This window comes from Cavia porcellus, unplaced genomic scaffold (genome assembly GCF_034190915.1).
Source record: "Cavia porcellus strain 051 isolate PalLab524CR breed Dunkin Hartley unplaced genomic scaffold, mCavPor4.1 scaffold_1, whole genome shotgun sequence".
NCBI lineage: Eukaryota > Metazoa > Chordata > Mammalia > Rodentia > Caviidae > Cavia > Cavia porcellus.
The window spans coordinates 161,219,572-161,291,049 of NW_026947484.1; the positions used below are offsets into that span (position 1 = coordinate 161,219,572).

A 71,478-nucleotide genomic window follows, 5' to 3' on the forward strand; every position below is an offset into this window, starting at 1 on the left:
CCAGCCACACAGAGGTGGCTCCCTGACACCCAGTGGTATTTGTTTCACTTGTCTTCTCAAAATAATTATTCCAACTATGAGATGGTCTTGGTCTAGAAAAAAACAATTATACCTGAATAGTTTTAGGGAGCATTACTGTGTTGTGTAACATAAACACCGATGTCCATAAAGATGATTCAAGACCATCAAAAAACAGAATAAATTTTGTATAATGTACTTTGCATAAGAAGGACTGGCAGTGCAGCATGTATTTCAAAAGATTTCCAATGAACTCATTAAAGTAGAATCATTTTGGTACAATAATTGGTAACCTTTAGCTACCTGGAAAACTAATTTATTTTGCACACTGAGGTGAGCAGCGTCAGCTAGATGAAGTGGGTCTGTATAAAATACGGGGACAGAAAATACAGTCACTTTGTGTGCTTAGCTACAAAATGGATCTCAAGAGCCTTAATTCAATTTCCTGCATTGAATGAGAAATAGAGAATGTTCCAGAACCCATAAAGGATTACGAGCCAGCACCCACAAAAGAAGGCATCTACATAAACTACTGTTTTCTAAAAGGTGTATTGTTACTCATCTTTCGGACAGTATAACAAAGACACGGTGTAATCAACTGATAAAGAAAAAAGGTTGATTTGGGTTCATGGATTTGGTGGTTTGAGTCCTGATGGACTGGCTGCACTGTTTTGGTCCTGCGGTGACACACTCAGGCAGGAGCAGAACCGTGCCTCTCACGGCTGGAAAGAGACAAGCAGAGGAGGACTGCAAGGTCTCACAGTGCCCTCTGGGTCCCCGCAGAGACCTGAGCGTGGGCAACACAGCCTCGTCTCTGTTCCCACCACCGCCTCATGTTGCCAAGCTAGGAGCCAAGCCTGCCACGTGCGAGCCTTTGGTCAACAGTTAAGAAAAAACCGTGGCTGTGTGTGTGTCCGTCCACTGTGGTTACACTCCTAGTGAGTTCATCAGCGCCTGCTTCTCTCTGGGCAGCTGTTAGCTAAAAGGAGAACACAGTCGGCTGGCAAGGAGTTATTTGTGGATAAAGCCTTTTCACCTGTGAAAATATATGACGAGTCCCTAGCAGAGGTCGATGCTATTACACAATGATATTCTCCAGCCTGCAGTGCACGATCTAGCACTGGCTGGGAAAACACCTTCTCTATTTCCGTGAGCGCGTTACTATCTTCATCTTACAAAACGTCTACGTTGATCTGCCCTCATTTCCCATCTATCTTTTGGGCTTCTCTACTCCAAGTGCTTCTCCATCTCTAAATAATAACACTTACCTTTTTTTTCTTAGGTATGGGAAATCAAACTCAGGACCTTGCACTTGCAGGTGCCTACGCCACTGAGCTACATCCCCAGCCCAACACTTACTTTTACACAATTGAATATATTCGGGAAGAAATTGAAATAATTAAATTAGCACATTGTAGTCGGCACTACTTTGGTAGATAACTGATCTAGGATTGATGGTAATGTGTGCTTTAACTGTAATGAATTTCTTAAATATTCACTGTATATGTGATCACCCCTGTAGACATGAAAACAATAGTCTAACAGATTTCTTGCTTCATGGTATTGTCATTTCCTGATTCCTTTATCTTTCTTTCTTTCTTTTTTTTTTTTTTGTTCTTTTTTGTGTAATAGACTGAGAACTTCCTGAAATCTGAAACTGTTCCCTCAAGCCTCATTATCTAGTAATTAAAATAACTGGAGCAAGGTTAAAGTCAAAGTAGACGCTCAGGAAAAGAAAATTGTTAATAGAAGGGAATTTTAAAAAAGAAGTAGAAGAGGAGGAGATAGAGGAAGAGACTATGATTGAAAGGACATTTCCTTTTCGGGGGGTGGGGGGACCAGGAATCAAATTCATAACCTTGCACTTGTCAGGCAGGCACTTGTGCAGCTGAGCTATGTCCCCGGCCCCAAAAAGGGTACTGCTGAGTTGAAATCCAATAAACAGAACAGTCTCGAATGATGACTAAAGTTGCAGATAAGCTGTGACATGTGACAGTGCTCTGCTTGGTGTGTCTGCCATTTTTAATTAGATCAGAAGCAGCAGCTTATGAAAGGAACCCCTTTTGGAGGACTCAGCCAGGGGCAGAGTTCCTTCCATGCTTTTGACAAAGAAATCTAGAGCTAACTGCTGGGAACCAATCACCCCAAACACTTCCCGTCTCAGGGATCAGAGCCCAGAACCCGAGCATCCCACCCAGTTCCACTTCCAGACACTGCATGGCAAAAGGGTCAGAGCTAACACCGTGACACACACCACTTCTGGCTAGGAAGTCTTCAACTCCAGACTCCCCAGCAGTCTCCTTGACGCTAGAATTCTTTTATCCTTCCAGGTTTTATGTCCTGTGTATTTATTTATACCTATAATCATTTTAGTAGAAAACACCCTCAGCACCAAAATGAATTTTCACCTTTCCATTAACACCAAACTGAATGACACTAAATATGTCCCTATAACTTACAATCTCGCCAATAATCTGATTATGATACACCTAGACCATTCCATCACGCCAACTCTCAGAGCCAGTAACACTTGGCCAACTTCTGCCAAGTGGTATTTTCAAGACACACAATAGCATTACTTCTTAGATACCTACTGCCATTACTTCCAGGAAACTGGGGTTTATTTATGGGGAACCAAAGTCTTCTAATGTCAGGGAAATCCCTGCTAGAGACAAGGTATCATGCAAAGAAGAAATGTCTCCAGCCTAATCCTAATCTCTACCCAGGGTCTCTATCCAGCTTTCTCCAGCCCCTGATTAAGGCTGCACCACGGTGGAACTCTTCCACTCACGTGCCTAGAGCTCCTCCCTGGAATCCAAGTTCCCATCAGGATGGACGCTAACAGCCACCCCCAGGCAAGGGCAGTGAACTCCACAAGGTCAGAGAACCCCACAGTGGCTCTTAACTCTGTGTTGCCGGGGGAGAGCTCCTCTAGCCAGCGATTTCTCCAAAATATTTCTTCTTCACTTCTAGGAAAGTTCTCTAAATCATGCCCAGCTGAACTGATTCTAAATATGCCATAGCACAGGTGAGCTCTAGTTCACTGCGATATCTCTATCTTTTCCCCCTTAGGGTTTTTACTCCCACTGCTTCACTGTTCCTGAGTCCTTTGGGCCTTAGGGTCTGGAGTGGTGGGAGGTGAGGTAAGGACGGCCTACCAAACCCATGGGGGCGCCCGTGGGAGGGTCCCGCTGCAACAGAGACCTGAATCAATCACCAGCTCATCTTGGGGTGAGCTGGCCCTGCAGTCCCTACATTAAAAGTTCTGTCCCCTGTCTCCAGGGACTTCTGTGGAATGGAGGCCTCTGCTAATGTTCTCTAAATCGGGCAGTGCCTGTGCAGACAGTCACCTCCCAGGGCTTTCTCCTCACCCCTCACTACGCTCACAGCTTCCTTCCAGCAGGTGCATCCGAACTGCTAACCAGTTCTTTGTTCCTTAAAGGTTATACTAAAAAATATTTTCCAAGAAATTTATTACATACATACATATTAAGTATGCTAACATTTTACATGTGGCCCAAGAGGATTCCTCTTCAGTCAACAAATGGATGAGGAAAAGCCAGGCCGCAGGTTGGACAGGCCTGGGACAGCGTGTGAGCCCGGAGACTGCACATTTTCCACAGGGCAAGAAACCGCTCCTAGAGCAGGCGGAGTCCGGGGACAGGCACCCTTAGCAAAGCAGCCACCGGGGCATTGAACCAAAATCAGCCAGGTCTCCAGTTCAGCGGCCAGGTTTCCGCTGTCGCCAGGTTTTATCATTTTACCATTTTACCCAGGGGCGTAGGTATCATTTGACTTGAATTAAACTAAGTGAGAAAAATGATCCAGCAAAGCCACAAATCTCTTGAGTTATTCTTGCTATATTTTATGTGGCTGAAATTTAACAACAACAAAACTTCCTGAAACACTTGTGTTTTTTTTTTTTTTTTTTTGAGATTTTTTTTTAAATTTTTATCAGTACCAGGGATCGAACTCACAAACACCTGTTTGCAAGGCAGGTGCTTATGCCACTGAGCTAAATCCCCAGCCCCAACACTTGTAAGTTTTAAGCAATTTTTAAACATGAATGTTCTAGGACATTGCATTAATAAATGCAAAACTCAGATCTTTTACTCACTGTTCATTCATAATTAGTACACTGGAGCGCATGATGGTTACATCCATTTTGGGGAGCCAGTACCTGTACTTAAACACATTTTGATTCCTTTTATTCCCCCTTCCCTCACCTTCCACCTCTAGATCCCCTCTGCACTTTTTTAGTTCCTGTCTTCAGCATATGATCACATCCATTGTGGGGAGTCGGTATGATCCCTAATGCAGTTTAAATCTCATGACCCCTAGCTCACCCCATTCTCTGTTTCCTGGGCCCCTTCCCATTTGCAAAAGTTCTGTCTCCCTTTCTCTTTTCATCAGTACTTTTGCTCTCTATTTGTACTAGGGGTAACTCAAAGGAAGGAAGCTACACAAAACCGAAGCTTATGTACCTGATTATTTCACCCAATACCGTCTGCAGGGCATATTCACTTTCTTACCGTAAATCTGTTATTCTTTAGTGCTGATGTCACTAAATTTTACAGAAACATGCACAGCATCAGCATCGCTGTACGCTCCGAGTCCAGCCTTTGACTCCCACCCATGTTGTCTTACTCAGCAGCAATAAGATGCTCTGAATAAAACTGAAAATGCAATAAAGTAAATATGCCTGCACAAAATAGGATTAGAGAAGATTATGCCTGCTTGAGTAAGCGATGGTTAGGAAGCAGAAATGCAGCATATTGCTATGTTAATAATGGTGTAAAGAGATAACAAAGTCCTGAAACCAAGCGACTGGGTAATTGTGCAATAGAAATTGCGGTGAGTGAGAGAACTACTCACCTCATTTTTGTCATAGACAATTCATTGTGGAGTATTATTATCCAATGCTTTACAGTTAGGATAGAAATTCTCAGGGTAATAAAAGCAACATAAGTCCAGCTCTTCACAGTGATCCTTGATGGCACTTTGATTTCATAGTAGACAAATATCCACCGATTATGTTCTGTAAAACTGGTCATGTCCAAAAGAATCAAATGCCATGGAAGCATGCTTATCTCTGGGCTTAAACCACTTTCTTGGCCACGAAAATGTAAGAACCCTCAGAGGTACAACCCGTATGTCCCTTCGTAGAACAGGACAGCGCAGCCTTCCTGGCAGAGGTACACAAGGGTGTGATTGTGGGGAGAGCGCAGTTCTGGACATTACACCTTGTCTCTTCACTCCCTTCACAGCAGGTGATGGCCACGCACCGGTGTGAGCTGACCCTTCCACAGGAACTGCAGTCCAGTTGATGCAGTCTAACAGTGGACTCCTCTGCAGCCTGGAGACAGTGGCTACCGCACAGTCTCAGCCGCTTCAAGTCTATGTCTTCAAGGGTTCTATCTTGTGAACTGCAGGATGAAAGATACACATGCAGATTGTGCAGCAGAGCACCAGAGCCCTCACAGGCCACCCCTTGCAAAAGGCTTAAATTCACCAATAAACACGGAAGTAAATGACCAGGATCAGAAGCACTCTTATCTGTGAACACAGAAACGCAAGTCAGCGTGCGCTTCACTTTCTGGTCATGCGGGCTTCTTTCCTGAAGGCTTTGGACACCGGAGCCTCTTGTCCACTCCTTCTATCGATTGAGGCCTGGGGCCCAGCCAAACAAGACTGCTTTTCTATTACGCTGCTGAGGGGAAGATAGCGAACACAGAGGGCTGAACTTATAAATGAAACTTCTAGTGACAAGAGGGAACAAAGCAAAAGGTATCTGCAAATAAGCTCGTAGAGATATTAAATTCATAACAAAATAGCTGATCCAATCTATGCACACATAGATCAAAACATCAATAGTACAATTTACTGTGTCAAAGCAAAAATAAGTCTTAAAAAAGGCATGATTCGAGTGGGGAAAGATGAGGACAGTGTGACAGGTTCATGTTTCAGAATGCAGCCATCAAGAGTGCTGTAATAATGGGTTAGAGATGGTATAGGTATACTGATGGTGCATAGCATTGTATTTCTTTATTATCCACCACTGTTTACTCATTCATATGGGACCAAAATTATACATTATTTAAGTCCTTGGCATCGTGTAGAGAAAAAGTGCATAAACATTGCCTGGATCTCATTCCTTAGACAATGCAATATAATCTTGAAATGAGATAACAAAACACTGTTTGCAGGCTGTAAGTCTTAGGAGACCTTGGAGCAGCTAAAAGGCAAAGAAATCTTCCACCATCTCTTCACTTGCCTGACGGACTTGGCCTTGAGAATTATCCTGGACCTCCTTTGAGTTACGGGTCCCTCTTAGGTACCCCCCAAGTCCTACACTCCTCCTATCACAGCAACCAATAAGCTTTACTTTTGTTGAGTTGTAGCTTTAAGTGAAATTGTCTTCCTGCCTAATATTACGGTCAATAAATATTTATTGAAGCAATGAATGAATGCTTAGAGGAGTTTCTGTGCTCCTGAAAGATCATATAAAGGATCAGTTCATAGCCCCTAGGAGATGTGTGCCTACTATGAACGCAGGCTTCATACCCAGGTCTCCTCCCCTATGGTACCAAGATGGCAGCTAAGGTAACCTCGTTCCTGCCCAGGCCTCATTCTCAAGAGTCCAGTGATCCATTTTACAGAGTCTATGACACTGTTTCCTGTAGTTAGAATTCCTTCTAATGACTAAAGCCCAGTGAGAATAAAGTCTCTGGTGCACAGTTACTGTAGAATATTTTCTCTTTTTTTGGAACCAGTTCTCAAACTCAGGACCTCACACTTTACCATACCCTTGGCCCTGTGGAATAATAAAGTCTTATGAGTTTTAAAGTATCAACTACAGCACAATCCCACTGTAACTCCTTGTACCTACGCCGTATTCATGCTCCATAAAGGGACAATGCGGGAATGAATTAGAGGTGTGTTCTTAATTGATCAACTTAGTTGATACATCTGGAAAGTTTATTTTCCTATTTCTTAAGAATCAACATATGACTTGTATGGTAGCTTTCCAGCTATAAATAATTTTAATTAATACAAAATTTTAAATGGTCACTACTTCTATGTTTAGCTAATACAAGAATTTTGTTTTGTATCATTTCATCTTAAACTTATTTTTCAAGTTAGAAGAATGAACATTCCAACTTCGAGGGAAACAGAATCAAGTACAGTACCAAACAAAAGGTTATTTATTATATATTAGATTTTAAAATAAAAAAGGATACTTAAATGGTTGGAACTATTTCATAAGATACACACAGAAATGCAACTTCCAGTAACTGATAGGATTTTTGTATAGCGGTATTTGCTTTTCAGTAGTTCAACAATTTGCTTGCTTCTTCAGATGGACCAAAGCTTTGATTTCATTTTGAATTTTAGAACATAAAGATACACAAACAAGAACATGTACTTTAAAGTAGACATCATATTGAAAAGACACACAAAACAAACTTATTTGAAAAATCAGCCACATACCAAGCCACAACAAACACTTTAAGGAGTGGAGAACAGTATAAAGAACATTATTTCTGTATTCTCTCCGGTGTGTGTAAGAGGTCCAGGACCACAGCTGAGGGGGCAGTGAGAGGTTCAGGCCCCCACCTCCCAGAGGGGAACCTTCATCTTCAGACAGTTCCTTCCCACCCTCTTCTGTCCTTAGTGATTTGCACAGATCCCAATGGAATCACCCGAAGTGTGTGGCAAAATATCAACTTTCTGTCCAGGAGACTGAAAAGGGAGCCCCAGAATCAGGAAATAGTGCATGGAAAGGAGAGTGGAGAAGCAACCACAGACTGCGTTAGAAACCCTGGGGAAGCCGCCAGCTGCATATCTGTGAATTTGACTACACAGCATTCCAGGGCCCCTGTCCACTGCTCAGATCCCACACTGACCGCTGGGTAACACACACTAAAAGGATTATGTGCGTGACAACAGCTCTGGAACTGGAGCTGACACTGAAGCCACAGTCTGCAGAGGACAGGCTGGTACCTCTGGCCTGAGCCCAACTTGGCCACCTGCCTGCTGAAATGAAAGTGTCAACATTTTCATAGAATTTAAGTAAGATCCAGTTCTCATGCTATAGATGATGTCCACCTTAGAATTGTTCAAAAGCAATCGATGCAGATTCAGTAGAAACCATACTTTGACTTTAAAGTTTTGAACTTTTTCAGGGCTAGAAATATGCAGCTTCATACCTTCTATGATGCTGGGATAGAGCAGGTAGGCATAGCTCCCAGTCAGCTACACTATCATAAGGAGAAGCAGATACCTCTCTCTCTCTCTCTCTCTCTCTCTCTCTCTCTCTCTCTCTCTCTCTCTCTCTCTTCTCTCTCTCTCTGTCTATTTCATGGCTCAACATGTGAATACTCAATCTGAAATATGCTTCTATAATGATTTACCCACCTTACTAGGGTCCAGGTCAATGGAGCCATCCAGTCTTGGACTTGAACTTTCAGAAACATAAACCAAAATAAAGCCCTCTTCTAAAATAAGTAGCCTGTGTCATGACTTTTGTTGCAGTGATGCAGTGCTGACTGATACAGTGCATTCCTGATTTATGGTATGTTCAGCTTACAGAGAATTTGCTGGGACTGGGATGTAAACCCATTACAGCTTGAGGAGCATCTGAAATGCTCAGCATATAATCAAAAATTACTTGGCACACGATGGAACCAGGAAGTCTCAACCTACGTGAAGATAATCAGCAAATTCCAATGCTGAGAGTTTGTGATTATCTGCCAGTGACATTAAACCCACCATAATGAAAATGCTCCAGAGACTAAGCTCAGGTAATCTTGAAATAAATGAAAAGTTAGAAAATATGAACATAAAATTTATAAAGTAAAACCAAATGGAAACTTTCAAACTAGAAACTACAATAATAACTTTACAAATTTTATTAAATGGGCTCAATGATAAAACAAAAATGACGAAAGTAACATAAGTGAACCTAGTGAAGCAATAGAGATCATTTGGTCTGAAAAACAGCAGATTTAAAAGGCCTCAGGGACCTGTGTGACAATAATAACAGGACTAATATTTGCGCTATCCTAATTGTGGACAGAGACAAAAAAAGAGTATGTGGATTAAAATGTTCAAAAAATAATGGCCAGATTGAAGAAATGGCAAAGTCTTCCATTCAAGATATTCAACAACCCAAACAGGAAGAAGAAAGAAAGAAATTCATACTCAAAGCCAATGTAACCCAACTGCTGAAAACTGCAGACAAGGAGACTATCCCGCAGGCAGGCAGAGATAAAAGATGCTTTACTTTCAGAGAAACATTTATTCAAATGACTGCAGCTGCCCATCGGGGCCAGAAGGAAGGGAAATGATATTTCTAAAGCGGTAAAAGAGAAATAATTTTAACCCAGAATTCCATATCCAGAGAAGATATCTTTTAAGAATGAAGATAAAACATTCTCAGGAGGAGGTAAATAAACGAAGAATTTGTGGTCAGCAGATCTGCTACAGAATTGTTAAAGAAACATCTTTGGGCAGAAAAAATAATACTCCAATGTGGCCTATGCCATTAAAGAATGCAGACAGAATAACAGAAATAGCAAGTATTTCTGTGGACAGAATATTTTTCTAGCTCCCTACAGTTCTTTAAAATATGTTTGGTCTTGAAAAGCAACAACTTATAGCACTACTCACGGGGTCTGCAAGGGATACAGATACACTGGAGAAGGTTTTGACACTGGGACAGGAAACAAGGCCAGGACTAATATCTGTGTTAGATCACAGTGATGCAAAATTAAACAGGGGTTATGGATGATAACACCACAGAGAGAGAGCAGACGTGAAGCCTTGGACTGTCATCTGGAAATTCACAGGGAAATGATTTTAGAAGTCAGAAGTGAGAATACACAAGAACAGATTAGGAGCAGTGGAAAATGAAGCTCTTAACATGGCACCTAAACAAACTCACAGTGGGATCCCTGCTGAGCTCTAGGGTTTCACTATCCTCTTTCTCTCTGTATATGGAAGTTAACTCAGGATGCCCCTGCTGCTCCAAACTTACAGACCTCTGGACTCTAAATTCTTCTCATGAGACTTCCCCTTCCTCCTCCCCTGGCCTTCCCAGTGCACAGGGAAAGATTAGCTTGGGTGGCTCCACCCCATAGAGATCCCGCACGCAGGCTTCTTGACTTTCCTGTGAATTCTGCATAGTTTATCTTGGTTGCCACAGAGCCTGAGAAAATGTATTTCTGTTTATTTACTTCTTTAAAGTAATGTACAAATGAGTGCCCAATAGAAAAACTTCAAACATGAGGCCGAAATTAAAAAAAAAAAACCTCTTATAGAGACAATTAAAATTTTATACAGAGTAAACATTTAAGGATTGCTTTCACCAGGTAGTGTTTTCTTACAGATTTTTTACCATGAATTCTTTCTGGCATTGAGTTTACACTCCAGTGGATGAAAATAGATTATATACAAATCAGCAAGTATTTTGATGCTTATAAGTTTTAAGAAGACAAATAAAGGAGCCAGGGCGAGGACACAATGTATAATCACTCTTAAAAAGTGTCCTTTTTGCCACAGTCTACCTTACAACTGATTTTACTTATTATCTACATGAAAAAAACTGGAATTTATTATTTATGTCAGTGAGCTTTCTGATACTGTAAAAAAATGCCTGTGGTAATCAACTTATAAAGTAAAAAGGTTTGTTTTGGTCATGGTTCTAGAGGTTTCTGCTGATGATCCAGTGACCCCATTTTCTTTGGGGCCTGTGTAGAAATAGCATGTTACAGCAGAATGTGTGGTAGATATTTAGAAGAAATTCTATATCCATGTATAGCACTGATTAGCATTTGCTGTGATTTTTCCAGTTATTACTGAAGGCACATCCCTTTCATTTCTGTAATCCCAGCACTCAGAAAGCTGAGGCAGGAGGATCGCTGAGAGGTTAAGGTCAGCCTGGGTTACATAGTGAACTCCAGACCAGCCTGAACCGCAAAGCAAAACCCTATCTCAAAAACCATAAATTAATTAATTAATTTAAAACTTCTCCTAACAATGTCAAATCATACCTCAGTTTACCAGATTTCCCATGTACACAATATAGATACAGAGAAGTTAAAGAATTATTTGAGGTAGGTATTAATATACACATGTATGCATATGTCTCAGACCTGAGTGCTACAAAGCATGAATTATGGGGCTGTTTGGAGGCCAAAATGATCCTGAAGGTAAAGTAAATCACATAAATGAATTTCTAGGCACCTTTTCAATCCCAAATGCTTCTTTCTTTCCTATAACTGACCCCATAATGTACAAACAGCCCAGAAAATTGTGGAATATGGCATCCTGATGCAGGTCCCCATGGTTCTCCTCCCAATAAACTCTGGCAATGCACTTGAGATTAGAGGCTTCACCAGAATCTTTAGAGAAATAAGTGATGAACCTGTACTACCAGAGGTAGAATATGCAAGTCTAAGGAGGAAAAACTCATAGACACACATTCCCAGAAGATTAGTTATTGGCTGTCTCCAAACAAGGCTCGGGAGCACACTGCTTGTCACTTGTGAGCAATCCTGGAAACTCTTCCGATGTCCTTACAGATGAGTTCCTCTGTTAGCTCCACTGGGCTCTGCAGTACATGGGAGTAATACAAAGCTTACCAAGGAGGGACAGGGCGTCCTTCCTGAGAGATACACTGTCACTGCGATTCTTAAAAACTAGCTCTTTTACTGGTGCTCTTTGGATGGCAAATGACAAAATTCTGGCTTTTTAAAAAAAAACGCTTTTTAAAAAATGTCTTGACTCAAGTGAGCAAGTTCTTTTTTTCCTCTCATATTCATGTAGTATTTATTATAGGCTGACCTCATCTTGGCAGAAATACCAACAAACTTTAAAAAATCAGAAATTTACATTTCACAATAACACCAAATCATAACTAAAGTAATAATTAATGACAAACTTTTTTTTATAAAATTGGAAAGTTAAGCAATATTTTTAAATGGCTACTTCTCAATTACAAATTCGAAGTTTTAATTATGTATTTATATGAGTAACAGAGAAAAAGCTATAGAACAAATCTCATAAATGAAGTTTCTCACAGAAAAAATTTTGAAATGTTTGTATGTTCACTGTCTACCAAGAAAATTTTAATAAGTTGAACATTAAGTAAATTTCAAGTTATATTTCTAACTACTTAATAGTTATAGTTTTATTTAATTTTAAATTTTAATAGTTACAAATATAGCTATTAACATTTAAAATTAAGTTAGATATATAGCTATTAAGATTTTCACAGAAAATATGGAACCAAATATCTGAGACCAGTATTAAAATAAATTAGAAAAAGCAAAGAGGTAAAATACATTGTGTGCCTATGTACATTTCGCAGCTGTGTAAAATGGTGATGCATTGCTCAGTGGAAGGGCTACCTCCTGAGGAACGCATAGCTGGAAGATTCCGTCATCCTGCAAACATTACAAAGTGCTCTCTCACAAACCCAGGTGGTGCGGGTCAGTGGCTCAGCAAGGCCTGCTGATGCAGTCAAACACAAGATGTATACATGTGCATGACACAGTAACATAACTCAATAGTGAGTTTTAATAAGCACAGGTACTAATCCAATGAAAGAAAAGCTATGTAAACTAGGAATAGTCATTGATTATGAAAATCGAGCACATGCATTGCATATTATTGTAGTTGCTATGCTTTTTTGTGGTACTGGAACTTCACCCAGGGCCTCCACCCTGAGCTGTCTCCTCGACCCTTTTTATTTATTTATTTTCTTCAGACAGGCCTTGCTAAGTGGCCAAGTTCCCAGCTGGGCTTGAACTTGTGAATCTCCCACTTCAGCCTCCTAGATTGCTGGGAATATGTTGCAATCACAGGTTGTAAAGAGAATAATTACAATCAGAACACAGAATTTATAATATTATTTTATGATAGTCACCCAAAGTTAAACACAAACAGTGTTGGAATTCTGTCCATAACAGTAAAGACCCAAATATTCAGCCAAGGACCTGGATCCCTCAACAATGTTCTGCATGAGTCCAGCTGAAGATCTAGAGTTCGTGACAATGCCTCCCATGAGTCCAACTGGAGGTCTAGAGCCCACAAGAAGGCCTCATGCCAATCTGTTTTATGGATCCGAGCCGGGAAGACCCAAAGGTCAGTGGTGGAAGCCAGAAAGTCTATGCTAGCAGGGTGAAGGAGCTGTGCTGGTAGGTTGAGGGTTCTATGCTGGAGCTGAGAAGTCTCATTCAAAATAAGGACCAGGAGTGTCCTGAAAAGCACCATCGCCATCCTCAGCGACGTGGAGGTTCCAAGTTCCTCTGACGATATGAACAGTTGAGTACATGCCAGGAAGCCAACATGACAAGTTCATCCTGGAGATTAAAGAGCACACATCTTCCACTCCAGAGCCAGGAAGTGATGCTCAATGTAAGGACCAGAGCTTCCCCAAACTGAACCACAGCCACTCTCACCAACAAAGTCTTGAGCTCCTCTAATGATAATAGCCAAACTCATATTGGACAAGCTAATCATGGCGAGCTCCTCCAGGAGCAACAACAGCTCAAAACAGCAACACTTATGAGAACCCAAAATGCCTAGCACTTCTCCCCATCTCTATTTATGCTGGCACCTTTCCTCAGGTGGACCTTCTGTACTCAGCACCATGCTGCTTTAATTCAGCTGGTGTTAAATTGACCCAGTTTTTAATCCATCACAGAGTATAAGTGTGTGTCACTATCTGGCATGTAGGTCCTACACTTGTATAGTACTGGCAGTGTAGTAAGTTTATTTGTAACCGCATCACCATATACATTCCAGGGTTGGGTTGCTCTAGGATATCATAATTGCTACACCATCACTAAGTGATAAGATTCTTTCTGTCCCAGTATAATTGCATACAACCACTATATGGAGTTAATCATAAATCAAAACATCTTGGTGTAGCATATGATAGTAAATGGAGAATCAATGGTAAATTATATAAGAAAAATTTTATCCAGTAACCCAGGTAGTCTTCTCTACGCACATTATCAAGCTGTGATGATAAAATCAGTCTGGTGTGGCTCCCTCAGACACACTAAATGTACCAGTAGAGAAAATTCAGAAGCACGCACCCTACAAATGTTAATGTCTTCATCTTCATTTGGCTCAAAATATTTTAAAATTTCTATTGCTACTCATTTGACTTATGTGCTAACTAAATATATACTATTTAATCTCCAGATATTTGGGTGGTAAGGGTTCAACTTATTTTTATTAAATGATTTCCAGCTTTACTCTCCTTATGGCCTGAGATCAGACATCACTAACTTTAAATGTGTTAAGGTACATTTGGTGACTCAGAATGGGACACATCCTGGTGAATGATCATTAGGAACATAAGAATTTGCACTCAGCTGTTGTTGGATGAAGCATTCTGTAAATATCCATTGGAGCCAACTGAGAGAGGGTTCTCTGCAGTTTCACCCTATTCTTGGTGGTTTGACTGATCTGTCATTACTATTGGTGGAGAGTGTTGAGGTTCTAAAACAATAGTGGATTTACCTATCAGTTCTAGATTCATATACTTTGACCTGTTGCTAGGAAAATGTTCACTAAGTATTGCTGTTTTCTTGTAGACTTTTCCATCATTTTGCAATGCCCTTCCTTATTCTTGACAATATGCCTTGCTCTGAAGTCCATTTTGTTTGAAATTACATGATGTTAACAAGCTTAAATACAATGTGTAAGGTACCTCTCTTTTGAATGAGGCAAAGGGCAAATTAAGAGAATAATCAAGGATGGGAAGAAGGATGGGTCTCCTGCAATAGGGAAGAAGAACGTGGGAACAGGGACAAATGGTAGGAGGAGAGAAAAGGGAAACAAGAATAAAGTTATGCCATGGACAGGAACCTAGTAACCTCAGTTAAAATGCAAGGAAGCCTCAGACAGAGTAAAACTAGCCCTCTACCCTCTTCGTTTCTGTTTCTCTTCGGGCTTCCATGCCTTCTGAGTAAGTAGGATTCTCCGCTCAGTTGTAACTGTAGCTACACTGGCTAGTGGCTCACATTGCTCACTTCAGACAACAAAAAGACACAGCTCTTCCCTTTTGACTCAGTGTGAAAAACCTGAGAGGGCTCTGATTGACTCACCTTGGTTCACATGACCACCTTATTCATCCAGGGGAGAACAACTGAATTCACACAGTTGGACTACAGTAATCATTCTTCTGGGATCCCTGAGAGCAGTGGAGATGACAGACCATTCATATATGTTAGAGTGGGAGAGCTATTTCCCCAGACACAGGGGTGTGCTTGTCCCAAAGGAACGCTGATGGTAAAGGCAAACACTGCACATCAACCAAACCTGCAGCCCCAAATACTACAAGTGTAACAGCTGTTTCAACACATGGAGATGCAGGATCTAGGGAATAAACGGTTCAAAAATAAAAGTAGTCTTTTGGAAAATACTTAAATGAATTTACCTTATCCTCACTGGGACTTCACTAATGCTAAACTTAAAATCTGTAAGAATACCCATACTTTGAAAAGAAAAAGAAAATCCACACATTGAATGAATCAGGATTTTGAAGAAGAGGATCATTTTTTGAGCATTCTACAGTACAAAATTACTGTAAAACATAAGGGAAAAGTAATTATTCTGTAATTCATAATTCATACTCTCAAGGTTAAATCAAGAGTCAGCTATACAGAAATAAACAACGATCAGAGAATTGGAAAGTCTTCCTGGAGATGAATGAGACTGGAAGCAGAAGGAAATTGAATCAGTGAATTAGAAGCTCAGCTACAAGAACTTTTCTGAAAACCTGTCGGGAATGAAAATTATAAAAGGAAGGATGTCAGAAAAATAAGATAGATCTATGAGATCACAGACTCCAAAGCAGAAAGGAAAACAGAATGGAGTAATTTAAAAGGAGAAATTTTCTCAAACTAGAGAAGTATTAGACAAGATTCATGGGAAAAGATTCATAACTAGCTCCAGCAGGTAGAGTGGCTAAACCTCAAGGTTAAATTACTATGGTCTGAATCTGGAGCACCCTCCACAGACTCTGGGGTTCAGAGGTGGGCTTTTGAACGCAAGCTGTGCTAGCTGACTTGCTAGTGAGAGCTGGAGTCTGGTAGGAAGGGTGCATCTCCCTCCCCAGCTCCTCTCCTCGCGCTCTGCTTCCAGGTCACCATGATGCACGCAGCTCTCCTCCTCCAGACCTTTCCACCATTCCCTTCACACCTTGGAACAGGAGACTATGGACTGAACCCTCCACAAGCTTTAGACAAAATAAACCTCTCGTAAATTGAGGGTGTTGGCTATGGTGTGTGGCAAAGTGTCCAATATATAAGTAAACCTTACAAATATGCAGAAATTTTTATAAAACATTTCTTAGGAAGGAAAGATAATTGGATTGTGCCACCCACAGGGCTCCATTTTAGCGACTGAAACACCTCATCCATTCACCAAATATTAAATTCTTACTATGTGCTACTTAGAGGTTGGAGATAGAGCAGTGAACAAACTGGATTAAGGCTCGCCTGTGCAACTTAATTACATTCGCAGGGGAATAAACAGACGTCCATGGACAGAGTAGAGAACCCTAGTAGAACAATTTCTGCCCAGGAAGAATTTCTTTCAACATATTTAAATGATGATACACTCATTTTCCTTTGGGAGACACTGCATCAAGCGAGAGTAAATTAACAGATTTGTATTTTTTCCTAAATAGCTAGGCAGTCAACGGGGATTACAGCAGCTCAACTCCAAGTTAACTTCGGAGATTCTGACTGCTCCCCCTTAAGAATATACCCTGTACCCACTCTGTATCTATCTCTCTCTCTGTTTCGATATACTGTGGTAGAGTACCAAGAACCAGCATTTAATAGGCATCACTGGTTGCATTCAGTCAGGTACTCTGTAACACTAAAAAACCCAGACTTAAGGAGTTGAGGGAAAGTAACTGACTTTTAAAATATTCGTAATGAAATACAATCACTTCAAAGATTGGGACTATATAATATTGATCATTGCTAAGAACACAGATAAGCAGCTCCATGAGGAAACTCAAGACCACTCACATTGACTTTTAGGTATCTTCCCATATGCAGACATTGTCAGGGTGGAAGTGGTGACCACAGCGAACCCACAGACAAAGCGGGAAAACCTAGAAGCAGCCTCGGTTTTTTCCTAAAATGCAACACCTCACCTGGTTGCACCCCTTTTTTAGGACTTCTCCAACCACGCTCTCATGAAAACTTTGGATTTACAGTCATCGTTAATCTTTCGAAGGTTTCAGAAGACATTTTTTGATTTTTAATTATTTTTGTCCAATTCAGCTGCATTTGAAGAACATAGGTGACAGTATGGTCATCTTCACTTAGGGAGGTGGGCAAAATACAAAATAAATTTCAGCTCCCATACGCTCATCTCCATTGTATTCTGAAGAAAAATAGGCTGCAAGAGGAAAGAGGAAAGATAAAAATCTAGGACACTGTCATAAAGCCAGATAAAAAGATGTTTAACAGTATTTTGAAACATTGATCATTCTCGACATTTCCTTGACATGAATTCAGATGAATGGCTTCTGTGTGTGCGAAGCCCGTTTTGAAACTTGCCCTGGTCCTGCTTAGAACTTGAGGTCCTGCTTAGAACTTGATCAGGTGTGACGCTTAGGGGACACTGCTGATGGCAGCATGCCCCCACCCCAGGACATTTTCCTCCCTTTCTTTTCACTAAGTGCTTGGCTCTCAATTGCTAATTTCCAAACGAATTCTCCCGAGGCCTCGGGTCACCAAAGCAGCTCTCGGTGCTCGATCGGTTCCGACCTGGGACAGGGCGCGGATTCCAGTGTGAGGTCTGAGCTCTGCCCAAGAAACTGAGGCCATGGGCGACTCTCGAGGCTAGGAAACCTCGCTACTTTTATGGTCGGAATAACCACCTTGCTCGCACTGTCCCTGCCTGGTACGATCCGGGCTTACTCACCACCCCAACCTCACAAACACGCGGGGGGGGGGGGGGGCGGTGTCAGCTTTAGGAAAGCAGTACGGCAAGTTTCACACCGCCCTGATCCCCGGAGGGTACGTCCTCATGACAATCTGGGCTCCAGCCCGCTAATCACGGAAGAGGGGTCTGAACCCGCATTGCGGCACAGCAGAACCGAATCAACACCGACGCAGGCTCCAGGGAGCCCGGGCCCCGCCCACCCGTGCTGGGCCGCGGCGTCTCTGTGACCCGCAGACGCCCTCACCTGCGCTCAGCTGCAGCAGGTCTCCTCCGGCCCCGCCCCGACGGCATCACATGACCCGGTGGCGCGGCCAATCAGCGCAGCGCTCCGAGGCATTCGAATCAGTCGCGGGCCGGCAGTTGTGCGCAGGCCCGCTGGAGTCGGAGCTGCGTCTCGGGGGGTCCCCAGCGCCGCCATGGACGCCGCGGCGCGCTGACAGCCCATGGAGAGTCGCGGGGGGCCTCCCGGGCCCTACCGGGCCACCAAGCTGGTAAGGGCGCGGAACGAGGGCACGGCCCGGGGCCGACTTAGGGATGGGCCCGGGCACCTGGGGCCGGTGGGAAGGAGCGCGAGGACCCCCGGTATGCGGCTTTGGGGGCCGACAGCTGTGCCTGGGGTGTGGGGTCCCCGACCGTCACCTCGGGTGTAGGATGCCGACTGCAGCTGCTTCCATCGCTGGTTTTCCTCCCCGGAGGGCCGAGAGAGTAGTGGAGAACGGGCTCCAGAGCATGGGGGTCAGATCGGGCAGAACTCAGTAGGGGCTTCGTTGATTTCTTTTATTAGGCCTTGGAATGCAAGGCAGGGAGGACCCAGGCACACCATGATGTGCCCTTGCAGTGTGGCCTTGCGGTGCCCAGCGACTTCAGCCCTGAGGGACACGCTGCTGCCGGTTATGTGACCTAGATTCCCTAAACCTCCGATGAGACTCCGTCTCCCCGTGGGTGATGTTGCCACCCTGAGGGGTGTCCTGGGAGACACTGGGGTGACAGCGTGTCTATAGAGTAACAAGCAAGGCACCCTCAGGAGTGCCCTCTCAGTGTGAGCACGTGTGGGTAGCCCTACTTTACTAGTGTGGAAATTGAGGCTCAAAGAAGTTAAGTGACCTCGCCAAACCACGTAAACAATAAGTGACTGAGCTAGAAGAAGACAGATATTTCTGGTATGGTGACCTTAACAAGAAGTTCTCTGCTCAGTAAGTTATTAATTTTGTTTATCAATATCAGGAAGTGTTTATGACTGGAAGGAACCTTAATGAAGTAGTCCTGTCAACTTATTAAAAATCGATCACATTAATGTAGTATGAACATGCTGAACAAAAAAACATTTGCTAGCCATTAGTACCTTACACAATTGAAATCATTTTATCATTACTTATAAGCCAATTAGATATGTACTGTTGTCCCCTTGTTATAGATAAGGGGGCTGAGGAACAGAGAAGACACAAAAGTTTGTAAACAATAAGTGGTAAGGCCACAGCTGGGAAACCAACCCTAGTTGTCTAACAAATTTAGAAATTTGGGTAACTCAAGGGCAGTTTTTAACATACCATTATTTTTTAACATATAGATATGTTGCAGGCTCATTAAAGGGGATGGATTTACATCTGATTTATTTTACCTGTTTGTTTTATGTTCGCCATAGAAGCATCATAGAAGAGAGACTGCTAGAGACGGTTATTGAAGGCGTTTTGCTGGTATAATGACTTCCTGTCTGAAGCTTTGTTTGGGCAGCACAGAAAATAACAGTACAAAGTCTAGATTCTGTCAACCCTGGATTTGAGTGCCTGGTTCACCACTTAGCTGTGTGAGCTTGGTCAAACTAATGTCTCTGTGGTTGGTTTTCCTTATGTGAGACATGAGGTGATCCTAATACCTACTCACAGAATTGTGGGCGTTAAGGTGAAATGGGGAATATAAAGCTAAATGCTTGGCACAAATGCTACAAGCATATTACTAATACTACTAGAAATAAAAAACAGAAATATGAGAATTTAAACCGGTACACTGCAGTTTCTCTTCCTTCCTAGGTTTCCTACATAATTTGACCAGCCAATTACTGCCTGTATTAAAATTCTGTTGCTTAAAAATACTACTATAGCACTAAACTTACTAAAACAAAATCAGTGAGATATCAATTTTATGTTGCACAAATGAGATGATTTCTTCAAGAATTTTTACAATGTAATCAAATGTGTATTAAATTATTTTTGCATTTCAAATCAGTAAGGTTTCATTTTTGTTTACTTTTAACATGTTTTGTCTTTCTTTTGCAGTGGAATGAAGTAACCACATCTTTCCGAGCAGGAATGCCCCTGAGAAAACACAGGCAACACTTTAAAAAATACGGAAACTGCTTCACAGCAGGGGAAGCCGTGGATTGGCTTTATGACCTATTAAGAAATAATAGCAATTTTGGTCCTGAAGTTACGAGGCAACAGACTATTCAACTATTGAGAAAATTTCTTAAAAATCATGTAATTGAAGATATCAAAGGCAGATGGGGATCAGAAAATCTCGATGACAATAATCAGCTATTCAGGTACTGAATGGATGTATAGCTAAACAATGAAACTACAGTGTCATTTTATTTCCACTTTTACTATAGCAGCAGCTTCTTTTGAAAGGTGTTACTACCTCTTATTAATTCAGTTAATCCTTAGAACAGTGAGTTTATAGCATTTCAAGGACGTACCTTTACTGACCTTTAGATTCACAGGTGTGCAGTTATAAGACAAATCTATAGATCCTTACCCTCAAATAACATGTAACCTAATATAATCTAAAAATACATGTGATAAGAGAATATTAAACTTTAACAGATAACAGAGGAACTAAAGCGTAGGTGAAGGAGAATATGTCTTAAGCAGTTGTCTTACATCAGAAACTCTGCTTTGTGATTTCTGTGTTTCCTGTTTAATCCCTAGTATAGCTTCACAGGCTATTGTATCAGGCCTTTTCTACAGGCAGTGTGCCAAAACCGTGCATGACAGGTCCTGTCTTTTTGAAGTGTTCTCCCACCTTGGAGCACTGTACGCATTTTTCAGACGATGTAATAAACCTACACAGTTTGCATCTTGTATGAGGCATCCGAGTCTTCTGCTAGTATAATTGCTTTTCTCACCTCTGCTTACGTTCTTTGTTGTATGCCGTTAAAGTAGTACTGTGAATTGTAATGTCCCTTTTTTTCACTACTTTTTGAACAAAATAGCTCAGAAATTGATTTTTTTCTGTTGTGTTCATCCATTTTCTACTGCTATAACAGAATACCTGAGAATGGGTAATTCATTAAAGAAAATTCACTTGGGGTTTTGGTTCTGGAGGCCAAGAAGGCCATTACTGGACAAGGACTTCAGACAAGGCCTTGAGGGCCATTTTGCTTTGCTGGAGCAACATGGTACATGCAGAAGGCAAAACCCAAAGAGCACTCACATTTGGTGGTAGCTAATGCAGTCCTGCCAGAACCAGAACTGCCTCAAGGAAGGTAGGAATCCCTCTAACAAGCTATGCAACTTTGCATGGTCCTACCACCTCTGCCCTGTTCATTAGGAATGAAATTTCAGTGTCATTTCAGAAGAGACACACCATAGGACCTAAAAAACAGAAAAACATTTGCGTACTACAGTTGTAATAACAAGCATGTGAGTAGTCTGTCTGTATGTACTATATAGCACTTTATAAATCTTTCTTAATTACTCTTCAGTTACCTTGGAGGCTCCTTTGGAACTATTCATCCTTTAACTGTTACTCATCTCTAAATTTTGTTTGTCCTCACTTTTCCTTACGCCCTGGGCAATCTTATACCATGCCTACCTCCTTTTCCTGCTTTCCCAAACCTCCCACCCAAATTGCTTCTGAGTTTTAGATCCATTTTTTTCAACTGCTTGTTAGACGTAAAATATGGCATATAGAAAATCACTCTCACTCCCTAACTTAATGTTTTATTTTTTGCATCCCCTATCTAAATGAATATTGTCTTGGTTACTTTTCTCATTGCTGTGCTGAGACAGAATACCCAATGCTTAAAGTTAAAGAGAGGAAAGGTTTATTTGGCACACAGTTTGTGGAGGTTTCAGTCCATATTCAGCTGGCCCTCAACACAGGACGGCATGGCAGACAAGCATCAAAGAGGAGTAACAGTTCATGGTGAGCAGAAGGCAACAAAACAAGCAAGGGACAGCCACAGCTCTTTCTGATCCTTATATCTTATGCAGGCTACTTAGAGCTGATAGCATTCACACTCCTAACCCTAATGTCTTTGATCCTAGCATTGCACCATGAATCAATCCCAGCATTACGCTTGATCCAGCTACCTCAAAAAGCCCCACCTATGGCTGCATAAGGCTTTGGGAGGACATCTAGTCAAACCATAACAAATGTCTTCCTTCCCTATAGTTGCTTTTCCTTCTTTCCCTTTGTTCTCTCCTTTAAATATGATTATAAAACCTGTCTATAAAACTACCTTAGTATGTCTGACCAGACTCTTCTCTCTCCAATATGAATACTCTCTACTATGTTACTATTTTTTACATGGATTTGTGTATAACTCCTCAACTGGCCTTACTGTCGCTAGTCTTTTGTAATGAAGTACTCATAGGTAGAGCTCTCTGAAATTATATAACATCCTATTGGAGAAAATCATGATTGTTATTGAAGAAAATAAATGAAGAAAGATACCCTGATTACAAATAATTTTGTTTCACAAAAAATGTCTATTCCCAAATTGACATAAAAATCCAATGCCTTTTTTATCCAGTGCTCCAATATAGACTTTTATAGAATTTGACACCAATTTTGAAGAGTAAGGAGAATTGCCTTGCCCAATATCTGGGCTTAAATTAGCTCAAAATAATTAAATGCCAAGAAGCCAAATCTACACATATATGAGAATGCTGTGAATTATAAATAGCATGAATCCATAAGTACAAAAACAAACTCTTAAGGGAAAATGAATGCAAGAAAATATTTGTAAGACACTGGAGTAAGAATTTCTAATGTCAATAAAAGCTTATGTATATTAGAAGATACTGTGAAGTTAAAAAGAATAAGATGACATATTGCTAATGTTTATTGAAACTAAAAGCATTGCCAAGAAAGAAAAATGGTACTTATAAGTATCGGATTTACCTTAGGAAGTGAAAGGAAAAGAATGAGCAAAAAAGTACATTTACTTAAAAAACAATGAAATTTTTGATCAGATATCAACTATTTCATAACTTGGTGGTTGCATTTATGAATGTTCCTTTATGTTTCCTGTAGTTTTATATCTTTGAACTATTTCAGTATACCTTAAAAGGAAGCAAAAACAATTAAAATCAAAGGAGCAAGAGGAAATAAATATAGCCAAGTAAAAGGCAAATATATATGTAAACTAGATAACTAATTACAGAAACTGTCAAGGACCATTTTGTGCATAAGCACCACTTTCTCTAAAGAAATGATCCAAGGGGTTGGGGATTTAGCTCAGCGGCATAAGCACCTGCCTTGCAAGCAGGCAGTTGTGAGTTCGATCCCTGGTACTGATAAAAAGGAAAAAGGCAAAAAAAAAAAAAAAAAAAAAAAAGAAATGATCCAGTAGTGATCCAGAGTTGTTCATGAATAAAATTCAGATATCCAGGATATACTAAAGAAAGCAAGAAATTAATTTGAAGGCTTAGTGGGAAAATTGATTTGTATTCCTTAGTAATATAAATAAAACAGGTTTTTCATATGATTTTTTAAATTAATCAGCTATGAAAATTGTTTCTAATTTTAGGTTATTTAATTACATATTGTCTTAAAACCAGGTTTCCTGCAACTTCTCCACTTAAATCACTTCCACGAAGGCATCCAGAGTTGAGAAAAGGCAGCATCGACAGTTTTTCGAAAGACAAAGAGAATGTTTTTAAATTACGAAACTTGACTCGTAGAACTCCCAAGAAGCATGGCTTACATTTCTCTCAGGTAAAATGTTCTTCAGTTAACCACTAGTTTAAAATATAATTACCCTGTAGTTAAAAAGAGAGTCATATAAAACTAAATGATCCTTTACTATTTGAGCCCATACTAAAATACCCCAATGGATGTAACATTCTAAATATGCATGTGCAAATTCATTTGGAACCCATTGAAACAATGATAAAAATGACAGAAAAACATACTTGAAAATGGTGTTTGTATGATTTATGTGTGTTCTGTTAGGCTACTATTCTTCCTCATGTATTGGCTTTTGTCACCATGACAAAAGGCCTGAGGACACCTTCAAGCAAGGGAAGGTTTATTTTGGCTCATGGTTCTGCATCTCGTCAGCTGGCTCCAGTGCTGTAGGACCTGTACAAGGTGGAACAGGCTCATGTTTGTGGCAGGGGAAACTGCTCACCTCATGGCAGCTGGGGATAAAAGAGAAGCGGGCAGCGTCCAAGCGGCCTAACTTCCTGTCATGAGGGCCCCACCTTTTAAAAGTCCATCTCCCCCAAATACCACTACAGGCCAGGTACTAAGCCTTTGACACCTGGATCTTCTGGTGATGGTCAAGATCTAAACTGTCACAATGTAACTCCTCGACTGATCTCTCTGCATCTAGTCTTTTATAACAGTGACACAGCTGAAAAGTACAGTAGTACTTAATGTGAGCATAAAGAGTTAAACCAAAGTAATTCTTTTTTCAGGAAACTACAGAGAAAATAAATCATGAAATCAAAGAAGATCAAGAAAACTTAGGAGATTATAGAGAAATAAGCCAGGAGGATGTCGAAGAAGTTTGGAGATACGTTATTCTGATCTAGTAAGAAAAAACAAGCAATAATCAAGTTCCCAAAACATTTAGGTTATTTGACATTTCATCAAAATATGCACATGAATCAGAACAGATTAGTTCTCAAGGTTTAGAATTCAATACGTACATGTTTCCTAATAAATATTCTTGTCATAGCTTTAGTACTGTAAAGATAAAATATTTTCAGTATGATTTGCTTTTTCTTTGAATTAAAGTCATGGCTATAATTTGGAGTCTGTTTTGGAGCCTTTGACAGTTACAAGATTAGTATGTTGGAAAATGATTACTAAGTATTAAGCCTGAGCAGTTTGATTGAAAAGAATATTCTGATGGCTTTGTTTGCTAGTCATGCTCACATTTGCACTCTATTTTTATTTTGTGGAGAAAAAGTTTGTGTTCTTCTTTTCAGCCTGCAAACCATTTTGTGTGTACCATCCCTAGAAGAACTCATAAATCCAAACCAAGTAATTCCCCAGTACGTGATGTACAACATGGCCAACACGAGTAAGCGTGGAGTGGTTATACTACAGGACAGATCAGGTTGGTGCCACAGAAGCAGCTGGGAACTAGTCGAGCTGAGAGACAGACGGTGGCTGCAGTGGAGCAGAGAAAGACCCAGCCTAGAAAGGAGATTATTCTCACTGAGAACTGGCAGAGGGTCTGTCGTTCTGTCGTCATAGATGTCTTAAGTAATAACAGTGGAGGAATGTTAACTCGGTATTCATGCTGTTAGAAGAAATTATTTAGCTACTAGGATGGATTCATGCATGTTTTTAAATGGCAAGATTAAGCATTTCAAGAGTATACAGATATAATAAAAATTATTGGTCACTAACATTTGTGCTGAGGGCTTACTGTGTGCTAGGCATTGCTGAGGTTTAACAGTGAGTAAGACTCAAGTGGGAGGCCTTGTGAAATCATAGGCAAGCCACCCTGGATGTGTTGCCCTACTGACTCGGATCCAGTTGACTTCATCCCAGACGAAATGGCAGAGGGGTAGACAGAAGCAAAGTGAGAACGAACAGGAAGTCATTGCATTAAGAAAAATGTTTGGGATTCCTATCTGGACATCCCCCGAAACAACTAATCTAGTCTGGGAATGCCTAATTGTTTGGTGGATTGTGGATTAAGTCAAACTGAAGATCTCTTTTTTTCAAGCTTTTTGTATTTTAAAATACAAGCCTGACCCTGTCCTGTTGAAACTAGTAATTTTTAATACTGGTAATATACATACAGATATGCATATATGCACATAATTACATATATAACTGTGAAGTTTTAATAGATAATCATAAAAATTATGTGATTTACTAAACAATGTTTTGTTTTGTTTATATGTAGAAGACCTTCCTCACTGGGTGTTATCTGCCATGAAGTGCCTAGCAAATTGTAAGTAAAGCAATTTATTCATTTGTTTGTTTGTTTGTCTTTTTGAGACAGGGTCTCCCTATTTAGTTTAGGCTGGCCTTGGGCTCACTTTGTAGCCCAGGCTGGTCTTGAACTTGTGTTGATCCTCCTGCCTCAACCTCCCTAGTGCTGGTATTATAGGCGTTCACCACCATGCCTGGCAGTATAAATTTTTGACAATTTATAAGTAAAAGTCCTGATAAAATTTAAATGTACTATTCTCTTGACGTTTAAGTGAAAGTCTAGTAGACTCGGTTACACATGGAACCCTCAGTTGTTTTTTATACAGAAGGCGATATGATAATTGAAGCTTATCATTTATGGCTTAATTCACATAAATCATACAAGCATAGGCTGGAGAGTTTTAGGATCTTGGGTATCTGCACTGCAGTATTTGTCCCTGTGAGGCCCAGTGAGTCCACGTGGCAGCTGGGAGGTGAACTAGCTCGGAAGCAGGAAAGGCTCCCTGGGAAACCAGGCTTCCTAACGTGCACCCCAGCCTCCCTGTGCTTAAAAACCCGCTTCTGTTCTGTAGCACCTGTTTCCAGGGCCCTTGCGTTTATGAAGAGAAGAAGTGGTTGTCACTAATCCCCAGTCATTGTTCAGCCCTTTATTCATCAAGCTTTTTCATAGTGATCAGTGAAAGTTGATTTTCATCAGCTCAAGAACAAAAATCTAATTTCTTTCAAAATGAATTTTAGAAGTTTATAAATATGTATGTTTCTGAATCATCAAAAGTGAGGTCACATTTTAATAGTTTTAGTTGGAGATACAATTTTCTGGTTCTTTTAAAATTAGTATTTAAAAAATACTAATGGGGTTTTATTAATGTTCAGCATATTTATTCCTTTATTGTTCCCTGAGTGTCAATCTGACAGACCAACAGAATAAGTACTGAAGTTACCAAAAGTTAGTATGAGTTAAAAATGAAGATCCTGATCCTCAGCTTAGGACTTTTAAACTTCTCTTCCTGCCTTCCCTAACTGCCTTTTTATTCTTCTGAGGCTCACGGATAACAATTCATGAACACACTAATCGGGATTTCCCTGACATCTATCTTTAAAATCTGTGTCTTTCCTTCTCTTCACAAATGGTTCCAAATATACAGCTCGCCATGTTTTAACCAGAGGCACTATTAAGACTTTCACTTTCCTAGGAATGCTGTAAGGCGGAGGAATCAGTAATCAGTGTGCTGTCCTGGTTCTGTTTTTTTCCAGACGAAGAAAACCAAGACTTAAGTCTCCTTTAATGCCAAGAAGCCAGAGCTCAAGCCCCAGTTCTCTAGCTGTCAGTCCTGTTTCCACTGAGCATGTTTATTGGGACTTAGGAAACTTTCCAGTGATTGTCATGTACATTATTCTATGTATTGAGAATATTTTTATGTCCTCCTTAGAAAAATATGTACTTTATATAAAATTCATATAGACTTTTGCAACCATACAAAAGTATGGAGACAGATTATTTGCCTCAAGGAAGAAAGATTTTAACTTGACAGAATAACTCTAAAACGTGAATACATTTTGGTCACTAGGAAGACTGTCCAAAAGGATTCTGATTGCACCAATTGTAGCTGGTCAAGGATTTTTTAAAAACTATGCCCAGAGGTTTCTTATAATGAAGATTGCTAAGTTTCTGGTTCATCTTGATGGAGTCTAGTCTGTGTTCAGATTTGTATATTTAATAGGTCACTGAATAATTCTGGTAATATTATGTAATGAATGGACCGTACTTCAAATGTTGTTGAACCTGAAAACTTCACTGCTCTAAGTACTAACTTTAGCTTCACTATCAAGGACTTTTCTACCAACAAGTTACTCTGAGCTTCAGTTTCCTGATATATACAATTTGGTCAGGTCTTGTTTCTAAGACCTGATTCTTTCCATAACCACAGTAAGCTTAAGAAACAATACTGAGGCAGTAATTATTTAAATTCGTTAAATAATTTAATGAATTTAATTCATTAATTAATCATTAATGAATATTTAAATTCATTAAAGATATGCTTCATGTCAGGATAACTTAATTCATAAAGTTATAAATTTACAAAAGATAATTTGAAGAATTATTTGCATAATTCATAAATCTTTGCCTTACAAAATGAATTACAGTAAAATCTTATTAAAATAGATTTCCCTAGTACTTTTAAAATGTATTAAAGAATTTGCTTTATACATGATATTTCAGATGTTAAAATAATCAAGTAAAACCATGTGCTGGCATTTGCCTGGTAGGTGGGATTCCTGGTAAGATGCTAGTGACCTGTGCACATTTGTTAACTCCCCATGAGACGTAAGCTACTTTTTTAAATTGTATTTAAGGTAAAATATATTTTGCTTGGGTTTTTTGGGGTTTTTTTGGTTTTTTTTTTTTTTGCCTTTGACTTTTTAGGGCCAAGAAGCAATGATGCGTGTCATCCAGCTTACGTTGGCTTTGAGCGAGATGTGTTCAGAACAGTTGCTGATTATTTTCTCCATCTCCCTGAACCTCTACTTACATATGAATATTATGAATTATTTGTGAACATTTTGGGTATGTATGCCTTTTATTTTATTCAAATTCATTTCGTTAACATTTTCAGTTTTCCTAAAATTGGAAAGAGGTAGCACTACAGGTGAATGTGAAATGGCTGGCTGTGTCCCTTGTGCTAAAATTCAGTGACACTGTAGTCGCTGTTCTGTCTTGTTTTCACATGGCTTGGATGCACGGTTCCCACACCATTAGGACCGGCATCTGCAGTATTCTGCTCTTTCCTGTTGAAATGCTGACTCCCAGGAGCCAACCACAGCTCAGGGGTTTAGTTCCACCAGGTTGTCCTCAACTCAAGGCGCCAACTGTAAGCCAGGCCCCAGGGTTCCTGCAGACCCCTCCCCGTTCACTGTAGCCGCTCAAGGGATTCAGGAGTGAGCTTTGGTGGCTCTGATCAGTTATCAGGCCCAGCCATGGGAGAAGTGTACACAGAAGCATTTGGAGCGAAGCACAGAGCCTTGGTGTCCTCTCCCCGCTCATCACGGGGCGTCTACCCAGCAGCTCCCTGGACCTCGATGGTCCAAGTTCTGCTCAGGTTTCACTCCCCAGGCACCTCCCGTCTCAGGCGGGGCTGAGCAGTCCAGGCTAAGCTTGCTGGCCGCACATGACCTGAGCAGCTGCTCAGCTGTGCCCCAACAAGAGTTCCCAGCCGGGAGCCCAAGATTGTAGCGAATCCAGGCCAAGAATTCCCTCAAGGTGCACACCAGACACAGATACCTTGGGGTTTCCTGTCTGTGATTTTCATACATGTGAATCCCGCAGTTGAGGGTCAAAACCATTTATTTTTTTAAAAAAGTTGCAACTGTATCGAACATGAGTATGTACAGATTTTTTCCCATTCTTAAAGTGATACTACTTATACTGTATTATAGGGGATCTATTCATACTGTATTATTATAAGGAATCTAGAGATGATTTAAGTGTGAAGGGATATGCCTGGGATACATGTGTTTATTATACCATTTTAGATACAAGACTTGTATTTTGGTGTTTCAATACCTATAGGGGGTCCTAGGACGATTTCCCATGGTTCCTGGGGATGACAGGATATGTTCTCTTACATCATAGTTGTCTTACACCTAAGATATTTCTAGTGCTTACAGAACGAGAGCAGGTATTTTTAAATGTATTCGCACTCAATCCATCTAATCGGGCTGAATTTTTTAAGTTACTTATATCACAAATGGGAAAACCACTCGCCAGTCCTGCACGTTTATAACCAAGTGTTGTGCATGCGTGCTATTTCAGTGGCTTCCAAATTAAGCAGCTTCTATTGATACTATACTAACAATATATACTATTGTGATGCTTTATTTTTTCACTTTTTTGTTTTTGTCCACTGTCACACAGTTGCATCTTAATTTTTGTTTCATTTTCTGGTAGTTGTGTGTGGCTGCATCACAGTTTCAGATAGACCCAGTGGGACACATAAAATCCAAGACGACCCACAGCCTTCAGAAACCCTTCACCTAACCAGTTCGCATTCCTTCAAGTCCACTGAGTGTCTTCTTCTCAGTCTGCTTCACAGAGACAAAAGCAAAGAAGACTCAGACTTTCCCGAGAGACTCCAGTTAAGTGATCATGGATTTCAAGAAGGACATGCTAAGAAAATGCAGCTAGTTAACCTAAGAAGCAGAAGAGTCAGGACCAGGGATGGGATGGGAGGAAGCTGTCACAGTCTGACAGGCTTGAGTAGCTCACGTGCTCTATCCGCTAGCATCAAGCCAAGGTGCTCGTCTTTGGAGGGAATTGTAGATACACCGGGCTATTCCTGTGCCAGGGTGTCCAGTGCTTTCCAGCACTCTGTTCTGAGTGCAGTACGACACAAAAGCGAACAGTGTTTAGAGTCAGAGCCCAAACAGGAGTCCCTGCTGGATCTGCATTCAGGGGGAAGGACTCACAAGCCACTCTGCAGTGGCGGCTTCAGAAGAATTTCTGCTTTGACTGTCAGAGACCAAGAGGAGTCTGGTTCTGGGGACTGCAGGCCCCAACCACTTTGCAGGTCTCAAAGTCTGCTGTTAAGGAGTAGCTCAAGACGGAACAGCTATGTAAATACACCCGTGGCGGAAGTCGTCATGAAACCAACTCTTGGACATGGCAGCACAAGGGTGCACAGAGCCATGGAAAGTGAACTCAGGGAGGATTGTGTCACAATCAATAAAAGACTGTGCAAAAGTACTGTAGAACTCTCAGAAAACTCTTTACCTCCAGCTTCTGCTGTATTGACTGGCACACAAAGTAAGGTCATTGCTTTCCGTGCATGCGGTACTAACTTCTAGTGTTCACTAACGCTGCATTTTGCTTTTCTGCACTTGGCTTTTCTTCTCCAACACTGCTTTACTTATTTCTTGCAAAAGAAATTATTATAAAAGTCTAATCATGACATATCAAAGATTTATTCTATGCCCTTAAAACACCTGACCTTTCTTGTAGTCTCGCTTATTTTAAGTCATTTTGTTTGTAGTGAGTAAAGGATTTTAATACATAGAAATAGGTTGTGAAGAAAATAATGAAAATCTAACTATGGTTTTGAAGAAAGTGGAAATTTCTAGAAATAGTTAAATGCAGAGGTATTACTTTACACTCTCACATGATGGCATTGCTGGTCGTGTGAAAGCCGCTGTCGTCACTGATGATTTTCTCCCGGTGACTGCTTCAGGCCTGCTGCAGCCCCACCTGGAGAGGGTCGCCGTCAGTGCGCTGCAGTTGTGCTGTCTGCTGCTTCCCCCGCCAAACCGTAGGAAGCTCCAGCTCCTCATGCGCATGATGGCCCGCATGAGTGGAAACGTGGACCTGCCCATACTGCACGACGCCATGGGCACAAGGGCGCTGGTAAGCCCCTTTCCTGTGGGGGAGTGAGCTCTGGTACAAACACCTCCCCCACAAACAAGCAAACAAGCACAAATTAACCCTATTTGACTGTACTACTCAAGTGACATCTCAGTCTTGAGCCTCTAGATCATCCTTGGGTCAGGAAGTCGTGAAGTCTCATCTCCCCTAGCAGCAGAACTGGAGTCGATCTGTCACACTTTCACACCCGCTGTTAGTCCTGATAGAGGACTTGCCTCATTCATTCTGTGGCTGACCCAGACAGACCAGGTCAGCAGGTCTCCTGTCGGTCTGTCCGGTGAGAAGGCAGGAGGAGATGGAGTACTGCTTAAGGTGAAGGCTGAAAGTAGAAAATGACGGCTAGTCCTTGTGTAGTAAGCCACACGTTCCCAGGCTGTGGTCGCAGGAATGTTGTATTTGACGAGCTCTTAGGGTAGCAGGTCCTTGTGGAGGAGGGTCAAGGACAAGGAGCCTCTGGCTCCTTGAGAGAAGAGACAGCCTTTTCTGTGTAGGCGCTGACAGGAAATGAACCCTTGAAATAGCCCCACACACACATGCCTTCAGCAGCACCAGGAATAGTGAGAGACCAGGATTCCACTTCCAGAATAGTAAGGAGTCTGGCGTGGTGCTGGGTTTTCCCGCTGCCCGTATAGACAGTCAGGAAGGTCTTTAACAGTGACAGTCCTGACATAGAGGACAGTCGTTCTCCAGGGATTGCAGCACTGGGAAAAAGCATAGGTTTGTAAGGGAAGAGATCTTGAGGGAATGAATCAGGAGGTGACAGCTTTGGATTTACACATTCTGCTTGTAAAGGTGTGGGACGTCCAGGTGAAACATACCCCAGGAGAATATTGGAAAGGGGAGCCAGTGAACGAAAGGTCCGGGCAAAAGGCAGCTTCCGAGTGATCCACACAGAGATGATAGCAGGAGGTGTGAAAGCCAGTGAATTCTACGAAGCTAAGAATATACAGAAAGAGGAAAAGGCTGAGATGAACCTAGGAACTAGAAAGGAGCATCTGCCCAACATATGCTAAGAAACACTCCGAACTCACCATGTCTCCTCATCAGCTACTGTGGGAAGAAGCAGTAGAGTTCTAATGCTCCAGTCCTACAGTGAGGTGCGGAGTGTGGTTCGCTGCTGGTGTGGCTGTGAGTGAGAGTGGTGAGTTCTGAACCACAGTTTATCCCAAGTTTTAAAGATCCTTATGATACAGCTGAAAAATGTGGGCATTAAAGTAAGCATTTAACACTATCTTACGTAGTTTCACATGATGAATAATGTGAACTTTACAACCTCTGGTGAGTGTGTTCTCTGTATGTTGCTTTTCTGTTTGCTGTTTAGTGGAATTTATTTCCTGCGGTAAGTCCTCATTCTGCATGAATCCACACAGTATTAATAGAGCTTGTGGTGTGATGACACTGACAGAATTAAAAGGCAAAGCCTAATAGAACCCTTTTGAATTCTGTTAAATACTGAGAAGTACTTTTAAAAGGACTTAAGTCTAATAAAATTCTTAATCTTTGTAACTAATAAATTGTTGTCCTGAGCTTTAAACTGGAATCTGCTTATCACTTTATCTCAGTACATCACCTAATGCCGTCTGGAAATTACAGACATGCGGATCTGTGCGACACCTTGGGTGTTTCAGTTTGGGTCCCCCTGCTCTCTCTAGATGATACACACTTTTTCCCGGTGTGTGCTGTGCTGTGCAGAAGAAGTGGACCTGGACGAACTGCTTGCTGCAAGATTAGTTTCCTTCCTAATGGATCATCAGCAGGAGATTCTTCAGGTGCCCTCTTACTTGCAGGCCGCAGTGGACAAACAACTGGACTGCTTACAGAAGGGCCAGGTAGGTACTGGGAGTCTCACAAATCCCCCTTCCTCATTTGCAGTGGCAAACTCGTCTCAAACCAGCTCTATCACAAAAGACCAGCTCAGCTAGAGTCTAGTCTACAGTCAGGACTATGGACAGAATCTGAGGCTCCAAGAGCTCTAGGGCTGTTCCCAGCTTTCCATGGCTTTTCCATCCATTTCTGTCCTGTCTTTACCAAGTGGTTCCTTGCCATGGCGAGGAATGTGGCTGCAGTCCGTGTGGCAGGGTCTCGGGTTTGCAGTCCAGAGGAGAAGGAGCTGTCTGTGCCCCTTGGATGTCAAAGGTATAGGCGCAGACTCTTGGTTGGCCCGGCCTAGGTGCAACATGCAGCCTCCAGGTGGCTAGAGGTGAGTGGGACAGAGCAGGGCGCATGTTGTGCTTGGCTGTCACCAGGTCAGAGCAGGACATGCATGTTCTTCAGAGGAGGTGAGGGCAGAGGCGCAGGGGGAAGGAACTGTAAGCAGAGAACAGGAAAGCTGTAGCCAGAAAGCACCCAGGGCGACCCTGCTGGTCCGGGCCAGCACGGTGTCTGTGCTTCTCCACTGAGGCCCCTCCCTGCAGCTTTCCCCTGCTGGCAGATCTGTATGCTTTGCCCGTTCCTGGAGGCCTTGAAAGCACAACTGAGCACTTTATTAAGTCAGAATACTGAAGTTTTAAGATGAAACCCTGCTTAAATTGTTAACTGTCCTGTAGTTAAGCGCATAAAATCCATAGCTAAGAAAGGATAATAGCTGCCTTTTCCATGCACTTCTGTGCGATCCGCACTACATGTATGTTTTCCCATATCGCTTCAGTTTTAAGGACAGGAAACAGACCAAGGAAGTTAAATAACTTGCTGAAGGCTACCAAAAAAGTAGCAAGTTTTAGAGCTGGAATTTAGAGCCTCCTGAGTTATGACTGCTTTAGCGCATAGCATGGTTTTCTGAGTGCCTGGAGTTATTATTGCTGCCAGGGTAGTAGGTGCGAGGTCTCACTAGGGGAGCACCACTGAGCATACGAGCGTGAGCAGAATAACGATTTTACCATCTTCCTGGTTCACCGCAGATCACCGGCCCCGGGGACGGACTCCTCGCTCCTCTGCCGACTTTCTCTTACTGTAAACAGATCAGCACCCAGGAGTTTGATGAGCAGAAGGTTTCTACCTCTCAGGCTGCCATCGCAGAGCTTCTGGAGAGTCTCGTGAAAAACAAGAGTTTACCTCTGAAGGAAAAACGGAAAAAACTGAAGCAGGTAAGAGCGCAGGAAGCAGCTTCTCACTCACATAGTTATTTTCTGATATGCCTTAACAGTTGCCACTTAATAACCCTTAGAGTAGAATTTCTTTTAATATTTTGAATTTTACGTTTGAATATATGGGCTGTATACAGTATTATGCAACAGCATACATGAAGCTGCTAATAAAGCATCGAATGCCTACCTGAACTACACTCTATCCTGAATTTTAAAATAATTACAATAATGGGTATGTCCTGTGTTCCTGGTGTTTTGTATGATTACATCATGAATTAGTCTAGGAAAGCAGTCATGCAAGCTGGATTATAACACAGCACATATCTCTGGGTGATTCATCTCTGCCCTTTAGAAATTTTTATTCTAAGGCAAAACTCAGCATTTGCATGACTGACAGGAATTCGTTTGAGACACTCAGAGAAATATGAGCTGTACCAGCTCCTTGTGACCTTCACGGGCTTTTCCAAGGGGAGCGCGGCCCTGGCATTTAGGGGAGTAGCTGGCAGGAGGGGACAAGTCCTCAGTGACTAAGGAGATCCCCATCCAGCAGAGCACTAAGGGCTCTGACGGTGTGTGTACCATTCGCAGGGGGAAGGCGAAGGGGAGGAAGGGAAAACGAGGGTGCGTCCTCCTGTTTCCCGTCTCCCTGAGAAAATCACTTATGAAATGTTGAGCATTGCCTGCAGCTAAGGAAATAATACTTAACACCTTCTAACTCCTCCCTGTGTTTTAAGTTTCAGAAGGAGTACCCCCTGATATATCAGAAGAGATTCCCAACCACAGAGAGTGAAGCAGCGCTTTTTGGAGACAAACCTACCATCAAACAACCCATGCTGATTTTAAGAAAACCAAAGTTTCGAAGTCTGAGATACTAACTTAATTAAAAATTATCTGACACCTGTGAAACTCTAGTACATGAAGCCATATCTCAGAGTCCAGCTCCAGGAGGGAGTCTGTTGTTAATAAGTTTCCCTAAGTAAACAAATTGTGAAGAGGAGCCATATAAGCTGACTGCTAAGAAGCTGTGTCTCAACCCAGGAGGTGACAGTAGGTGATGTATCCCACAACTATCTGGATAATCTATCATGGTCGTACTGAACTTTATTCAGTGAAATCTTGAAAACTGATCATCAAGAATAATTCTGTTCTGCTCATGTGCGTAAGGCTGTTAGCTGAGGAGCTAGTTGTTAGGATTACTTTGCTTTTGAGTGTAAGATAAGACTGTTTGGAAGCACATTGAATTTTTAACTGCTAAATGTTGCACGCTTTTGTATGTTCCCTTTCACCTTTCGATCTATTTATGTGTGTGTGTGTTTTAAGTATCTACATAAAATTTTTTTTTGCCTTAAACATTATCCTGCATTATTCACTCTTTGCCCTCTGAGTGTCATTTGAAATCTTATGTTCATAACCTAGAGTGATAGAGATGAAAAAGAAGTACACCAGGCATTCGTGTTTGTTCAGAAATCTAGCAGCTGCTCGGTGCCTGGCAATGGTACATCAGTAATACTCCCTAATGTATTTGTATTTTAATCGAGGGCTTAACGCAGCACTCATGAAATCCAGGCACGGGGAGTCCCTCTGCAGAAGACGGACTTCTGTGACTGTGGGGCAGTTCTAGAGGCCCAGGGCCCAGGCCCTCGTTATCCCAGTCAGTTCTCTGTTTTAGGGCTGTTACCTCGGCCCTGGTGCTTCTTTTAGCTCAGGAGGGGATTTAGATACTCTTTGAGGCTCAGTGCCCCAAATGCTTTTTACAACATTTAAGAAAATGCCAAGCTGATGGCACACGGATTTTATTTTTCATTGAAAAAACAGCCAAGTGTAAATGTCTGTCCTGGATTCCCGCGCGATTGATTTGGTACATGTGTGAAATAAGTTTGTCTTTTTTGTTTGTAAAGTATAAAGAAATATACATGTAACAGACTCTGCTTAATGACTGTCTTGATTCTCTTTGTAATTTTATTTACTATTGACAAACAGTGATAATGTTCCATTTAATATTATTTTATTAAAAATTTGGACAGCAAACAATAAATGACAAATGTGCCTTTAATCCGGACCCTTCCCTGTAAAATTATTGGGGCATATTATAATTTGAATTCTTCCTGAGTATTCTTTGCATGATAAAACTTCCTTCATGATAAAGGTATGAGACAATGTGAATTATGTAGCAAATTGATATGAAAATTTACATTTTTAACAATTTAATGTTGCTTTTTTATTAAGTATTTAAATATTAAAAATGGTAAACTTTCATTTACATGAGTGTACATGCAGTTGAGATTAGGAAATACATGGTCCAGATGTTTAATAACATGAAATCTGCCTGAATTTCTTTATCTGTAAAATGAAGATATAGCACTTCTCTAAGGATTATTGTGAAGATTAAGATAATGCATGCAGAATATTCAACACAGTGTCTATCACAGAATATGCACTCTGTAAATCACTAGCTATTCATATTAGAATCACCTAGAAATATAACACGAAGAGATTATCAAAACTATATTCCCCTCTTGTTTTATACAGACATGAAACAAAATAAAACTGTGCAGTTGATGGTCGTATTTTTTTTTACAAAGGTTCTGATTGAACACACTGGTTGAAATGTTTTAATAAGTACAGCAGGACTCTGGCGATGAAGGAAAGCAGGGACTGGACAGGAAGCAGTGTCCTGGAGCATGTGGGATCCAGCACGGAGTGGAAAGCCGCCTGTGCTAGAGACAGATTCCATTCCAGAAGAAAGAAAGGCAGAGGCTTTAAATTCAAATACGGGGACCTGGTTATTAGATTTGATCTCAGCTGCAGGCAGAAATTCCCTTCTGATTGTTTTTGCTTTCTTAGGAAAACAGGAATCAGAGAGGTGCTCCGGAGTGTAAAGTGGAGGTAGGTAGTGTGTTGCACATTTAAAGAAAAACTGCTGGCCATGGTGCCACACACCTGTGATCCCTGGGAGGCTGGGGCAGGAGACCAGTGGTTCACAGCCAGCCTGGCTGCGTGGCAGAAGCCTAACTCAGTGGAAGGCAGGTGGGAGGAGTGACGTTCTCTCCAGTACCTGCTGCTTAATCACTGGCCATTTTCTCACATTGCCTATTACTTAATAGTGGAAAGCACATGCTATTTCCAAGTGACTGCTTTTCTGTCTTCAGGAAAGAAGCTGAGTTTTCCACCCATAAAACATGAGTAAAAACATCCACATAAGCAGGTTGCTGTCAGTGAAGGCAGTAAATATTTTTGCATTGGTCAGCTTTCTGTTTCTATAACAAGGAGCTGACACAATCAGCTTACAGAGAGAAAAGCTCTCACACTTGGGCTCACTGTTTGGGGCTTTTCAGGCCATCACTGAGGGGCCCTGTGTTTCTGGGGAACACAGAAGGTCATGGCAGGGCCTATTGACTTCACTGCCAGAGACTATAAGAAGACAGGACAACGTCCCTGTCACTTTCAAGGACACAGTTTCAGCAACCCAAAGACCTCCCCACTGGATGCCCCAGCACCTGTCCAGGGAGCCACAGCTTCAACAGGGCCTTCAGAGCACAGTGAAGGCCCAGCCTACAACATCGCAATCTCAGCTTAGAAGACCACACTCCCTTGTTAAGTTCATCTGGCACTGAGCTCAAGATCTCTACTGATTAAAACTCCATGTGCTTGTTTCTCGCCTTTCCTGTTCCATCAGTAGGGTGAGATGAAAGCTCTGACATTTTATATCCTGGTGATTATCAACAGATTTAACCACCTTTTGATTCTGAAGCTGAACTGTGGATGTTACTACTCAAACATCTCCAGGAAAGATAAAGAATAGCTTAATATTGAACTAAATTGGAATAAAGTCAAGCAACAAATCTAACAGCTCTACACAAACTAAAGAAAACCAACATACAATGTTTTATTAACCTTGGCTAACAGTGTTGTTTTCCTCAAAACTAAAAAGGTATGAACATTTGAGCTGTTCATATGTTTTCCTAAAACTTCTTCAAATGAGCACTGAGGAAATAATGTGTAATACAAGGTAACTTTCACTCATAGAAAGTGTTGCTTTCACCTAACTTTACATGTATTGGTTGAACTCTGAAATCTCTTCACTGCCATCAGTAACTAGAAAACCAAACAGGATATACAGAGCAACGATTTTCAGCACTAAACTACTGTAATGCAGGGTCATGAGTCTAAGAAAAGCAAAACAGAAGAACGAAAAGTATGATTGTCCCAGGTTACAGCCTAGAAGTAGTTGTCAGGCAGAGCAACCAAAATAAAGCTGATGGGTCTTGCTGCATTTGAAGAAGTCTGAGAGGACTGAGAGGACCGAGATGAGTGCAAGGTGACTAGAAGGTTGCTACGGCAAAATAAACTCCAGAGATCTGTAGGAAATACTAGAGGATTTGAGGGAGGGGCTGGTATTAATTTGCATGGAATGAAAGAAACCACTGGTGATTAAGGAGGCTGAGGAAAGACTGTGGGAAACCAGTAAACCAAACAATTCTGGACCTCAGGGAACTGAAAAGGGTTAATATCCTCCCCAGCACAATGGAAGGAGCCTGAGACCCACAGGAAGCTGGTGTTACTCTGCAGGACTAAGCTATTAACAAGGACAAAATAGGATAAAAGCAGCTATGATTCACCTTAACATCTTCAAAGAAAGCCTCAAAATGTCTTAGTTGATCTTCAGGTAAGTTGTGTGCCAGAAAGAAGTTCAACAGAAAAAGGAACAAACTCCAGCATTCAGCACAGTAAAAAGCCTAACTGATGGGTATCCAAGCAAAAATTACCATACGTGCTAAGAAACAAGAAAAATTAACCAAAAGAAATGTACCTTGAAATCGGACTAGAATGAACAGAAACAAATTTTAAGGAGGTGTAACCGTTATAAATACTCAGATAAGGAAATTGACAATATCATGATAGAAATGGAAGATATAAAAAACAATTTCCTAGGATGAAATATGAAAATTACAAGTGGTGAGATTTAGAGCAAATTAGAAACAGTGGAAGAAAAGTTCTAAGAATTGGAAAATAGCAATAGGAACTATTTAAAGTACAGGAAAAAGAATAAACAGTTCTGTATGCTGTGTAAGAATATAAAGCACAATTGGAAGTTGGAAAAGAGCACAAAGGGGTAGGACACAAAATTACTTGCCAAAAATAGTTGCTGAATATGCAAAAGAATATAAGCCCACAGAAGCTAGAGAAACCACAAGCAAAAAGTAAAACTCCACACCTAGGCACATATAATCAGGCTGCTGAAAAACAGCAATAAGAAGAAAAATCTCACAAATTTCTATAGAAAAAGCATACTGAATAGCCAAAAATAAACACAACAGTGGCCCTTCATCTTACATACAGAAAAACCTAGATTCTGCTTAAAAGAACTCTTGGAACTTATAAATGATTTCTGTAAAGTTGCAAGATACAAAGTCAGCACACACACACACACACACACACACACACACACACACACACACACAAAAGCAGTAGCATTTCTATATACCGGTAACAAATTAGCTGAAAAGAAATTTTTAAAAATCCTATTCACAATACCTATATGCACACACAAATACCATGAATCATTTTAACCAAGGAAGTGAAAATTTGCCATAATGAAAAATATAAAACAAGTTCTAGAAAACATGCCCACAGATTGCAAGAACATTGTTAAAATGTCTATATTACAGAGATCTGCATATGCAATGTAATCTTATTGACATACTAAAGACTTTTTCACAGAACTAGGAAAAAATTACAGAATTTATATTGGACCATAAAAGACCTAGTATCACCAAAGTCCTGATGGAGAAAAAGATTAATGGTAGAGATCTCAAATATCAGGCTTCAAAACACTCCACAGATATACTAATCAAAACAACGCGCTACTGACAAAAGCAAACACATGGGCCAGAGGAACAGAATAGAAAATTCAGAAACTAATCCATGTGTTTATAGCCATCTTAGTTACTGCTCTCTCATTGCTGAGACAAAATACCTGACCGCCAACATTAAAGGAGGAAAGCTTTACTGGGCTCACAGCTTACAAGGGTTTTGGTCCTTAACTGGCCCGTCCAAGGCAGAGTGGCAGCCTCAGAAGAGAAGCAGTTCATGGTGGCAGAAGACTGCAGAAGCAAGCAGCCAAGAGGAAGAGAAGATTCTTTCTGTTCTTTTAATTGGGTGCAGGCCACTCAGTCTCGGGTGGGTGTAACACTCACAATCTCAGTCAGAAGTATGCCAGACCCATGATGGACTGGTTTACTTATCACACATCCTTAATCCCAGCACCACACACTCTAGACTCAGCCACCTCTGGAAAAGCCCTATGACTGTGTGAGGCTTTGGGGTGACATCTAGAGACAAACCGTAATGATAGCCATTTGATTTTTACAAAGATACATTGGAGAAAGGACCGCTAAAGGGGAAATGTTACATACATGCAGAAAAATGAAACCAGACAACTTGCCTCCTCCAGTGTACAAAACTCAAAATAGGTCAAGAACCGAAGCATAAGACCCAAAATTATTAAACTACTAAAAGGAAAGACAGGGGAAATACCCTAAGACATGGGAATAGGCAATGTTTTTTTATATAAGACTCCAAAAGCACAGACAAAAACCCAGATAAAAGAGATTATGCCAAATTTAGAAACTTCTTCACAGTAGAGGAAACCAGAGAATTAAGAAGCAATTCGCATACAGGAAAAGATATTTATAAACTATTCATGTTGTGACTGAAATTTTGAAATCTTAAAACTCATTAGGAGCCAGGTATCGTTTGGAACAAGACACACTCATCCTGCCTGCCACATAGCTACACACAGCCTCGACTGACTGTGTCCAGCTGCTTTTCATAGATAGCCTGATCCAGGTCAGCCTGACCACGTTCAGTTCAATGTCTGTGTTTTTCCACCTAAAAATACATCCTATTTGTCTAACATATTTCAAGGACTTTCTACCCAGAAACAGATGATGACTAACCCAACCCAATAAAAACCCACCAGGCTTTTAAGTTTCTGTACTTCCTGCTTGCAAACCTATGATAAACCAAACCCCAAACTGACTCACAGCTGGTGATTTGGAATTGATTCCCAGGAGTCTGCCGGTGCAATAAACAGTTGCTTTCCAACTCCTGGGTACAGAGCATCTTCCTTTTGGTTTGGTACTGGTTCTGCAACAGTGTGACAGTGCTAACAGAGTATATGAAGAACACAGGCAACAACAACAACTAAATAAATAAATAAATGCAAATGACTGAGTTGGTATTTCTCGAAAGGTATACATACAAATGGCCAGCAATTATATGAAAATACACTCAAGATCACTAATTATCATAGAAGAGCAAACCAAAGCTACATAGCTAGAGTAACAAGTGGTGGCAGGGATGTAGAAAAAGGAAACTTGTATCCTGTTGGGAGCAGGGCAGGTACCGTAGTACAGCCATTATGAAAACAGACTGGAAATACCTCCTCCAAAAAAGAACCCCTAAAAATACAGCCACTGAGCAACTGGGCTATTCCACTATTGGGCCTCCTATCCACATGGAGTACAAATATTATGTCAGTTTTTAAAATGCTTAAACACTATGCAATCTAGAGAACAGCTGAGTAACACTGTTTTGCCAGTTTGGTTGGGAGCTGATGCAAGCTTCCTAAAACCTTGCCTAGTGCTGCATTCAGTGAAGTTCTCGCTGTTACTGAGACGCCAATTGTATGTAAAAGGTTCACTCCGGAGGATAATTGTAGGAAAGAGATGGAGGTAGGATGGGGTGAAAGGAAGCTGTGAACTGCAGTGCAGTTGTGACAGTGATTGCAGCTGACCCACAGGGAGCTCTGGAGCTGGGATGACCTTTCAAAGTGAGTTATGGGACTGGGCCGGGGCTTTGCACCTTCACATAAGCCACTCACTAGGTAGAACCTAGTCTTGGACGGAAGGCAAGGGGGCATAGCTCCCTTCAGTTGAGCTCAGTTCCCCAAGAGAAACATAGCCAATATTCCAGACAGTTGCTAGAATGAATGACTCAGCACTACAGACTTTTGCAAAGCATCCTGCATTCAAAGATCTCTAACCTTCATACAAACAAAAAAGGGATTGTAGTAACACCCAGGAGACAGGCAGAGACAGGAATGAACAACAATGGTGTGTTTGGGTGACTTTTTTTAATATTGATTGATTAGTATTAAGATGAATATCTATTTATTGTAAATGATTTGGAAATGAAAGGCAGTTTAAATCATACATAATTTATCATCCAGAAAACAGACTGGGACAATCTTGGAGCCAGTAGCAATCTTTTTGTCTTCTAACGCTTATACGATTGGCTAGAGTTGGAAATCAGCAATAATTTTCCTTAAAAAGCTCAAGCTCCTACTAAAAACACTCAGACCTGCCACTTGTGTTCATCAGATACAATGTGTCACACTTCTGAAGTCGCGTTTTCATTAGCTTTCCGATCCATAACTTGGAAACACCAAAGTCATCATCTGCCTCAGATTCTGCAAGCTCCAGCTGTCTTCCTGACGCTCGGTGATCTGGTTTGTCAGGCAGCACTTTGTGCTCAAGCCAGGAATCAGAATCTCCCTCCCTATGTTTAACTGACATTCATGGGTCACCTCCCCTTGGATTTTTATCTACCTGTTGCTGGGCTGGAAGCCAAGCGTCCGCTCCTCCTTCACTAAATTGAGATGTAAAGGTCGGCATGAACCATGAGTTGCAAGTAATCACACAGTTTATAGGTCACTCAAATACTGGTGGGAGGGAACTTTTAAAAACAGTGTCAGATATTCCTAAAATAATTACCTAAGTATTTTTTAAAGAAAGCGGCAGTGAGTTAGGCTTTAGCGACTCTCAGCCAGCAGTGCCACCTGCAGGCTTCTTCTGATGCAGCTCTTTTTAGAGCAGGGAACTCCAGCAAAGGGATTTATCTGATTCTGCTGAATATTCGTGCCTTTATACGGTCGAATGCAAAGTGCTACTAATCAGAAATTTCACAAAGACAAATTTCCAGTGCGGATACCTGTTAGGGATTTTTTGAAACATTGACCTAATACAGATTCTGATGTCCACATACATGACCAAAATACTAAATATGCAGGACCTAGAATATCTATGGAATAAGGGTCCAGATTGAAGTCATGAAGAATCAAGTTCCAAGACACCATCAATTATTTCCCATCTTAGTGAAAACTTAACCCAAGATGCAACTTCCTTATTTATAATGTGGAAATAATACTTTTTCATCCTATATTTAAAAGTCCAAGCAAGATAACACATAAAAGTTCCTGGCATAGAACGTGTGTACAATATGCCCCAAATACTAACAGTTCCCTTTCCCTTATAATTTAAGCAAAAATCTTGAGGTCATGTTTTGCCTCTGTGCCTAATATTTAAGAGTTATAGCGTGACCAGGGTGAAGAAAATGCAATTTGAAGAAAAGTCCTAGGAAACTAATGGTTTATCCTGTTCTCTCTTTTCATTCCAGTTCCTTTTGATATTTAAATATATGTTTGTACCTACAAGAAATTGATAAATAGCAATAATTGAATTCTGGAGATATGAAGGAGTGTTACTTTAAATATTTTTTATTATTGTTTTAATTTTGGTCATGGGCACCACTATTTTTAAAAGTTAAAGTATAAATGTATTTAAACACCTAGAAACAGAAAATGAATGAGATTACCCTTTTATGAAAGAGAAATGATAATTACCTCTCCCTCTTCAGTCTTTGCTCCTAACTGAAACAGAACAGAAAAAAAGAAACCTTCACTGAGCAGTTAGAGCATACAGCTCTCAAGGGGACCTATCTATAAATTTCCTCAAGATTGATCAAGAGAATAAACTACCTAAGACCCGTGATCTCAGGAAGAATGACTGAGCTAGAGATTTTGATGGGCACCATTTCTGTTTGCAGATATTATTTTACAAAGCACTTGGCAAACTTTCCCTGTGTCTCTCCTGCGCCTCGCGTGGCCTCCTGTGGCTCTTTTTCTGTCTGCTTCAGCTCTGAGCCTTGCTGCAGTGACTCCTCTCCCCCAAGTGCTTCTTCTCTGTCACACCCTGGAAACCAAGAACAGGGGACTCAGGAGTTTCTCTCCCTTCCGGAGCACCCTGGCTGCTGCTACCCAGCAGGGATCAAAGCCGGCACATATGAAAAGCACCCCTGCGGGGGGCACCACCCCAAGCTCCCCCGCCCCAGGCAGGTGCCTCTCACCCCAAGCTCCCCCGCCCCAGGCAGGTTCCTCTCCTCCCTTGGCAGTTTTCTCTCTGGTGTTCTTTCTCTCCTGGGCCAGCTGTGAAATCCACCCTTACCAAACCTTCCTAACAACTGCAGATAAAAACTCCAACTTCCCCTCCTACCTTTTCACCTCTTATAATTTGCTGTTAGGTAGCAGCCTCCCTGACACTGATTCAGGTAGTATTTCTTAGACCTTACTGTGTCCACTGTGCTGGACCAAGCGGTAGAGAAATGAAGGCCACCTGCAGTTCTCACAGAGCTGCTGGGCCAAGGAGAAAAACACACTGAGAGGTTTCAGGTGCTTCCATAAAGCGGAGCTCAGGGTCTTTTAAGAAATGGGAAGAGTGCAACAGTGGAGCCTCGGTTCACAAACTTAATTTGCTCCATGATTACGGGGAAGATGGCCGTGTTTATGTTTGTGTGCGAAGATGTCTGTGGTCCTGTCTGTTGCCCTCTACAGATTTTGGGTATGGAAGTAAAACTTTGCCCAACACTTTTGTTTGAGAACTGAATGTTTGCAAACAGAAGGGTTTGTGAACTGTGGTATTACTGTATAATATTTCTCAGATAAAGTGATATCCTGGCTAGGAAAAGTTAACCAGAGCCACAAGCTCTCTATCTGCAGATTCAATTCATCAAAAACTTAAAAAATACACTTTAAAAAAATTGTATCTGTACTGAATAAACACACATTTTCTTGTTGTTGTTATTTCCTAAACAATGCAGCATAAAAACTGTTACATGAAGTATTACAAGTAGGCTAGAGATTATTTAATCACGTGGGAGGATGTGTTAAGCTTGTACGCAAGGCTACACTGTTTTATTATGTAAAGGACCTAAGCAACTTTGAATTTTGGTATTCCTGGGAATCTAGGAACCAATCTTCAACATGTGATGGATCCTGAGGGATGGCTGTGTTTTGCCAACCAAAGGTTGAAGAGATGCAAGGAAGGAATTTGGGATAATAAGGCACCACAGACAGGTAGAAATCACAAGGGTGAGAAGTGACAGATGTGTCCTGTGGAAAAGTTGATAGAAGCAGGTCAGGATTGCTAGCTTTGTATTTGCAGCAGGGAGTTACAAGTAAAAGCAATGGGGAAAAAATCATAAAAACTTATCTGAGTCATATTCAAGAATTTAGATTGGACCCTAGACAGATGATGTCATGGATTAAAATCTGGTTGTCAACTTAACACCAGCTGAACTGAATCAGTATGGTACTAAGCATGCATTGCCCACCTGAGGACAGTGGCCAGCATGAAAAGGAGACTTGAAGTAGCATGGTGGGTTCTCCTAAGTGTTGCTGGTTGGAGTCTTGCTTCTCCTGGGGGAGCTTACCATGCTGGCTTCCCCAACACTGATTCAACCATTAACATGGGAGGAGCTTGAGACCTCCTTGTCGCTGAGCATGGCTGTGGCACTTTTCAGGGCAGCTCTGGTCCTTATTTTGGGTGTTACTTCTTGGCTCCGGTATAGAACCCTCAACCTACTGGCACAGCTCCTTCATCCTGCTGGTATAGACTTTCTGGCTTTCACTATCGCTGACCTTTGGGTCTTCCCAGTGCAGATCCATAAAACAGACTTGCATGAGTCATTATCAAGGGCACTAGATCTCCAGATGGACTTGGGGAGGCACTGTCATGGGCTCTAGGTCTTCAGATGAATTCATGCAGGACATTGCTGTGGGAGCCAGGTCCACAGCTGGATTTCCTGGGGTCTTTAGTATGTGGATAGATTTCCTGCACTGTCATATATTTAGCTAGGTGATCATTATAAAATAATACTATGTAATTGTTCTCCTTGCAACCGCTGACTACAACAGGTGAATAGCATAATATCCTTATGATAGGTTGATAATGGGCCCCCAAATCCATATCCTAAAGACCAAATTGTAATTATATTATCTTCCTGTGATAAAAGAAGGCCTTACAGAAGAGATTCTAATAAGGATTTTAAGAAGGGGAAGTTACCCTGGATTATCCCAGGAGTCCTTATAAAAGGAAGACAGGAGAATCAAAGAGAGGAGTGAAATGGGAGCTAGTATCAGAGAAAAGACCCTGTGCTTCTGGAGTCAAAGATGAAGGAGGAGGCTGAGGAACATGGACAGCCTCTGGGTATCAGCTAGAGTTCAGAAGAGGAACAAATTTAATGAGATACACACACACACACACACACACACACGGATTTGCAATGGCTGCCTGCAGTGTCAGGTGTGGAAGGATGCAAGAGTTAGTCTGTGTGCTAGAGGACAGGAAGATTCAACCACAAGTCAAAGGCCTGGAGCTCACAGCAGAGTTCCATGTCAGTCCAATCAGAAAGCCAAAGGGTCTGGGCTAGAAGCCTGGAGATGGACAGCTAAAAGCGAAGGTGAAGGCTGGAGCCCCTCCCAACAAGCAAAAGTGAGACTCCCTTCTTTCCCTTTTTATTCCACCCAGGCTCAAGCCTATTGGTTGGTGCCACCCACATCCAAGGGCGAGTCTTCCCTTTTCCGTAAGTCGGTCACCCAGTCACTCCCAGAACTATGCTGAACCAATCCATTGGACATTTCTTATTCCAGTTGACACCATGTAACTACCTTACTCTAGGAACTCGAAAAATCAAAGAAACAGATTCCCCTTTCTCTTCCAGAAGGAATCAGCCTGTGGAACCATTTCAGACCTCTGACCTCCAGAATTATAAAGATAATAAACATGTGTGCTTTTAATCCCCTGGATATGTGGCAATTTGTTAAAGCAGCAGCTGGAAACTAATGCCCACCTTGGAAAGGAGAGTTTGTGTGTTACTGTCTTGAGTCTACAACAGTGTCTGGCATAGAAGATGCTCAACAGATGTTTGTGGGGTAAACTTGGGAGGCCTGGCAATGAAGCACCTTAGTAGGAGAACCTGGGTCTGAGAACTCCTCGGTGCGCAGTGCCCTAGAAGGACATCATCTCTGCTTCCTGTGGTCATCCCCAGAAGCCCAGCATGAGCTTTATCTCACAGCAGAGACACAGCCCCAAGACCCAGAGTGGAACCAGCCTGCTAAGGATCAGACCCAGAGACAACACCCTAAAACCATCTACGGAAGTCACGTGTCAGCCCAGATTCAATGCACAGGAAAACAGTGCCTATCCCTTGACTGGAAGCAGAGGCCCAGGCTCACTGCAGAGAGCATGAACACGAAAACATAAACCAGGGGCACCATTGTCATCCATCACCCACCTGTCCAGGGGTTTTCCTTCCTTTTTCACTCTTAGCTTTGTAACTACCCTCATGCTGCAGTGACAATAAAAATTATAAGCGTTTATAAGGCACTCATCGTCAGGCTTTATTCTGAGCACTTCACGTATTAATAATGCACTTACTTTCTACAAGAAAGCTCCAAAGATAAGTACTGACATTATTGCTGTGTTACAATAAGGAAAATGAGACCTAGAGAGGTAGGGGAATTTACCCAATCCTCCGTACTGGGGTGGCAGGGAGAAGCCTCAGAAGATAAACTTCACGAAGCTGAGGGAGAGCAAGGCAGAACTAAATGCCAGTGCAAAGGATCCGAGAGCTTGAACGCTTTCAGCCTCCTATTGCAGGGAGACTGTCCTCTGCAGTGAGATTCAGAGGCTGAGATGAAGTTGTCTTGGAGTTGTTAAAGAGATGCTGGTACAATGACAGTCTCAGCCAATGATTTTAAAGCACATCAAATCATCTCCATTTCTCTTTTGGTACTGGTGCACTGCATTCATCATGGGAAAGCTATGAATATACACATGGCATCGTGAGCCTTTTTATTTCCCCTGTCCCTCCCTCCAGTCTTCCCCCAATCCCAACACCCTCCCCATCTCCACAGTCTAGCTCGGCATCTTTTATCATTGTGTGTGTGTGTGTGTGTGTGTGTGTGTGTGTGTGTGTGTGTGAGAAAGAGAGAGATGCTGGGGATTGAACTAGCATTCAAGGCACCGCTGACCCACATCTCTAGCCCCCTAACTTTTATTTCATCTTAAATTGTTTATACTTTGGGTTTCTCAGACAAGAGAAACAATGTGATATTTAACCTTCTGTATCTTACTTCTTTCACTTGGCATTATGGTCTCAAGTCATATCCATTCTCCTGCAAATGACAAAAATTTAGTCTTCTTGTACGGCAGAGCAGTGTAAATGTGCATAAATACCACATTTTCTGTGTTCATCTGATGATGGGCACATAGAGGCTGCCTCCAAGATTTAACCATCATAAATTGAGCTGCTATAAGCATGTTTTTAACTCTTGCAGGAAGAGATATAACTGGATCAAACTGAATCTTTGATTTTAGTTTTCTCAGGAATCTCGACCCTGATTTCCACAGTGGTGATACTGGTTTGCATTCCCACCAGCTATGTGGAAGGATTCCTTCTCCCTCACAGCTTCCCTAGCATTTGTTGTCATTTTTTATGGGAACAATTCCACTATTTAAGACTTCTCCGCCATCCCTATGAAACACATTTTATTTTAGTTCCAGCAAAATGTATCCAGTGATGATAATACCAGACACTGTGGACATCACGACCCATAGGGACTTTTAATTTGACATATGGACACTAGCCTAATAGGACGATTCTAGAAGAAGCACCCTGGTTCATTCTAGAGCATTTGATGCATGCTCTGACCAATAAGACACAAAGGTCCTCAGCCTTTGTGTCTAGATCTTGGCTTTCAAACTTTTCTTTCCTTGACTCAGTCACCTACACTTCCTTAGTCTCAGTTAATTAACCCTACCCAGCACTTCTCAGCCTTACCTTAACCCACCACATCAGACCTGATGATTCTGCAGGAAGAAAATCTCCATCTCTGATGAGTTCCTAGGTTCTGATTGTAGAGCCGTATGGGTTTGCTAAACACTGACCTCTCCAAGTAGAGGGCCCTTCACTGCATAGGCTAATTCTAAGCAGCTTAGTGAGTGTTGAAAGCCAGGTTCAGACTCACAAACTCACATTTTCCCTGGTGAAAGTGAACTTGGCCTGGAAACTCAGTCTGGTCGTACTGTTTCTATAGGTTGGGCATAAGCCTCACTGGGAGCCGTACCTAGAGATCTCCCCTCTCTTCCAACAATTAAGAGACATGGAAAAGTGCTCTCTGCCATCAGTATGATCTGCACAGGGGTTGAGGATAAACACTCTCAAGGTGGGAATAAAGGAGTGAGAGGTAGACAGATAGCAGACAGATAGACAATAGAAAGACAGATAGATGGTGGTGAGATAAATCTAAGTTTACATATTAGAAATAGAGGAATAAAAACTCTTTGTCATTCCTTTTACTCTTTATTTCTCTACCCAGACTATTTGAATGGGTCCAGTGGCCCAAAGATTGACTGAAAAAGTTTTCATCACTTCTAAATAAAGATACTCATCTAAAGGCCTCCAGGAAAACAATAGCACCAATATTTCTTTTTCTGGCCCACTTTGCGTTTCAATTCTTGACTAATTCCAATCTATTCGTGAATTTTACAGCCTTAATGACCTAAATTTTACAGCCTTAATGACCTAGGGTAGGTACTTTGGAGATAATAGTTAAGATGTAATTTCAGTGGATTTGCAATCTTTCCAAGTCTATCTGTTAGGAGAATTCCTAGTTGACTAGAACACTTTTAATCAAAGAATGCACAAAATAATATCTTAGCTACTCAAAAATACTCTTTTATTTTTCTCATAAAAATAATAAAATAGAAATTCAACTCCACAGTAGGCGATTCAAACAGCAAAGATAGGTCCATTTAGAAGTGTGAACACTACAAGTCTCGGTGCTCTTCAAGAGCCTCTGCTGCACACAGTCTGGACCGATGTGCTCAATCTAGCTGAATAAAGATTATGTGGGATTTACGGAGAGGGAATCGCAAGGCCGACTGCGTGTGAATTTCTGCACCTTTGGATTGATACCAGAAAGAGGCATTGTCGCGGTTTCATGGGATATTTCACAGCTTTAATGCACATTTTTGAGCAGCTATCAGCAGTTGCAAACTAATCAGCAGAGCCCGCCTGGTAAGCCATTAGAATCTACTGATCTGTTTTTTTCCCCCTCAGCTGTTTTTCCTCCCTGTGCAAGATAAGCAGATTTGAGAAACAACTAATTCAACAAATTTGATTTGGGCATCTTTAATAGGCTATTTTCTGCTATTTTACCTTTTCATAATTGCATTTGATGCCTTATCAAATGCTTGCCCAAACATTTAACTATTAAATAACGTCGAAGCCCCGTCACTTACACAACCCTTAGCGCATTTCCATGCCGTGCTGCTTTTCTCCTCTCGCCAATGGGCTGACACAGGATGCTGCTGAATGCATCTGAGGGCCTCGAAGAAATGACATCTGCTTGCAGAGGCCCCAAGCTCACCTCCTGGCAAACTTGATTTTAATTTAGGATACTGAGTCATGGCTTCCACAGCTTGGCCTGAGCTAAAAGATATTTTACAGAACAAACCCTCCTGTCCATTCTCTACAGAGGTCGAAGTCTATTTGGTTATTAAAAAAAAAAAAAGAAAAGAAAGAAAGAAAAATCTGATTTGTTAAAAATGAAATTTCATAGGACATCTCCTGAGAAATGAGAATTCTGTCTATAAACCACAATAACAACATCCTCACAAAATACAGATTCAATTGTGGAAAAGAGTTTAACTTTACTTTCTGAGCCATATTCCCAGAGTCCTTTTTTTTATTGGTAGTGAATCTACCTTGAGACAGAAACGGGAGGTCATTCATTCCTCTGTCATTCATTCATTCATAGGACCGTCCTAGATATTAAAGACAAATATGAGGGCCCTGTGGCCTTGGGCTTGTTACAAAGGGCCGAGGCCCTCTTTTGCTTCTTTTGCCAGACCTGGCTTTATCACATTGGCAAGAACTAAGTTATGCTCAGAGGGACACACAATTAGCTTTTCCCTAATTTAAATATGCAGTTAAAAATGTGAAGAACTTACTGGAAGATGAGTACGAGTAATACATGCTGATCACTTATCCTGTAGTTATTACCGTCACCCACAACGGGGCCTCGGTACGTGTCAGCCATTTTGATTGACAGGTATCAGATCCAGGATCTAAAAGCAAACAAAAGACTTATTTATCTGAAATAACCCCTTGACAGTCAATCCTGCTGCAGAAAATGCATAACTTTCGTGAACCCATCCATTTGTTCTTGCACTCACAGCTGCTATATGCTCTGTACTATGCTACATGATGGGAACCAAAGACCAAATAATGCATCCTGGTCCTAGGCTTAGAGAAGTTCACAGAGAGGCTGGAGAAAGCAGAAGCAATCAGCAGTTCTACACGGTATGATCAAACTGTAAGGGGGATGTTTCAATTAAAATCTGTATTACAGTAAATGGCACATTGCCGTTAATCCCCTACAGAATGTGCCTCCTGTCTTCGCTTATCCCACGTTCTTTCCACCTGCAGCAGCAGGTTTGGAGGTCCTCTTCCATGAGGGTCTTCTTGAGGCCTGATAAAAGCCAGTGATCGCTGCTGCTGGGCACTGTCCCGTGGAAAGGCGATTTCACAGAAATACAGCACCGCGCCCTCAGCCACTTAGTCACCAGAGTCACCGGCACTGTGTGACTTGCGGCTTCTTCAAAGCCGAAACAGCAATAAAAGGGAACATTCTGAGTCAACTCAGGACATCATGGCAGGCAGGACAGCTCAACTAAAGACGCTCAGAGGACTCCAGAATCACTTCAGAAAGTGGCCAGGAGGACGGGGTGAGTGTGTCGGAAACGAGGTGGAGAGTACTGAGGGACCTTAACTGCAATTGGCCCTTTGTCCCCCTGGATTTTAAAATTTAAACACTGAGTTCTATCTTAGAATGTGACAAGTGCCATAACAAGGGAACCGGAAACTTGTGATGCAGCGTTTACCATGTTTTCTTCTTGGTTTTTCACTTGTTCACTGCTTCTGTTGTCTGCCTTCCTACCACAGTGAAGTCTGCTGTAGAGGCTTGTTTTATAGAGCGCAACAGACAATACTTGGAGCTTATTGTAGGTCTGCCCATCCCCGTCAGGTTTCTTGTTTTATCGAACCGCTGCTGCCCTTCTGTCATTCCTGCTGACTTCCAGCCTGAAACTCCACTATCTCATTTTCACACAGTGAAAATTCACAAAATAAAGCTCCTTCACCCACTCTTTCCTGACTATTTCTCCAAGGTTATTTAAAACAAATTCTCATCAACCGGTAAACTTCAGCTTCCAGCCAGTATTGAGCAAAGGGTGCCAGATTTATTTATGCTTTCACATGAAACAGTAGGGTTCACGATACCACACAGATGCCAAGAAAGAATACTGATCACTAAACAAGGTTAGTCATTCAATTATTGCATCTACAGCCGTGAGAAGTTCCCAGCCTGTGGAGCTCAGGAAGCGAAGCCAGCAAAACTTGGAAGGCTCCCAAAATAGAGCACACGGAGTTAAAAATCTCAGGGAAGAGTGTGCTAGCATTTACAGGAGGACGTGCTCAAGGGAGGTTTAGAGAAAGAACATTTAAGCTCAGTAGAATGTACCCTGAGGTACTCATCTGGTATACTAGTCACAGTCTCTGGGTGAGGAAATCACCCAAGAACAAGAGAGAATGGATTAGCAGTGACAGTAATAAGCACCCACATAGACCAGATGAAAAACTAAAAATGAAAATAAAGCCCGCACTATTCGTTATGAATACAGAAGAGTCTTAGTATAATAGTAGTATATGGTAACTGAATCCTGCTTAATAAATATTAAAATTTTACCAACCAAGATGACATTTTTTTCCAATAACAGTGAGTCTCAACATGAAGCTCAAGAACATTTGAAAGAATACAAATAGATCCGGCACCCAATGAGGTACAAATAAAATGTCTAGCATCCAACCAAAAATTAACAGGCATGCAAAGAAGCAATGTAATCCACAACTAAGAGGAAAAAATAATCAATTCTGGTGCAGAATTGATGTGTGCTCTGATTAACACATAGGTGCACTAAAACACTTATTATAACTATTCTGCATCCTAGGTGCAGTAAAACATTTATTATAACTGTATTCTGTATATTCCAAAGTGAAGTAGAGATGTGAAAGGTACTTTGAAGATCCAAATAGAAATTCTACAGATGAAAAGTACTGTGCTTGACATGAAAAATATTTTAATAAAAAAAGACAATTTTAAGATGTGATACATACATATACCAACTCCTCACCATGACTGTATTCACTATATGTTGCAAACATGTACTACTAAAAACATAGAATGACTTGGTCAACCCAAAAGAAGACAGGGGAAATAAAAGACCAAAGAGATGAACAGGGAAAAAAAGGATGATTCATATTAACCACTTCAATAATCCAAGCAAACATAAATGGTGCAATTAAAAGGCACATATTGTCAGACTGGGTTAAGTGAACAAGATCAAATTCTATTATGCTACCAGAAGTGCAGTTTAAATATAAGGACGCAACTAGATTGAAAGTCAAAGGATGATGTTTTGAGAAGATCAAGAAAATTAATAAACCTCTAGCCAGATGTAAAATAAAAGATTGAAAATACAAATTATGCCAAAAATGAGAGACAGAACATAAGCACAAATTCTACAGATATGTGTTAAAATGATAATATGGGATTATGAACAACTTTATACCAATACATTCAATAACTTCCATGAAATGGCTAAATTGTTTGATAGACACAAACCCATCAAGTCTCTAAGATGAAACAATGACCTAAAAAAAGCCCTAGACTTACTGAAAAGTAGAATCTGGATTTCAAATCTTTTCAAAAGGAAAACTGGAGATCCAAATAATTTTAGTGGTTAATTATGCTAAATATTCAAAGAAGAAATAATAATTCTAAACAAATACTCCAGAAAATTTAAGAAGTAATTTTCAACTCAATCTTTGAAACCAAAATTATCTTGCTGAAAAAAAGAAAGAAAAACAAAAACATAAAAACACCACAGACCAATATCTGACATGAACATAAATGCAAAAACTCTTAAAATTATAAGAAATACTATCTGAAAGTTGATAAAAACACAATATGTGTTTCTGGTTAATCTCAGAAGTGTAAATTAGTGCAGTACTCTAAATTAGTTCATTATTTTATAATTAGTTTATTATTTTAACAAACTAAAGGAGGAATACTCATATGATTATCTTAGCAGACATAGAAAAAATATTTGATATAATCCAGATTAAAAACCCTCACATATGGGGCTGGGGACTAACCTCAGTGTTAGAATGCTTGTCTAGCAAGTGAGAGGCCCTGAGCTCAGTCTCCAGCACCAAAAACTTCAAAAATTGAAAAAGAAGGAAAAGGAGGAGAGGGAGAGGGAGGAGAAACAGAAGAAGAAGGAGAAGGAAAAGAAGGAGAAGGAGGAGAAGGAAGAGGAGGAGGAGGGAAAAGAAGAAGAAGGAGGAGGAGGAGGAGGAGAAGGAGGAGGAGAAGGAGAAGAAGAAGAAGAAGAAGAAGAAGAAGAAGAAGAAGAAGAAGAAGAAGAAGAAGAAAAGGAGGAGGAAGAAGAAGAAGAGGAAGAGGAAGAAGAAAAAGAAAGAAAGGAAAAAACCAAAAGGCAACTGGCATACAACACCTTCACAAAGGCAGAACATTTCCTCAGCCTGATAGAGGGCACTGATGAAAGCCCCCAGTTAACACCGTAATTAGTGGTGAAATATTCAATGATTTCTTCTTCAGATCAGAAACAAAGCAGGTGTGCTGGCACACATGTGTAAACTCAGTATCCTGGGAGGCTGGAGGATTGCAAATTGGAGCCCAGCACAGACAATTTAGTAACTTATCAGGCCTTATCTCAAAAATAAATAAATAAAATAAAAAATGAATAAAATGGACTGGGAATGTATCCTAATATGAAAGTCTGGATGCAGTTCCCAGTACAGAAAGAACGAAAGAGAGAAAGAGAAAGAAAGAAAGACCCAATCAGGACCACACTTCTCTTACCACACTATTCTGTATTTTACTGGCAAGCCTAGACAGTGCGTTATTGAAGAGGAAAAGAAAGGAAAGGAAGGGAAGGGGGAGGAAGAGGAAAAAGAAAAAAGATAAGAAAGAAGCAAGAAGGAAGAGGAAAAGAATAAGGGAAGGAAAGCAGGAAAGAAGGAAAGAAAGAATTAGAAGTGTAAGAAATGGAAAGGAAGAAGTAAAACCGCCTTTGTTCTTTGAAAATGAACATTTCCTTTACATGAAAGGTGCTAAAACTAATAAATGAGAGTTTGGAACAGGTATAGGGTATCAGATTTAGTTCTTCCCAGTGTAATACAACAAACATAAATGCAAATAAAACAAAACACCACGCCAGTGGTCTCAACCACGTACTCAGTAAAGGAGTCTACATTACAGGAGCAAGTATCACAGGGTCACTCCCTGAGAAGTAGAGGGACACACCTGAAAACGGTCCACAGGTGCACTCTGGTAGGCAGAGCAGCAGTTTAAGCGTGGACCTTCAGCCAATCGCATCAGCAGCTCTTCTGTCGGGAAACCTCGTCTTCCATGGCCTGAGCCCTCTTACCCACGAAGCAACCTAATAGTTCCATCCCCTGGACCCGGCTGCCAGGGTTCCTAATGCTGGGAGAATAGCTCTTTGTCTGATGCCTGCAGAAAGAGGTTAAGCTGCTCACGCCCACATTCCACATTCTTGGATCTAATGGCCAGTTCTCTTGCTCAGAGGGTTTCCAGACTAGAAGATCCAGTTCTCATTTTTCTTTGCTCCAGGACCCATTGGCTGGGCCTGAGAGCTCACAGCAAAGCCGCCGGCCTCTGGTAGCTGAGCCACCACTAATCCAACAGAGCTGACCCAGAATGTTTTTGCAAGGCTGTAAATTGAGGCACATTAATTAAAATCAGAGCTTAATCAAGATGCCAAGTAAAATATTTCAGATTCTTTACAAGAACTAAACCCAATCCTTAAATATTCATGGAGAAAAGAAATTTTTGTTCTCACTTGCTCAGGGAACCAAGGTAACTTGCTATCTACTTTCTGCTCCGTGAACAAGTTTTGAGCTCCTGTGCATCTGGGCTGATCACACTGCTACCAGCATCCTGAACTAAGTCTGCCGTCAAACTCCACTTTTTTAAAAACAACGGATCTGGCCAAAACGTCATCAGTCAATCCAGAGACCACAGATAAACTCATTTAACTGTGTGGAGACCAATGGAAGTTCTAGGAACAAAGGCTGGGACCTTCCAGGAAGGGAAACCTTAATATCTGCTAGAGGAAGAGAGCTTTACAGGACCAGGGCTGTATAAATCCTCTTCCTGGGAATGTTTTTGAAGGATGCCCAGAAAGACTACATTGTGGCACTGGTGGGGAGATAAAGGGTCCTGAGTGCAGGGTCCACCAACCAAGCAGAGGGGTTTTGCGAGCCTGCCAGGGTCTCCACCCAGCGGGTATTGGAGAGCTTAGCAAATGTCGCTTTGCTGGGAGTGACTTGATTCTATTTCTGTACAGTAAGCAAGGAGCTCTCTCCATCCCTCACACTGTACAGTAGAAGACGGACTCACTAACATGCAAAATAACATGTTATTCATGCATGAAAATACAAGCGAGTCTCGGGAAAAGCACAGCAGCATCACTGCTGCGGCATCAGGGGAAGTCAGAACTTTATCAGGGTTGTGAGGGACACAGGACAGGATCGTGGCAGATGGACATGAGATGGAAGGGACATTGCAGCTAAGGATAAAGAAAGGGAGACCAAAGCAGTAGGCATCCATGAGCATCAGCAAACGGCTCGGTACTGCCTGGGCAGTAGGAGAGAGCGCTGGTCAGGACCCTAGGAGCACACAGGGGTCAGGGTGGGTTGGTCTGAGAGCTGGGCTCCAGCTCTGGGACTTTGCCTAAGTCATGCAGCCCTCTTGAAAGGCTGTCAGCAGGCAGCACCAAGGTCAGACTTTCCTTAAAAGCAAAGATGCTAGGGCCTCATGCAGGGGGGTGTCAGAGACCAGAGCAGTGGCAGCTGGGGAGCCCAAGTGCCTCCTTCTAGGGGGGAACCAGAGTCTCCCTGGCTGGGTGAAGAAATGAGAAAATGACAGTTATCGGAGGTGTTTATCTCAGGTCACTGTCTTCACCCAGCTCAGACCTGGATCAGCTAGCAGCTAAGCAAGCCCAGTTAGGAGAACAAGTCCAGCCACATCTGCAAACCAGCAGAGCCAGCCAGACTGCAGATGAGGTGGAGCAAAATAGCAAAATGCAAGGGAAATGTTTACCTTTTAAGATCACCATCGTGAAGAAGACCCCAAGGGACCAGCTCTCGTGAAAAATCAAGGGGTTTTATTGTCCACGCATGTGAGGGACTCTCCGACCGCACTCCGGTAGAGAGAGGGGAGAGAGCCCCGGGTAAGGGAGTACAGAGTATATATAGCCGAAAACCGCAAGCAAGCATTGGTTACAGAAGCAGATGGCATTGGTTACTAGGGGTCGTGTCCTTTGCTTACTGGTGGGTGAGCTATCTGCTGCAGGTGGCTTGATGTTTTTGAAAACTCATATCTTGTCTGGCAGGGTCGCTGGTTCATGGTGGTCTTATTTTTGGGGACGTCGGATCACAACTTCCCTATCAAGTCAGAACATCTGGTTATTCTGACTGAGTGACAAGGCAAGAGGGGTTTCCTGAATGTTTTAACTCTTCAACCTGTGACGCTATTTACTGCCTTCTGCCCGTGCCCTCACTGTCAGCAAGTAGGGAGAGAAAGCTCCCGCTGCTTACCTTGGGAACCGCTCAGAACCATGGTTGTAGTTTTCCTGAAGCACGGATCTATATATAAGGAGTGATTCCTATCTATTAAATGTAAACGCATTTAGTTTCTCAAAAAACTGTGACAGTCACAACTGACCTAGCCTGTGATGGCACTTTTCCCCCTTCCCCGGACAGCAGTGGGCCACCCATGTGTGCTCCACCAGCAGGCAACGAGGGGCTCGGAGGTGGGGAAGAGATGGTTTGGGCCATGCTGTGTGCAGAGCAGGTGCACAGGAAGGGGAGGCAGGCGCCCAGCCACAGTGGTCAGCGAGGACAGGACCAGTGGGCAGTCCCCAGGGAATGGGAACAGCCAGGATGGATCAGCAGACATTGGATGGCAGCGGTGGGGTGGCTGTGCGGGGTCAGAGTTGCTCCTCTCCTGGGTGCTTCTGTCACCTTCCATTTCCCTAGGGTCAGCAGGGAGCAAAAGGTAGGAAATTGTGTGTTAGTGTCCTGTTCCCCCTGCAGTCACAAGTCTCAGGAAGACAAGGATGGTCCCCATCCCTGTCCAGGCTTATGTTGTGTCATAGATGTGAGTACATAAATAAGTGAATGAGAGTGACCATGTGGCCCCCCACCCACTGGGACAGCGGGAAGTAGAGTCAGAGAACAGTCCCAGGTCCCCCAAAGTGACCTGGGTCAGCTGCTTCCACACACCACCTCTCTCTCTAAGCCACTTCTCAATCTCCACAGGCAGGATCTAGCTCTCTGGGAAATGGCCAGAAAGCTGTTATGGAAACAGAAAGCCCAGCTAATGCTCAAGCATTGGGGTCTGAGTCCTCAAAGCCACTTCTGTTCCTCCGCCTGCAGCCAGGGCGGAGAAGGGTTCCCAGGGCCGGAAGTCCTGGGGGAGGGACGGTTTAGAAAGCCTATAAAAGCCCCTGGGGAGGACCTGCTTCCTCACCCCGCAGCCGCAGCCAGCGCCAGGACCCCTGCTCCTCTGCCAGGAAGCATGTCTCTCCAGTGAGTATCTCCGGGAGGTGTGTCAAGGGACAGTAGTCACAGCTTTGGACAGGGATTAGCAGTTGCTGGACAGAGAGCGTTGACCGATGGCCTGATTAAGGAGACCCTTGGGTCTGGGTGAGGGAATTCTCTCTATACTAAGGTCAGCACATAGAATTTGTGTCTGCATGACAGGGACTGCATGTGTGACTCCGAGAGGGACGTGGGGACAGTTCCAAGCACAGGACTGTTAGGCAATCTCGGTTCCACCTCTTGCTTGGTCACTTCCTACCTGTGTGGCACTGGGAAAATCACTTTGTAAAGTATTTTCCGTACATGCGGTAGGGGTGATCATAGGACTCACCCCATGTGTTGCTATTTAAGTTAGCTGATGTCACGCAAAGTTCATTTTATGGTACGTCACACAGAAGGACTTAATAAGAGCAATTACTATAATCAGGAAGCCTGATCAGAGGTGCACCCTCAGAAGTTATAAAGTGAAGGAAATAAGCAAAAACACCAGGCCTGGGGTGCACACCTGTAACCACAGCGCTTCGGAGACCAAAGCAGGAGAATCCGGAAACACAAGGCCAGCCAGACTATGTCAGGGGTTCAAGGCCACCCTGAGCCACAGAGCAAGACCCTGGCTCCAAGTAAATACATGAACTAAAGAAGAGAGAGAGGGAACAAACAAGACAAGGAAAGAAGCAAATTCCGTCGCACCTGAAACTTCTGATCTATTTTTTAAAAAGCACTGTAGTTTTGCGGAGTTAGAGAAACGGGGTGACTGCGGATGAGCAACAGAGAGTGATGTGCCCGGCCCTGAAGGCCGTGGTCTCCCTGTCTGGGGGGACAGGGGGTGGGGGGTGAGGCTCCTCATCTGACAGAAAGGCAGTGAGTGTCCGCAGGTCAGGGTGATTCTCACCCAGGACCTCGGGTGGGATCAGAGTTAAGGAAGAGCAGCAGTGGCCACAGGGTCACCTGATTTGTCCCCAGAAATAAGGGGAAGCTGCAGCGAGCAGGATGAAGTCTGCTGTGACCCAGATGTTAGGAGAGAGCTCACTCCCACCATGCAAAAAGACAGGCCGGCTCCTCTCCCACATCTCTGCCCCCCACGCTCCCGCTGCTCTCTGGCTGAGGCCAGCCTGGCTGAGGCACTTGGGGTCAAGCCCCTGGCGCCTTCTCCCAGGGAGCACAGCCCTGAGAGCCTGTGCACTGAGAGGGCTTCTTCCAACCCCGTTCAGAGTTGAGCACCCCGCCAGTGGGTACAGGAAACTCTTCGAAACCGTGGAGGAGCTGTCCTCGCCGCTGACAGCGCACGTCACAGGTCAGTCTTGCTTCCCAAAGCCACGCCACCTGCTTTTGGGTCAAGGTCTCTGTCTCCCTGTACTTGTAGGTATCTTTCTGCCCAGGCTACACTGGGCAGAATCAGCAGGCTCAGAGTGTTTCTCCTAGAAACCCGTTCCTCTCCTGTACCTTCATTTCTGCAGTCAGATAAAAGCCGCCTAACTGGAATTCCTTATCATCGCCAAACCAGACCCACCAGCTCAGAGCCTGACCCATAGTAAATGTCCTGTACAATAAATGTCTTTCCCCACAGGGTTTGCATAATGAGAGCCTGGTGAGAAACACCTAGGGGTACTACATTAAACGGTGTTGGGGTTCATGTCCAGGAAGCTGACAAAGCATTGGGGTCTAGAGATGGTGGATGTGGGTGTGATCCTAGCCTTCTATTACACCGTAATGCGTTCCGTAAATTCCTTGAACTTTCTGAACCTCAAACACTTAAACGCCCCCGCCCCCCCCCAAAAAACCAAAATTTACTTCATGGGGATACTTTGAAGATTAAATGTGGCAATGTAAACAGAATGACTCCCCCAACATCAGGTAATCAGTAGACTGTGGCTATTACCACCATGGCCACCAGGGCCAGGACACGGTGCCCAGGACGGGCTCCTCTCTGGGGTTCTTGGGGTTACAGAAGAGTCAGTGCCCAGGCAGCCCTCTTGTGCTCCCTGTTTCCTGTTTTGTAAAACAGAAGGGCAGAGGCCAGCACTTTCTTAACTAGTCTCATGGAGAGTCTCAGTGTCTAGCTCCCATTCAAAGCTCAGGCCAGGAAGCCTTTGTACCTGGCTGGAACCACTGTCGGGTCCTGACGCCCAGCCCTGCCCAAACCTCCTGCTGCTGTCTTCATCTGCACAGTGATTCACGCCTGCCTCTGAGGGGGAGGTTGGAGCTTGTAATAAGGCCATATTCCTGGTTTTTTTTTTTTTTTTAAACTTCATAGTTTCTTCTCTAGACACATCTTTTAAAAATGCCTAGATTTTTTTCTCCATCCTCTCCTCAACCCACCAAAGTACTTCAAAAACTTTTCAATTCTTTTTCTTAAAAGGGGGTCTGTGGGTGGGTGTCTGGGAAGGCTGCAAAGTGAAGATCCCCAGTCAGCTGCAGCTGCTCTGTCCTGGCCCCTTCCCACCTGTTCAGAGCCTGGAGTGACCGGGTCCCCCGGGACAGGAGACTCAGCGCAGCAGATGCCTCCTGACGCTGCTCGGCTGAGGACGGAGTGAATGCCACCGCAGGCTTCGTGTAGAGGAGGCCGCCAGGCCACTGCTGGTGCAGTTCACGGGGAAGGAGCAGGGCCCCGGACAGGGATGCAAAACAGGGTCCCGTGTGTCACTTCCTCCCAGGCAGGGTCCCACTGTGGCTCACCGGCAGTCTCCTCCGTTGTGGACCGGGTCTCTTTGAAGTGGGAGCTGAGCCTTTTTACCACCTGTTTGATGGGCAAGCCCTTCTGCACAAGTTTGACTTCAAAGAAGGACATGTCACGTACTACAGAAGGTAAGGAGCGCTCGGTCCCACCCCTCCCCAGAGTGGGCCCGGCTGGGCTCCCCTCCCTGTGCCTCTTCACCTCCTGAGCCCTGGACAAGACCCCTGAACCCAGTCCAGCCTCACAGTCTACCTGGGTGCATGGTCTGAACAGACATCTGAGAGCCCAGGGAGTAAATGAAGAAACTAAGAACCGGGATTTGGGGTCCGGCATCCCTGACTTCAAGCCCTCTCTCCGCCAGACACCAGCTGCCTCACCTGGTGACCTCTGGCCAGATGCTGTGCTCTACTTCTGGGTGTTACCACTGCAAAGTGGAGAAATACCACAGTTGACTTGATATGTTCATTGCAAGGATTAAATACCCGAGTTCCAGACACAGGAAGCACTCGTTAGCAGCAAAAGTTGCTACAGAGGTTGTTGTTAGACTACCAGCTACCTAGATTCTTTCCTCACTTTATAACCAGAAAGGACTGGGAAAGAGACAGAGGGACCAGAGTGGGAAGGGCATGTGTGTCACACAGACAACAGAACAAGAGAGGTTCTCCTAAAACAAGAGGTTGTCCCTGAAAGGCTTGAAAGCCTCAGCCGTCACCCCACGGAGCCCCAACAACACCCCACAATGGACACTTTGTCTCCTGTTTCAATATCTGGGTTGGTTAGTGAAGAGAGAAGAGGCTGGAAGAATTAATGCAGACTGGACACAGGATCCTTGGACTGTAAGAGGGGAAGATCAGCTATTGCCGAACAAAACTTTAGTGACAGGAGAAAATTTTGGAGTTCAGCTAAAATGTTCCTGGGCCTCCTAAAGACCTCATTCCTCTTCATAGAGGTGCAAGACCCGATTTTATTGACTCTTCACATTCGAAATCCTGGGCACATTTACCAGCAAGTCTGGGATAGGTTTCGGCTAATCTGCCAGCCCAAGGGATTGAATTCAAGAATACCTAGATAAAAAAGCGTAGCGAAATGAATGCTAGGATTGAAGCAAGACACAAGAGGAATGGAGAGTAGCAGGAGGACTAGGGCTAGGCACACTGGTCCTGTGTCTGCCCACTACGCAGGCCCTCGGGTTCCAGGCGCCAGGGGGTTAGAGGTCATACGGGAACTGCCAGTCAGGCTGCACCATCCAACTCTGCCCAACCCGTGATTTCCCACAAACGCCAACCACGTCCCCAGACCTTGACCTCCTGTCCCGGTGAGGCTGAGAAGACAGAATTTTGGCTCCCTCCCGTTGTGTCTCCCTGCCCTGGCCACTCTTAGAAAGGGAGCCGACACTATTCTTCATTCCCATGTGCTGATTGAGTGACTGTCCATGTCGGGCACTACCTGGACTGCAGTGGGGAAAGTGACCCCACAGGTGACCATTTCCCATCTCTTTGTCCCACAGGTTCATCCGCACCGATGCCTACGTCCGTGCCATGACCGAGAAAAGGATTGTCATAACGGAATTCGGGACCTATGCTTACCCAGATCCCTGCAAGAACATATTTTCCAGGTCCCTGAAACCAAACCACGTGCTCCTAAAGACATTTCAGATCATCTCTTCTCTTCCTGATGGCCCAAAAGGTTTTGAACTGAAAATTGTGTTTGCTTCTGTAGGTTTTTTTCTTACTTTCGAGGAGTGGAGGTGACCGACAATGCCCTTGTGAATATCTACCCAGTGGGGGAAGATTATTATGCCTGCACAGAGACCAACTTCATTACCAGGATTAATCCAGAGACCCTGGAGACCATCAAGCAGGTAGGAGACCCTGTTCAGGTGTTGCTGTGCAGGGAGCCAGAATTCGGACCTTAGAATGGAACCCACCGTGCAGCTGGATGGGAGGGCTGTGAGAACCAGACTAAGTTTCAGGTCCTTGCTTTGTCAGCAACTGCTAGCTATGCAACAAAGGACAGACTTCAATTCTTCTTGCATGAAATTTTGGACACTTACCTGAATTTCAGGAAACCTTGAAAATGGCAAGCATATTTGTATTGATTACTTTATTCTGCTTGCTGGGACAAAATACTAGACACCCAAAATGAAGGAAGGAAAGGTCTCTTTAGCTCACTGTTTTAGAGGTTTCAGTCCATAATCAGCTGGCTCCAAGGCAGGGTGGCATAGCATAGGGGCAACACTTCAAGGTTGCAGCCAGAGCAAAAGGGAAGGAAACAAGCCTCTTCTGGCTTATAATGTACACAGGCTACCCTCTCCCGGGGCAGGTGTAGCACTCACAAAATCTCCCTGCTCTCCTTTGCCCAGGATGAGGATATTTGCAAAGTAAGAACCCTGCTCCCTGCTGAGTTTCTTAGTTAAACTTCTGAACTGCTCAAGTTGACACATTGTATCAGCCATAACAGTATTCATTCATTCTTTCTTTCATTTACTAAGTACCTATTCATAAGGGAGATACTTAAGGAGTGCTTTCCATGCCCCAGAATTTCTGCCAGATGCAAAGCATTTATCAGTGACTAAGACAATAGGGTCACTGATCCTTAGGGCTTTTATAGGCTATTATGAACCTGGTACATACAGAGTATTCAAAAATGCTAGCTATTGATATTGAAAACTCTGCTTTTCGTGATTCTAGATAAATATGTTGCACCAACTTACCCTTCTGGTCAAATTTCTTATTAGAAATAAAGCATGTCTTAAATGAAATACCATAGCAACTACACCAGAAAGCTTTTGCTGAGAACTTGGGGAATCTCAGTGAGGTGTTCTTTAAAATAGGTCCACAATTTCACCCAGTATTTATTGACACCTACTTCCAAAGTGTCATTCTTATATTCCACTAAATGCCCATCCACTAAATGCCAATCAGACCCTCAGTCGTGGTACAAATCCACAACAGCCCCAGTGTTTCCAGATCTCCCAGGACAGGGCAATAAAAGGAATGCGGAGCTGGCTTTCAGTTCCAAACGCGTATCACATGCAAGACACTGGACTTGCTAGCTAGGTTGTCCCATGCCAAACTGTCATTTTTTATACATCTAAAATGATTGAATACCAGCAATTTTGTGTAACTCAAAATAATACAATAAAAATAAACCCCATGACTCAAATTTATAATTGTTTGAGATCAACTTGTATAAAAGATGACCTGGGCACCTCTCCTTGATTGCAGAACAATTGCAAGATTAGTTAAATGGAGTCTATTTCCATTCAGAGCTGGCTTTGCTGTTTCCTTCTCTCTTCAGCTGGCTCTAAGCTGTGCAAATAGGGCCGGCTAAGGCACTGACAGGCCACACTGGAAGCCAACCTACAATTTCCTGGTTCCCCACACAGCACTCTCTGTGCAAGATTGAGTGCAGCAGGATGGCAGGGTTACTCAGTTCCAGGAGTGTCAGCTGGGTTCCAGCCTCAGGAGGCTATGAGTCCCCAGAACACAAAAGTTTACATATCAGAAACTGGAGCAGTTGCTTCCTAAAACACCCTAATTGAGTTCCTCCCACATATCATTCTCTCTGCGTATTGCAAAGATGCTTTTCTCCCCACCTGACCAGCCAGCTCAAGTTACTCACATAGTTTCTGCCATCCTTGAACCACTCCCTTCTTCACAAGATACTAAATTCTAGGAGAGCCCTTGAATCAGGGGCTTTGTCTGTATGTCCTCACCTGGATGGGACTCAGGTCCCCTTGGCTGCCCACGACTTTCAGTATGTCTCAGTGTCTTTTCTCTCACTGTGGGTTGCATTGGAAGTGGTAGACTGGAATTAACTCACTGGCATTGCAACAGTGTTTCATGGGAATTACAAATCTAACTTACCATGTCATGAGGAAGATTAACAAGGGATTAAAATACTGGGATTACAATATTCAATATTTGAATTACAATAAACTTGTACATGTGAAAAGAAACTGACCAGAGCCTCATATGGTACTTATCTAGGTTATTTTTTCTCATTGCTGAGACAAAATATTTGACACCCAAAGTGAAAGAAAGGAAGATTTATTTAGCTCACCGTTTGTGGAGGTTTCAGTCCATACTCAGTTGGCTCCAAGGAAGAGTGACATGGTTAAGGGACAGCCACTCATGCCACAGTGACAAGAGGAAAAGGGCAAAAGGGAGGATCGTGGATAGAAGACTCTGTCTCATCTGTTGTATGCAGGCCACATCCCCTTGGTACAGCACTCACACCCACAATACCAGCATTGGCCCATGAGTCATTCACAAACTCTACAAGCTCATGCCCCTGACTATATGAGGCTCTGGGAGGACATTCAGACTCGAACCAAAACAGTACTCATCAAATGAAGAGCACGATCAGAGAACCCATATTTTGGTCACCTGCAAAGTCCTCACGGGGCTCAGAGGAGAGCTCTGCATGAAAGGTGGGCTGCAGACAATCCTGAGAGAGAGAGAGAGACACCGTGCATTTATCGTGAAAGTGCCAAGGGCAGTGGTGGGGGTCAGACCTAGGACAAGTGTAACCTCCTTTCTCCTAGCATCGATGACATCTACCATCCCTCCACAGGTTGATCTTTGCAACTACGTCTCAGTCAATGGAGCCACCGCTCACCCCCACATAGAAAATGACGGAACTGTTTACAACATTGGCAATTGCTTTGGGAAAAACTTTTCCATTGCCTATAATATCATCAAGATCCCTCCGCTGCAAGCGGGTGAGTGTACCAATCTCTCCTCTGCTGAAAACGTGTGGAAAGCATCCAAATAATGGGCATAGAGGATGCCAGATAAAAAACTGCATAGATAATTAAATTATTCTCACATTGTAACAATTGGCTCATTCCTACCTGCCAGAGGAAGAATGCCCCAGAGATGACCATTTGAAAATACAGAAAGGAAGTGAACAAGTTCAGTTCTACAGTGTTTCATGATCTGGTATACATGTGGATTTGATTATATATGACTTAGATTAAAATCCAGCAAATATTGATTGAGCACTTAATCATGTGCCAAGCAAAATTAAACAAACATGCAACTCACCTACACTTATGTATATACAGAAAAGTGCCACTTTGAGTTTAATTCCCAAAACAAGAAAGTCAATAAACAAATCTAGAAAACAATAGTAAAACAGAACAGACAGTGCTCAAGAATTTTCCGTTCATCTTACACTCATTACCAGGCCACTGACAAACATTTTGACTGTGGGACTACATGATTTCATATGGATTTTTGTTCCATAATGTTTCCTGCAGTTCCCTGAAGGGCAGCACCTACCTCAGTAGCATTGCTAGGGCACCTGTTAAGTAGAAATCTTGGTCCCACCTCAGGCTGAATGACTGAGACAGCCTGGGAGCGGGTGCCACAATTAGTATCTTAGAAATGAATTCATCTGGCTTGCTGATGCACCTCAAATTTTGAGGGCCACCAGCTTAGGAGTGAGTGAACTTTAATGTGCATACGAATTGTTGTAGAGAGCAGCTGGCATAAACCTGCGCCTTAGGAGCCCATGAAAGGCACCTGACCGTACTGAAGTCTTGCCTTGCTCTTCTGACTTAAATCCCTCTCCATCTGTTGCAAGATGTGGCCTAATATTTCATAACACTCTTGCAGGAGTGCACTTTTCCAAACCTGTTCTTCTTTGGATTTTCCTGGGTGATGGCAGCTCTGCATGAAATTTCACTAAGATTCACCAATCGCTGAGCAAAGGAAACTACCATCTGAAAATACAGATACCTGGAAATGTAATTCTTTGCTTATGTTTTAAAAAGTGAGAGGTTTTTCCAATGCCTTTTGAAACCACTTTCTTTCAGACAAGGAAGACCCAATCAGCAAGTCAGAGATCGTTGTCCAGTTCCCCTGCAGCGACCGATTCAAGCCGTCTTACGTCCACAGGTACCTGGAGGCCTGCTGCCCATCGTCTCCAAAGCCAGACTTGAAAGACGGGCTTTGCCTGCCTTTCATACCAATCTTGATCATGACATTTTCTGGCAGAAATCTAAATTTAAACATAATTAAATTTCACATAAGCACTGGTGATTCAAGGAACGAAGCATACCTTTATGGTTGCTTAATTCTTTGTCATTTGCGAACCACCCGCCTCCATTCACAAGCCTGTTTATGTTTCTAAACAGCTTTGGTCTGACTCCCAACTACATTGTTTTCGTGGAGACACCAGTCAAAATTAACCTGTTCAAATTCCTGTCTTCCTGGAGTCTGTGGGGAACCAACTACATGGACTGCTTTGAGTCCAACGAAACCATGGGGGTGAGTCAGAGGGATCTGTCCAGTTTGTGATTGCAAAAGGTTTTGGTAATGTACCACTGTCCCCTGTTAATCAGATCAAAATATTTTACTGTTCAAGGTCTGGCTTCACATCGCTGACAAGAAAAGAAAGAAGTACCTCAATAACAAATACAGGACCTCCCCTTTCAATCTCTTCCACCACATCAACACCTACGAAGACCGTGAGTTTCTGATCGTGGACCTCTGCTGCTGGAAAGGGTAAGGATGAGCTGCTTGAGAAGTGGACCAGCCCCAGCTGCTTCCGGAAATGAGGCTTTTACAGAGAGGCTGCGCTCAGGATGGGGCTGAGCTGCATCTAGAAAAGCAAGAGTCACAGAGATGTAATTGGGACAGCAGCAGGGAGCACAGGGCACCAGAAATGCAAACTGAGCGTCCAGCCATGGCAGACAATTGAAAACCAGCTGGGCCCGTGAACCGGACTTGAAAATAAAGAATTCTGTGGCCTGAGAAGGGCATAAACTTAACCTTGATGAGCTCTCCAGGGTGCCTAGAACACTGCTCACTCCGGAACTGGGGGAAAGAGGAGATATAGTAGTAAATGACCAGCAGATCAGAAAGTATCCAAGCTGCCGCAGTTTAAAGGCAGCCGTGAGCCCGGCTTCTTTATTTTTTGCCCAGCATGAGCTATAAGCTGTAACTCTAAAAATTACTTGTGCTTTAGCCACCGGAATATAAAGAGAATATGATTTTAAAAGTCATGAATCATCTCCCTAAAATGATGTGTAACTGTGTTCACTCTTGGTTTCCTGTTTTTGCAGATTTGAATTTGTTTATAATTACTTATATTTAGCCAATTTACGTGAGAACTGGGAAGAGGTGAAAAAGAACGCCAGCAAAGCTCCTCAGCCTGAAGTCAGGAGATACGTGCTTCCCCTGAACATCGATAAGGTAGCTAACTTTCTGCTACACAGATTCTAGACGTAATGGGCATGTTTCTTCTTCCCCAGGAATCCTTCTCTTGCTTCGTGTTTTTATATAAAGTTTCAAAGCTTCAAAGTTGGAAGGAACATTAAAAATAAAACTAGTTGAACTTCTCTCATCATACAAATGAGAAAGCTAAAACTCAGAAAAATGATGTAATCTAGCAAAAGCAAACTGTGGCCAGGCCGGGACAAGGACCAGGTTTCGTGATTCTAAATCCACTCCTCTCTCAGTTGCAGAATCCTTTGAAAAATAGGCTTTCTCCCTGAGGTATGCAGTCTCACTGGTACTTAGGATCTTATGTCAGTAGCATAAAGACTAAATAAATAATTTGAACCTCTAGAGGAACCAATCATCAAAAAGTATCATTGTTGGGAATCCAGCACATTATTTTAGTTTTCTATAAATCTGAAAATATCCCAGAGGGCAGAAAGCATGAATAGCATTTCACAGTTGTAGGAAAGTCAGAATTTCTTTCTGAAGGTGGCTGAAACTGCCAGCAGCCTAGCAAGAGAAAAGACACAAAATCTCTTCATGTGTGCATGTGCATAAGAGCCCTGTAAAACATGGCACTCCAAGAGAAGCCAGAGGGATAAGACTTGAATAGTCCCTTCGGGTGTGCTGGAGGGATGCTATAGGCACGCTGGAGGAGGAGAAGTGATTTTGGGGGGAAGACGAATGAGCCTGAAGAATGAACTGAAGCCAAGTTCTGGGGTCTGAGGTCTCCAGCTGGTGTTTGAGCTTCGGTCTTCCTCTGCAATAGAACTATAATTTTCCTTGGGAAATGGGGTTTCCATAAAAAAATGGAAGGGCTGTGCCACTGTTTGGTGGCTCTGTCTTGAGGGAAATAAGACAATTTGGGGAAATCCCTTCCCTGCACTGGCTTCTCCTCAAGCCTCTCAGTTTGAACCCCAAAGTGGTTGTTTGGGGGTTTCAAATTCCCACCCCAACACAGTTATCTCTTTTACGTGTGCAATTTGTCTTTTCTCTTTTGAGTGCAGTTACCAAACCTTCAAAGGAAAAGGTTAAACTTCCCTACAACTATCTAATGCTATTCATGCATTTTTATCCTCTAAGGGACTTCTCAGATTGACAAAAAACCAATGTGACACACTCTGTTAGGTAAATCATTATGGTCCCTGGCTGCACCAAAGGGGCTGAGGCAGCTGTGTGGAACATAGAACCTGGAACCAGAGGCTTAGATCAGAGATAGTGGGAAGCGAAGCCAATTTAGACCCAGATATTACAGCTCTTACACCAGCTTGTAAGTCCTGTGAAGGATGAGAAAGGGGGCAGGTTGAGGTCAGGCATAGACAGAAGAGCTTTTACAAAAGCAAGATCTAACATGGAAATGGAAGTTGTCTTGAGGCTGGTTTATCAGGAGTGTTGAGGAGATTGGCATTGGGCAGAGGGACTAGAAAAAGAGGTTGGAGAGGTATTTTAAGTGATCTTATAAGCCTTTGCGTGATTGTAAGTGATAAAGAGCCACTGCAGTATTCCAAGCATGTGCCGTGTGTATGATGTCATGGGTCTGTGTTTTGGAAAGGTCACCCAGGTCACATTGTGGGGAATAGAGGGGAAGATGGAGAGCTTAGGAGCCCCAGGACAGCACAAATGCACGAGCACAAAAGACCATAAACACCTGAATAAGCGGAAATGGCAAATGAGAGAGAAAGGAAGGTGCAGAGTTGAGCCATGTGGTGTTGACTGATACCTGAAGGATTCAGAATCACTTCCTCATCTCCTCGCTGAGCAGCAGAGCAGATGAGGGTTCAATACATCCTGAACTAAAGCAGGTGGGGCTGGTTCACAGAGGAAAGAGCCAGGTTTGCTTTGTACATGTTGAGTTAAAAGATGGTTGATGTGTTTGCCATCTCAGATATGTTCAGTGAGTCGCACAAATCTGGGTTTCAGAACAGCACTCACAGTGAACCACATCGGGCGGGTTTTCTGTTTATGTGTTTAGAGGTTTTGCTTTTCTGAGACAAGCGCTCCCTGTGTAGCTCAAGCTGGCCTCAAACCCATGGTCCTCCTCCTCCCCTGACCCTGAGT

General features: G+C 42.6%; 2 protein-coding genes and 1 long non-coding RNA gene across 6 annotated transcripts in view; 2 read left to right on the plus strand and 1 right to left on the minus strand.

Moving 5' to 3' along the window:
* Nucleotides 1-18,326: 18,326 nt before the first annotated feature.
* On the plus strand, nt 18,327-36,655 carry Depdc1 (DEP domain containing 1). 3 transcript variants are annotated; one of them, XM_063258547.1, is made up of 13 exons: nt 18,368-18,494; nt 19,646-19,697; nt 20,277-20,542; nt 23,787-23,943; nt 24,648-24,763; nt 25,164-25,294; nt 26,096-26,143; nt 28,550-28,690; nt 30,071-30,925; nt 31,347-31,519; nt 33,190-33,366; nt 34,435-34,620; nt 35,355-36,655. In XM_063258547.1, the coding sequence occupies exons 3-13, from the start codon at nt 20,310-20,312 to the stop codon at nt 35,493-35,495; spliced, it is 2,358 nt and encodes a 785-aa protein (XP_063114617.1). In that variant the 5' UTR covers nt 18,368-18,494; nt 19,646-19,697; nt 20,277-20,309; the 3' UTR covers nt 35,496-36,655. The 3 variants fall into 3 exon arrangements, with proteins under 3 accessions (XP_003478869.2, XP_003478868.2, XP_063114617.1); XM_003478821.4 differs by lacking the exon at nt 19,646-19,697 and having other exon boundaries at nt 18,327-18,494; XM_003478820.4 differs by lacking the exons at nt 19,646-19,697; nt 30,071-30,925 and having other exon boundaries at nt 18,330-18,494.
* On the minus strand, nt 29,450-56,371 carry LOC134478162 (uncharacterized). The gene is made up of 3 exons (XR_010050645.1): nt 56,195-56,371; nt 51,756-51,872; nt 29,450-34,590 (listed from the first exon to the last, which is right to left on the minus strand). It is a non-coding gene; the product is annotated as an uncharacterized LOC134478162 (long non-coding RNA).
* Nucleotides 56,372-59,352: 2,981 nt separating this feature from the next.
* Rpe65 (retinoid isomerohydrolase RPE65) overlaps nt 59,353-71,478 on the plus strand; it is an 18,457-nt gene continuing 6,331 nt past the window's right edge. Inside the window, exons 1-10 of one of the 2 annotated variants that reach the window (XM_063258573.1) lie at nt 59,353-59,502; nt 60,726-60,808; nt 62,169-62,319; nt 63,696-63,803; nt 63,908-64,049; nt 66,767-66,914; nt 68,013-68,094; nt 68,334-68,466; nt 68,564-68,703; nt 69,264-69,393. In XM_063258573.1, coding sequence (XP_063114643.1) covers nt 59,492-59,502; nt 60,726-60,808; nt 62,169-62,319; nt 63,696-63,803; nt 63,908-64,049; nt 66,767-66,914; nt 68,013-68,094; nt 68,334-68,466; nt 68,564-68,703; nt 69,264-69,393 — 1,128 coding nt within the window. In that variant the 5' untranslated portion in view covers nt 59,353-59,491. The remainder of the gene's footprint in view (nt 59,503-60,725; nt 60,809-62,168; nt 62,320-63,695; nt 63,804-63,907; nt 64,050-66,766; nt 66,915-68,012; nt 68,095-68,333; nt 68,467-68,563; nt 68,704-69,263; nt 69,394-71,478) is intronic. The other variant, XM_063258568.1, reaches the window with a different exon arrangement.

Coding starts and splice junctions, on each gene's coding strand:
- Depdc1 (XM_003478821.4), top strand. CDS start 18,447: ATGGAGAGTCGCGGGGGGCCTCCCGGGCCCTACCGGGCCACCAAGCTG. Junction 20,543..23,786: donor GACAATAATCAGCTATTCAG/GTACTGAATGGA, acceptor TCTTAAAACCAG/GTTTCCTGCAACTTCTCCAC. Junction 25,295..26,095: donor TATACTACAGGACAGATCAG/GTTGGTGCCACA, acceptor GTTTATATGTAG/AAGACCTTCCTCACTGGGTG.